Source organism: Monodelphis domestica, chromosome 2, assembly GCF_027887165.1.
Source record: "Monodelphis domestica isolate mMonDom1 chromosome 2, mMonDom1.pri, whole genome shotgun sequence".
Lineage (NCBI taxonomy): Eukaryota > Metazoa > Chordata > Mammalia > Didelphimorphia > Didelphidae > Monodelphis > Monodelphis domestica.
In genome coordinates this window covers 137357616-137429704 of record NC_077228.1, presented here as the reverse complement: position 1 = coordinate 137429704, position 72089 = coordinate 137357616, and the positions used below count along the sequence as shown (strand labels likewise).

The following is a 72089-nucleotide window of genomic DNA, read 5'->3' as shown; positions in this document are numbered from 1 at the left end:
TATATGCTTATCATCTTATGAAAATGCCCAATATGGAAATATATTCTGCATGATAATACATGTTTAACCCTGATTTTAACATGTTTGATTACCATCTTTGGAAGGGGGGGAGTGAGAAAAGGGAGAGAGACAATTTGGATTTTATAATTTCAGAAAATATATGTTGAAAATTGTTTTTATATATAATTGGGAAAATAAAACATTTAAAAAATTCTGAGTTCTATATGACTTATCAATTTGTTTATATAGGTATATATGATTTGGGGTTTTGGTTTTAAAAGGTTACTCTATTACAAAAATGAAAAATAAGAAAATGGGTTTTGTGTAATAATATATGCATAACCCAGTAGAATTGTCAACTCTGGGAGGGGGAGGGAAAAGAGGAGGGAGACAACATGAATCATGTAACCATGGAAATGAAAAAAAATACAATTTAAAATTTTAAAATTTAAATAAAAAAAATTTCAAGTTCTAAATTCTTCCCTTCCCCTCTCATTGAGAAGGCAAGCAATTTGATATAGATTATACATACACAGTTATTTAAAACAACATATTTCCATACTCATAATGATGGGAAAGAAAACAGAAAAACTTAAGAAAAATGAAATTTAAAAAGTATGCTTTGATCTTCATTCAAACTCTTATCAGTTCTTTCTCTGGAAGTGAATGGCATTTTTCATCAGAAATTCTTTAAATTGTCTTGGATCTTTGTATTGCTGAGAATAGCTAAGTCATTCACAGTTGACTATTGTTATTTTGTAGAATGTTCCCTTGGATGGGCTCTGTTCACTTTGAATTAGTTCATGTCTTTCCAAGTTTTTATGAAAGCATCCTACTCATCATTTCTCATAGTGCAATAGTATTCCATCACAATTATATACTACAACTTGTCCAGCCATTTCTCAATTGATGGGCATCCTCTTAATTTCCAGTTCTTTACTACCATAAAAAGAACTGTTATCAATTTTGTACACATAGGTATTTTTCTTGTTTCTTTCATCTCTTTGGGATATGGACCTAGTAGTGGTATTTCTGGGTCAGAGGATAAGCACATTTTTTATTGCCCTTTTGGGCATAGTTCCAAATCACTCTCCTGAATTGTTGAATCAGTTTGCAATTCCACCAACAGTCCATTAATATCCCCATTTTTCTATATCCCCTCCAAATTTTATCATTTCCCTTTTCTGTCATATTAGATAATCTGAGGGGTGTGAGGTGGTACTTCAAAGTAGTTTTAATTTGCACATTTATAATCAATAGTGATTTAAAGCATATTTTCATGTGGCTATAGATAGCTTTGATTTCTTTTTCTGAAAACTTGTTTATATCCTTTGTCCATTTGTCAATTTGGGAATGACTGATATTCTTATAAATCTGACCCTGTTATCTATATTTCTGAGAAATGACTTCTGAGATAAAGCATTTTCTCTTTTAAAATTTTATTTTTACTTACATATTTTAAATATAATTTTATTTTAAAAATATTTTTGCCAGGTTACATGATTCACGTTCTCTCCTTCTCTCCCTGCTTCTGGAGCTGACAAGCAATTCCCCTGGGTAGAGATAAAGCATCTTCTAAAAAATAAATAATATTTTTCCAAGTTTTTCCTATTTGTATGTTTAACCACCAGGTGGCAGCAATAGCCACTCACTAGGAGTTCCTGCTCACCTGGTCAGTTTGGGCATGTCTAGTTGGGCAGCAGAGCTGAAAAAGAATATATTCTCTATGGTTAACAGAGAGAGTCAGGGACCTTCCTGTGCAGTAAAACACTGACTCTATTAGTGAGGGGTATGTGAATTTGTGGAATTCCCCAGTCAAAATGAACCCCGAGTCCCAATCTACTGGTTTACCTTCCCCCTTCTTTTAAACTGGTTATAATTCACTGAACATTAATCGTGAGTGTTTGTAATATATAACCAGAAGGAAGTTACACACACACACACACACACACACACACACACACACACACACACACACACACGGGAACTGAAGAGAGGAGGTGAAAGAGCTGAAGAACTGGAGAGAAGAGATCGATCTTCCTCTCTCTTCCCCTTGGGGAAGATCACACAATTTGTCTTCCAGAGGGACAGAATATGTCTCCTCAGAGATTGGGTTTGGGAGATAGAGGTTAAGGACTGGAGCAGAAAGTCTTAGAGGAATGACCCACAGCCTCCCTTCTTGATCTTAGATGTTGTTGAGAGGCAGGTAAATTTCCTGCCTCTGTATCCTCCCACTATCCCAACTGCCACCTTTCCCTTTGAGACTTAGTTCACTCCACAGCCCTGGTCTTGAACTAGTTCTCCCTTTTGGGTAACAGTATGATTCTTCCCAAATCTTCAGTCTCCTTTGATATCAGCAAGAAGGCAGACCTGATCTAAATGGTGACACTTTATTCTTGAGAACACCCAGGGCAGGGAGAGTGAGGGTGTTTGGTGAGGAAAGTGGGAGATAGGAATCCCTATAGATTAGCAACTGACCTCCCCCCCAAATCCTAAAGGGTTCAGGCTGTCTGCCTGATCCTCCTATTGGTTAGTTGTTGGGTTTGTCCTTCCTCCTAAACTAATCTGGCTATGAGTTGAAGTTCAGGACAAACTGGGGAAAGAGAGATCTTCTCAGTAGACAACTTTCTATAAAGTCCCAGTCTACTTTTGTCTTCAGCTGGAACCAGAGGGATTTAGGGGTTCCCTGAAAGGTAGTCAGTGTCCAGAGGGATCCTCTGCCTCCGAGGTTCTCCTCTCAGACCTTCCACTCCAGGAGCGAGCTGACCAGAAGTAAACTGGCAGTTTTTTCCTCTCAGCTCTTCTAGTCCTTCCTGGAATCTTGAGTCTTCTTTCTTGCCCTTCCCCTGCTTGGGCTGTTGCTTTGCTTTACTGGATATGATTTTTTTTTCTCTCCTTTTATAACTTCTCTCTTACAGCTTTGACATACTGGCATTGATTTTATAGCTAGGCAACAAGTTGGATAGAACTATGAGTCTAGAGTCAAGAAGACCTGAGTTGAAATCTAGCCTCTGACACTACTGTGGCCCTGGGCAAGTCATTTAATTCCTGTTTGCCTCAATTTCCTCTTCTGCAAAATGGGCATCATAATAGCACCTCTTATTATAGGATTGTTGTGAGGATAAAATGAGATGATCCTTGTAAAGCACTTAGCACAGTGCCTGGCCCATAGTAGGTGCTAGACAAATATTAGCTATTATTATTTATTATTATTATAAGCAGACACACATACTTGGATACTGTATGCAATATTAACATAGCGAATAAATATTACATAATAACCAGAGAACAATATATAATAAACATGATAATATTATCTGATATTTAATATTAATTGTTTTGTTCATTTTAATTAATCAGTTGATATTGATATTATATTGATAATAGTTAATTAATTAGATTATATAATTAATTATTAATATGTTAATCTATTATTATTGTTGTTGTTGTTGTTATTGTTATTATTATTATTATTATTGAGTGGTTGCCGCTTGAACCAGAAGGCATGTGCTTTCTAGAGCTTAGGCTGTATGGGACCTCTCACTCCTGGTATTGGGTTGCCTATCAAAGAGCCAAGTGAACCCACTCAGCTACCAGCCCCAGCAAGGAGCCCCCTTAACAGGGCCCTTGGACCCTTTCTCTTTTCTACCTTACTGGGGAGAGAAGGATGATCCTTTGCCACAGATCTGTCACATTTCTTCTTATTGCTACCTAGTCCTAAATCCCTTCTGCTTCAGAAGTAGGACAGATAGAGTAAGGAGGCTATGTGGCAGTACCAAAAGCTTCTTTATGTTTCATGGTTATATTATACATTTTCAAAAAATAATACAAATACTTTATGTGATTATTCTATAAGATCATGTGTAATATTTATTGGGAAAGGAAATGGGAATTGGAAAACAGGGGGATAAATGGGAGGTCTGTAGCAGGGGTATGGAGGAGTTAAGGGGAGAGAGGGGGTATATTGCTTGGTGAGGCAAGGGAGGGAGATGCCCCCTCCTGAGATGAAGCAGCAGGGGTCCGATAAGGCCTGTTTGTCCTGGAATGACTGAACTGAAGTTCAACTCCCTCTATGACCAGAAAGATAGTCCACTTATCTGACTGCAAATTCAAATAATATAAAGTTTAATCACCAGTTGGGATTGGAGTTCTTTCCTCAGCTTCAGAGTTGAGGCCAGGCCAGAGGCTGTCGGAGGGTTCTCCCACTCCCCTCTACTCTATATCAGTCCAGTTTTGTCTTTTTAGAATCTTAGCAGTAGACAGAAAGCAAACAAGAACAGATCTGACCTTCAGAAGCCTGTGTCTTCCAGCTGAACCAAGAAGAGCATGCCACTCGAGACTGGGTTGAAAAAGCTCCTCTCTCCTCCAACACCCGGAAGCAAGAGCCCACCCGGCAGGAAGGAAGTACTAGTCACAAGACCCAACTGCCACTCCCAGTTGGCCCCCTCCCCCACAAACTGTCAGTCTTGTTTCCTTTCCACACATGTCAGTTTTGGTTGTTCAATTGTTTTAGTTGTATCCAACTTTTTGTGATCCCTTTTGGTGTTTTTTTCAGTAGAGATACTGGAGTAGTTTGCCATTTTCTTCTCCAGTTTAATTTACAAATGAGGAAACTGAGGCAAATAGGGTTAAGTGACTTGTCCAGAGTCACACAACTAGTAAATGTCTAAAGCCAGATTTGAACTCATGAATATGAGTCTTCCTGACTTGGGCTATTCACTGCATCATCTATATTACAAAAAGATTAAACTAAATATACCTTTTGCCCTAACCAAGAGAGTAATTAGATTCTAAGCTTACTCCATTACAAGAGTTCAGTAAGCTTATCTGAGTAATATAAACAAAATAGAATCCATTTTAATAGCAAAAAACTTATCCACTGTATTTACAAGACTATGAATGATTCATCAAATCTGTCATCTGTTAATAAATTTGTTAAATCCTAAGTAGATTTTTAGTTTTTTAGAAAATCAAAAGGTTACTTTAAGATAAGTTTAGGAAATGCTGAGTAAGTATAGCAAAATTAGAACAGGAAAAAACAATCCCTTTGGAATAACATATTTTACAATTTTAGCTTCTAATTTAAAACTGAACAATAGATTTGCCTTCAACATAGATATGATCATGCCACTGCCCTTCTAAAAAAAGATGTATCAGCATCCTACTACTTCTAAGATAAAATATAGGCTTTTAAAGCCTCCACAAGTTGACTTCTGTCCTCCTATAGAGTTTCATTTCCTATTACTCCTTGTTGGAATCTGTTTCCAGGACTAACAGGACTCTGTACAAGAAGTGGATGAATGAGTAATGCTGAAAGTGAGAGACCTTTTTATTTGTTGTGTCAAAGAAAGGGTTGAATTTTTTTTTTACATTTAGCTTTATTGATTTCATCTTTTGACTTTTAGTTGAATCCTCCTTCATCCATCTTCTTTCTTCTATTCTAACAGCTATCATGAGGCCTACACAGAATTGCTCTGGATTTAAGCCTTGAACAAGCCTTACAACAGTTAATGTTGATTAGTAAAACCCTTAATGATTCATCAATATTCAGTTTCTCATAGATTTATTTCTCCACTCTAGGAATGCATGGCCCTGTGGGGTAGAGAACTTCCCTCTCTGGATGCCAGAAGGCAGGGAAGAATGAATGGCACCTCCTAATAGGTGATAGGAATCTCTACAAGATTATTCTACGTCACCCACTTTCACCATTCCTCCACACTCCCTGAGTTTCCAGCTCCTGCTTATGTTTGGCTCCCAGGTAGAGGTGAAATTGTGTACTGGGAATCTAGGAAGATCAAGAGGAAGAAAAATCATGCTCCAAAATGGCCTAGAGGCTGAACAAAAGCCACCCACTTGGGAACATTTCAGTCCATCTAAGGGACTTTCTTGTTTGCTCATTTTTAATCTCTTTCATTCTTCAACACGAATTTCTTGAAAATGTGGAGTTTCAAATTCTCATGCTTCATTCAGTCCTTTCCCTACCTATTGAGAAAGCCAGAAATGGGATGTCCCTTCTACAGGAGGTCATGTAAAAATCTTTATCTCCACTTTAACCATGTCAAAGCAAGAAAACTAAAGGAGAAAATGCCCGTTAGCTTCAATCAGCACTAAGAGTTCCACGATTGTTTTTTCCTCTCTTTCACAGACACAGACCAATATCTCACACCCTACAGCAAAAGTCAAAATGGATAAATGATTTAGATATTAAGGATGATACCATAAGTAAATTAGGGGAACACAGAATAGTTTACTGGCAGATCTATGGAGAAGGGAGGAATTTGTGACCAAACAAGAGATAGAGAACATAAAAAGTTATAAAAGGAATAAACTGAATTATATTAAATTTTAGAAGTTTTTGTACAAACAAATCCAATGCAACCAAGATTAGAAGGGAAACAACAAACTGGGGGGAAAATTTTATGGCAAATTTATCTGACAAAGGTCTAATTCCTCAGATTTGTAGAGAACCAAGTCAAATCTACAAGAATACAATGGTCAGAGGACCCGAACAAGTGACTTTCAGATGAAGAAATCAAAGCTAACAATAATCTTATGAAAAAATGTTCTAAATCACTCTATTAAAAATGCAAATCAAAACACCTTATTCCTTTCAGATTGGTCCATGACAGTAAAGCAATAAATGTTGGAGAGAATATGACAAAATGGGGACACCAATGCATTGTTGTTGGACCCGTGAACCGATCCCACCACACTGGAGGACAATTTGGAACCATATCCAAAGGACTATAAAACTGTGCCTAGCTTCCTGCAGTAGCACTAAGTCTGTATTCCAAAGAATAATTTAAAAAATGGTAAAAGTACCTACTTGCACAAAAATATTTACAGCTGCTCTTCTTGTGGTGGCAAAGAATTGGAAGTTGAGGGGAGGGTTGAATTTATTTAACTGAAGCTACCTAAAGGAATACAGAAGGAAGCAGAGAAAACATGGGAGTAAACTAATAAAGCAAAGTGTCTACCATCCAAATTGGGCCCACAGTTGATGCATCCAAAAGACCAAAGACTTCCCATATTGAGGCCAGAACCGACAGAACCAGAGTGGGAGGATGCAGAAGAGATACAGTTGATGATGTTGGAAGAATTTTAAGAAGCCTCAGCTGTGATGATTCTTAAGCTGTGGCCAGGCAAATAGTTGTTTTTATGAAGAGCTATTTCTAAAAAGTGGCAATTTTCAATCTTACTGGGTGCCTTGGGGTTCATCTTCACTTGGGCAACTTACAGAAAAGGGCCTTTCTGGGTGTTTTATAGGGAGAGCAGTCTGATTGGTTTGTCATTTTCAAGTCACAGGTAGGGAAGGACCAGTTAGCCAGGAAAAACTGGAAAGTTGCCTAGCAGAGAGATCCAGAGATAAGAGTTCTAGAAGAAGAGGAAGGGTAAGAGTAAAGGGGTACCATGGATGATGGTTTAGAGTTCATCCAGAAACTCCTGTTTTGTTTCAGATTAAATAACACCCTTCAAGAACTCTCATTTTGGGGCAATTAGGTAACACAATGGATAAAGAGCCAGACCCAGAGTCAGGAGGTCCTGGGTTAAAATCTGACCTCAGACACTTCCTAGCTGTGTGACTCTGGGCAAGTCACTTAACCCCAGTTGCCTAGCTCTTATCGATCTATCTTCAAATCAATATTTAATATACATTCTAAAACAAAGGATAAAGTTGAAAAAAATTTATCTATTTTAATCAAACTGTCCTACTTCCTGTTTTAACCACAATCCTTTCTCAGTTTCTGTGCCTTAGCACATGTGGGTCCCCAGAGTCTAGAATCCACTTCCTTTTCTCTCTGCCTCTAAGAATCTCCTGCTTTGCTACCTGCTATAGGAGGCTTCCTCTGATCCTCTCTGTTATTAGTTGGCTCTTCTTCTTGAAGTTATTTTGTACTGTTTTATATATACTTGTATAAACAAATTTCTTATTTGTTTATATTTTATATCCTTCTAGTATAATTTAAATTCCTTCAGATCTGAGATGATTTCATTAAAAAAATTTTTGCATCCTCAGTCCCTAATGTATTTAGTAACTGATCAGCAAATTTTTGTCAAATCATACAGAACTGAATTTTGAAATTATCTTAAAGCATATTTATAGGTACATGAATAGGCATATTATTTTTATAAAATTATAAAAATAACGGTAAATGTCTAAGCAAAAAAGTGGAATATTCTAAAAGATTCATTAAATTGACCAAGAGTTGTGACATATGAATGTCCAGGAATTTCCATGGGTTGTCCTCCATACCTTTATCTATTCCATCTAGCCCAACTCCCTAATTTTATAGATGAGGAAACTAAAAGACTTGGAGAATTTAAGTGACTTGCCTAAGGTATATTGAGTATCAGAAGTGGAATTTGAATCTAGGTCTTCTGACTCTAAGGCCAGTGGGTTTTTTCTTTTTCCTTTTTTTCTTTTTAACTTTTACTTTCTGTGTTGTAAATCTTTTATAATTAGAGAAATGCAAATCAAAACAACTCTGAGGTATCACCTCATGCCTAGCAGATTGGCTAACATGACAGCAAAGGAAAGTAGTGAATGCTGGAGGGGATGTGGCAAAGTCGGAACATTAATGCATTGCTGGTGGAGTTGTGAATTGATCCAACCATTCTGGAGGGCAATTTGGAACTATGCCCAAAGGGTGATAAAAGACTGTCTGCCCTTTGATCCAGCCATAGCACTGCTGGGTTTGTACCCCAAAGAGATAATAAGGAAAAAGACTTGTACAAGAATATTCATAGCTGCACTCTTTGTGGTGGCAAAAAATTGGAAAATGAGGGGATGCCCTTCAATTGGGGAATGGCTGAACAAATTGTGGTATATGTTGGTGATGGAATATTATTGTGCTCAAAGGAATAATAAAGTGGAGGAATTCCATGGAGACTGGAACAACCTCCAGGAATTGATGCAGAGCGAAAGGAACAGAACCAGGAGAACATTGTACACAGAGACTGACACACTGTGGTACAATCGAAAGTAATGGACTTCTCTACTAGCAGCAATGCAATGACCCAGGACAATTCTGAGAGACTTATGAGAAAGAAAACTATCCATATTCAGAGAAAGAACTGTGGGAACAGAAATGCAGAAGAAAAACAACTGCTTGATCACATGGTTCAATGGGGATATGATTGGGGATGTAGACTCTAAGCAATCCCTAGTGCAAATATCAGTAATATGGAAATAAGTCTTGATCAATGACACATGTAAAACCCAGTGAAATTGCTCATTGGCTATGGGAGGGAGTTTGGAGAAGGGGCGGGAAAGAACATGAATCATGTAACCATGGAAAAATATTCTAAATTAATTAATTAAATAAAAAATTTAAATAAAAAATAAACTTTTACTTTCTTTCTATCTTAGAATCAATACCAAATATTGGTTTTAAGGCAGAAGAACAATAAAGGCTAGACAATGGCAATTAAGTGATTTATCCAGAGCTAATACAGCCAGAAAGTGTCTGAGGCCAATTTTGAACCCAGGACCTTCCATCTCCAATGCCTGGCACTCCATCCACTGAGCCAGCTAGCTACCCCTGTTTTTTCAATGTAATAATTTATCAAGGTAACAATAATTTTATATGTAACAGACCATAAACCCATTCACAAAGTACATCGGCATGCTTGACTGATTAGGATCTGGCTTCTGGGAGAGTTGTCATGTTAGATATGAAGAAAGTATCTTAGAAAGTCTCTGGGGCATGCTTAGACATTTTTTTAACTGGTTCTGGTCCACTAAGTGGTAGACAGTTGCAGATCTGGATTGCAGTTGCCTTCAAAAGGTTTTAGTTAGCCTTGACCCTCTTTATTAGTGGACATCTGTTTTTGGTTTGACACCTAAGCTGACAAGGTCTAATGAGAATCAGCAATAGAAGGGGAGAGGCCTTGGGACCTGTCCTTCAAGGCTGACATATTGCCCTATGAAAATGGGCTGCAGGCCTTAGGCCTTGGGCTTTGTTCTTTTATTTGATGCAGAGGAATTGGAGGCCACTACCTTGTAAGTTTGGAAAGGTCAGGAGGGCAAGCCATCCAGTCATTAAGGCCAGGCTTGATTTGTGTAGCCAGCTCATTACTGAGTCCCCGAAGAGTATTCTACCCATGTGGCAGTCATTCCATCCCTGGACAGGAACTTCATGGGCCCAATACTATATAGGAACTGTGTTAAGTCTGAGCCTGCTCATCTCAGACACCAAGTGGTATAGGGGGGTGTTTAGTGCCTTTGAAGTAAGTATCTCTTTGTAAAAGAAAATTAACGATCAAACAGAACAGGGGCACTAGTCTCTGGTGCTAATAGTAAGGGCAGGGCCCTGAGGCCATTTATCCGGCCTCCACCACACTTCCGGAAGGGGCCCATCTTTCATTGGTGGTTAGTGAGAGGAGCACTGTATGTGGCATTGCTCATGTACAGTACTACTTCCGGTGACATAATCTATTGTGTGGTGCCTTGAGAAGGAGGAGCCGTGCAAAGGATTATGTGGCTGCACAATGGCAGACGTCAGCATGGTGAGCAGCAGTCTGGGGGAGGGGATTCCGCACTGTGTATACTGCTGCCCCATATAGTGGTGGCAGTGCTGGGCCTGTGCAAGGTGTGTCAGGCCCATCCCAGTCAGCGCTGCATCCTCTGCTCTCCCAGACAGCAGTATACAGATTTGTTCATAGCTTTTTTTTTTTTTTAATAGTCCGGGCCTCCTACGGTCTGAGGGACAGTGAACTGGCCCCCTGTGTAAAAAGTTTGGGGACTCCTGAGTAAGAGGAACAGAAGCTTTTGAGGTTCCAGCCAACATTAGAGGAGAGGCACTCCATGCATCAGTGTTATCCCTGATATAATTAGCCTGGAATTGGGAGAGTGAGCAAGAGCCCTGTTATACATAGATAACAGAAGAACTGAGGGTGTTAGAACAACCAGAAGAACTTGGCTTTTTCTCCCTTAGGCTCCCTTAATGGGTTCAGCCAACCTAAATCATGGGCAGCTCTTTGTAAAGGAATGGTTTGGTAAGCACAACAGTTGGAAATTAGTACTAAGTGCTTAAGTACCTCCAAGCTTATTTCCCAGGCCCCACTCATGGTATTGAATCAGAGTTTAATATGTTTAATATGTTTAATTTGTTTATGTTTAATTTAATATGTTTAATTAATAAAAGTTTAATATGTTCCTCCCCCCTTCAAATGGTTTTGTTGCTTCCAGATGTACACGACCCCCAAATCTTCTTGTCCAAAATTTAGTTAAATGATGCAAATATTTGAGTGCATCCTGTGTGTCAGGGTAGCTAGGTGGCACAGTGGTTAAAGTGGGAATCTCATCTTTCTGAGTTCAAAGCTGACCTCAGAGACTTACTAACTGTGTAACTCTGGGCAAGTCACTTAACTCTGTTTCTTTCAGTTTTCTAATCTGTAAAATGACCTGGAAAAAGAAAAGACAAACCACTCCAGTATCTCTGCCAAGAAAACCCCAAATGGGGTCACAAAGAATTGGGCACAATTGAAATAACTGAACAACAATATGTGTAAGGCACAGTAGTAAATGAAAAGGACATAGAAATGAAGGATTATCTCCACACATGTTGGGTACCATGTCTTATACTTTCAAGAAATGCTTGTTGAATTTAATTATTTAAATAATTGATTAGGATCACTTTTCTTTTCTTTCAAAAATCTTTACATTTTGTCTTAGTATCTATACTAATCCAAGGCAAAAGATCTAGGCCATTGAGGTTGATACTTCCAGTTAGTGTCTGAGGTCAGATTTGAACCCAGGATCTCCTATCTCCAGGCCTAGCTTTCTATCCACTGAGCCTCTTGACTGTCTCTAGTATATTCTTCTAAAGCACAAGTCTTACCATGTTGTTGCCCTGCTTAGTTAGCTCCAGTGGCCTCCAATTACTTCCATGATCAAATATGTATGTTCTCTTTGGTATTTAAAGCTCTTCATAATTTGACTCCTTCCTACTTATCCAGTTTTCTTACACTTTAATCCTGTCCATATACTTTGTAATCCAGTCACATTGGCCGATTGGCTGTTCCTTGCATGAGACCCTCCATATTTGTTTTCTATGTCTTTGCATTGGTAGTTCTTTGTGCTAGAATGCTTTGTCTCCTCACCTCTACTTTTTCCTGACTCCTTCAAGATTCAGCTCAAGTCCCAGAGATTACAGGAGGCCTTTCCCAATTTCTTCTCCCTCCTATTTCTTAGTTCCTTCCCTTTTCAAATTCCATTCTGCCTATACTGTTTATATCTTGAACATGCTTAGTTATTTACATATCGTCTTCTTATCAGGTGAGCTCCTTGAGAGTGAGGACTTTCATTTTTGTTCTTTTATCCCTGGTTCCTAATAGAGTGCTGAGCAAATTATTAGATGTTTAACAAATTCTTGATAGCTCAATAATTCTAGTAGAAAAGGGAAAAAAATGAATGAATGCAAGAGACAGATTTGGAGGTAGAAGCAATAAAAATTTGGCCATTGATAAGTTTATGGGTCCAAGTCAAGGTTATGCTATATTTGAATATTGTATTCTTGTGGGTTATTGCTTTATAGAAAACGATCATAGTAACCCATTCAATTTGACTTATGATAGATAAATATTTGTCAAAAAATGAGAGTCAATAAACATTTATTAGGTGCTTACTATATGCCAGGCACTGTGCTAAGAGCTGGAAATTCAGATAGGAAAAAGATGGTCCTTGCCCTCAGTGAGCTTACAATCTAATGGGGGAAGACAACACAGAAGAAAATCAGAGAACAGGAGGGAAGGTACCCTTGTGGAGGCATGTTGAGAATCTATAATATTCAATAGGGTAGAAAAGAAAGAGATGGGTGTCCTCCTAAATGAGGATACTGGGAGTTGATCTCTACTTTCCATTCACTATAATGGACCCCAAGGCAAAGAATACTGATGAGATATGAATTTCAGGGCTGAATCTTCTTGGGGGACATGCTAAGAAGGGCTTAATTTTCTGTTGTTAAAAATATTTGCATTGTTAAAAATATCCTTTGTTTCATCTGGTTTCTAGTTTGGGTTGTGCCTTCCTGGATCACCCTTAGGTTTGACTCCATTGTGAGGAAGGTAGGGGAGAAGGAAGAGTAGAATAACTGAGTCTCAGTGACCAGGAGAGCAATGCCATTAAAAGAATTAGAGAAGTTAGGGAAAGGAAAGGTTTTGAAGGAATAAGCTCAGTTTGGAACATGTTTAGCTATAAGTAAAGGTGACAAGAAGAAGAATGAATCCTATATGCAGCTAGAGGTCCTATTATCACAGGTCTTGAGTTGGACCTTCTAAAATCTCATTTTATAAATGGAGTGAACAGAACAGAAAGGAGGACCAAAAACAAGGGGGAGAAATTTACATTGAACAGGGAGCTGAAGCCATGAGAATGGGTAAGCTTCTCAAAGAAGAGAAGAGGGGAAGGAAAATGGGCCAGACTCTGAAGGCAGTGTATGCTAAAGGAAGAAATTTGACAGATTGGGATTTACAGGGCCCAAGGCAAAAAGGCAAGGTTTGGGCTAGGGGGCCACGGATAGTCCCAGAGGAGAGGGAATGACACTTCGTGGACCTGGTGGCAATTCAAATAAAAAAACATTATTAAATAATGTTCCTGGCACTGGGATATAAAGATAAAAAATGAAAAATCAGGGAGTTTAGAATTAGCTGGGCTGGGTGGACACAATATGTACACAACAAATAAAAGTTAATAGAAAGAAATTTCCTCTGGGCTAATGGGGAACAGAACTCGAGATTAGAGAGATCAGGAAAAGTCTGATAATGTAGGCTGTGGGTTTGGGGATCTTGGTGGATCTTGAACGGAATTAGGGATTCCCAGAATCTGGGGCGAGGGAACACATCCTACGTATGGAGGGACATTATGGAGAGCCTTCTGGGTCAGGAGGGACCAAGTTCTGAGAAGCTTTAAATATCAAACATAAGAGTCAGGTGTGGCCAAAGGAAAAGAACCTAACAGAAAAATTTGCCACGTTGGGGCTACGGGTCGATAACAAGGACATTCCTGGACATTTTGCCCTCCCAAAGGGACCGGAGGGGAAGAAGCCGAAGAGGCGGAGCCTGAGTGAAAGGAACGTCCTTGAGGGCGGAGTAACTCAGATTTGTCCTTCCTACTGCTTCTCCTCCCGGAAGTTCCGCTGTGGACCGGCGGAGGTCAGAGGGCAGCAGGAAATAGATACGTGGCCGCCGCCTGTCCGTAGCAGAGGAGGTGCAGCCCGAGATGGCGGGGGTGCTGAGCGCGGAGCGGCTTGAGGTCTCTATCGATGGCCTCACGCTGAGCCCTGACCCAGAGGAGCGGCCCAGCGCCGATGGGGCTCCGCTGCTGTCCCCGTCTCTGGTCGGGTCTGGGCCCGAGGCGGCGTCAGAGAGGCGGCGAGAGGCGGGGGAGAAGGAGGCGGCGGCTAAGGGCCCGGCCCGGGCGGCTGCTCCGGCCTCGTCCCGGGCGGCTGTCCCGGCTTCGTCCCGGGTGACAGTGGTGGACAGTTCTCTGTCCCTGGAGGAGTTCTGGGGCTTCGGCCTGGAGGAGCTGTACGGCCTGGCTCTCCGCTTCTTTAAAGGTGAGCCGGGCCCTTGGCTGCCACCCGCCCCGCCCACCTCCTCCCTCCTTTCCCCTCAGTCCGCAAGAGCTGGGCGCCCTGGCAGCCTCTGGCCCCCGCGTGTCCCCTTTAGGCAGGGCCCTCGGGGGCTCCTCCTGGGGCTCCTTTGGTTACTGACCAGACTTGTGCTCAGTAAACCAGGTTCACCTTCTCAGGTTTCCCGGGGCCCCTGTTGCTGCGCAGTTTATAAAAACTCCTGTCTCCCATTCTCTTCGTAGAGTCCTGTTGTAGAGTTCTACCCCAGCCAAAAGCAAACAAACTAGGAACACTAAAGCCTTTTTTTACCCCATTCGGTAATACTCTAGGCACGCCAAATAGACACTTTTTTCCTGTTCTTTTTTCGGGGGAGGGACTTTTTCGTGAACTTTTTTCTATCTCCTGGGAATTTGGAGATTCCTAACCTGAAATTGCATTTGATTACCTGGTGGTTTGAGTGTCTTTAGGGCACCCTGGAGGGAAGTATCTGAGTTTACTCTTATAGCCTCTCCTGTTTGTCACACCCAAAGATGAAGGAATGTTCTACTTAAGGCCTTTGTGACTTCTGGACTATTAAAAATTTTTCCCCCTCTCACTAGAAAAAAATGTGAATTCCATTTGTTTTACTGTACTTAAAATTACTTATGCTTTTTTCCATTCCAACCAATAACCGTAGGTGGTTTTCTAAGGGGTAGGGGAAAATTTAATGAATGATCTGATCTGTTGGTGGTGATATCCTTTCCCCTGACAGAATCATGGGGCTGCTGATATGGTAAGGGGGATTATAGCATGTTTAAGATAAAGCAGTAAACGTGATAATTATTTGTGAAAAGTTGGTTCAAAATATCTTCATGGAAGACTTTATCTATTGCTAGGTAGGGTAATAACTAAGTGTTTTCCTCACAAGCCTTTAAAAAAAAAGGAAATGGAGGCTTAAAGAGAGAGAGAGAGGTTGTCACTTCCCGGTGATTACACAGTTGCTTGTTTGATTTGGAAAGCACCTCATGGTCATCTATTTACCTATGATTGAAAATCTTATCCACGATGTATAGGACTGATATGAGATTCAAATTCAGGTCTCTTGACTCTTTACCAACATTCTAGTCATTATTCCATGCTGTTTCCCATGTTTGAGTTAGATACTTTAAAAGAAGTTTCTGAAAAATGCCTTGCAAATTATACATACACATATTTAATAGAAATTATGGAGCTATTCTGTCGTTCAACTGCCTTTGACTTTAACTGTACAGACTAGTTTAGACATTTCTTGCCAATTTATTTAACCTGGTTTCTGGTTAGATCAAGCTGTTTTGTTTAAATTCATTGCACCTTATTGTCTCTCTTCTGGAAATATTCAGTTATTGTTAACCGAGTTCAGTTCTTTGAGAATCACACAGCTTATGGAAGTAGTAATGGGAAATAAGTTTAGAACATTTGACCCAAGTGATGGATGCTCAGGAGATTCATTTTTGAGGGTTTTGTATGTAATAAGGGATTAATAAATGTGAATCAAGCACATATTAAGTTCCTATATGCTGGCTGAAGATGTTTGAATTGAATAATGTAGTAAACTGATAATGATGATGCCAAGGCATTTCTTTGATCCTGGCCCACCAATTTTGTCAGCATATAGAGAACTCCTAGTGTATCAAAGCCCTCCACCAAAGCAGATTAGGCACCTTTCTGTAATTTATAACCTTAATTATTTAGGAGCCTTGAGAGGTTAAATGTAAACTTGTTTAGGGTCATACAATTGCTTTGGGTCAGAACTTAAGCTCACATATTTCTGAAGCCAAAATCAGGCCTTTATCCACCATACCTTATTCTCTGTTTGTAAATTTATTTACATAAAGCTCTTTTGTCTCTTTAGTTCAACATATTGCTGCCTGCTATTTTTAAGTTTTCAGCCTCCAAGGAATATGACAAATATTGGAATAAATTGGTAGAATGAGTTCCCCTTGTATTAAGTGATGCCATACTTGGGTGACACATTATCCTTGGATAGTTGAATTATTCTGAAAGTATCAAAGTATTCTTTGAGCTAGAAATCTCATACCTCAAAATAAAAGGTACCTGGTTTGCTGAGTTCATTTAATTCTCAGTTTGAACTACCTAAAGCCAGAACAAAGTGTTTACTTTAAGGAACCAGTGTAGTAGTGATTAAAGGCCTCCTTGATTTCTGGATCATTTGGCAACAAAGATGCTTAGGATAGCAGATGCCTAATTTAAAAATAAGAGGGAGGGACCAAAACTGGTCAGAAGAACTATAAATTGGATTAATGGAAAAGTAGAATAGTGGAATCATTGCCTTCCTTGTTATCAAGCATACATTTTTCCCCCCCAGTTTGCTGACCTAGTAAGCTATTTGAGCTTTGATTCATTTTTCTAAAATAGTACTGCAAGGTGAAATTTCCCTTGGGATTTGCAACAATTTCACCATGTGAATTTTTTCAGAAAAGTTAACCAGTTATTCAATGGGTTTGAAAGATATGAAATATTTCTTTTTACTTGATAGAATCAAAATAGACCTTGAAAATGAAGATATCCTTCTCCATTTGAAAGATGATGGAAGATTGGAGATCTTTTCATCTACTCTTGTTTCTCTGACCATTGTTGGGAGTTAGCTTTATAACCTTGCTAATATTCTGTACCATTCCCTAGCTGTCCATTTGAGAGGGAGTAATAACCTTATTGTACTGCACATTAGTATGAAGATGAAGTGGAGAACAGAAGAAAGTAATTTGAAAAAAGTTAAATGTAAGCATAAAGTATTTTCTTTTTAAAGCCAATTTTAATCAAATGAGTTAAGGAGACAGCATGTAGAGTTGAATTAGCTCATCCTAATTCGGTCAAAGTGAACAGGACAGTACTGTTGTGGTCTTTAGTAGATAGTTTCTAGTTATGGGCTGGCCCTAAGATAAAAATAGTTATACTAAAGTTGTCATCTGTGGATGCATAAGAAGTAGAATACTTGGATTGAAAATCAGATATATTTAAATAATTTTTAGCAGTTCAGCAGCTATCGATATTTAAATAGGGACAGATGAAGGTCACTGGGAATCTTTAGTGGACCCCGTTTTAAAGTTGGCTAGGACCTGTCTGAAATAATTTTTTAATCTCCTTTAAAAAGTTTCATTTAAAATATTTTGAATTAAATAACAAAAAAATATTCTATATGCAAAAAAGAACAGAAAAAGGAAGGAAATCTAAAAATATCCTAACCTCAGAATAATTAAAAACTAATAGGAACATTTGGGTTGATGTCAGACTTTTCCAGACAATTTCTCAAATGTCAGTAAGAAAATGTGGGTAGCCAATTTTTGGGATTCCTTCATAGGGATGTATTTTAAAATGTGTTAAGTATTTGAAATTTTTCTTTAAAGACACTCCCACACCTCTGTCTTAGAATCAATACTATGTAAAGGTAAGGGTTGGGCGATTGTGATAAGTGACTTGCCCAGGGTCACCACAGCCAGGTTGTGTCTGAGGCTAGATTTGAACCCAGGACCTCCCATCTCCATGCCTGGCTCTCAATCCACTGAGCCACCCAGCTGCAGAACTTTTTCTGTGACTTAAACCCCCCACTCCCCTCCCCCCCCAACCTTAAGGGTTTTAAAATCCTATGTAGCCACCAAAAAATTGAAGTGTAGAATCTTATTGTTTCTGGTTAGATATTAGTTTGCCTTGCCAGGTTGTTTTCTTATCCCTGGAACAAATTAATTTCACCATTTGAGATGTTTTATTTACAATTACTACAATAATTGACTACGTTTCATACTTTTACAACTTAATTTCTTCTAATTAAAGGCGAATTATATTTCACGAGGTGGGGAAAACACTATTTTAATGCAGTATTCACTGTGAATCAGTGATCCAGAAGATTGCTTTCCTTTTTATCCTTCTCATAAAACTCATATGTATCTTTGTCTCTCCTTTTCTCTGCTCCTCACCCCTCCTACATAGTATTGATCGGTGTTTAATGTTAGAATGACTATCTAGATAAAATCACAATAAAAATACACGCTAAAAAAAAATACTCTGGATTCCAAGAAGAGTTTGATATTCATGTTTTGCCTAAATTTTTATTTGGATTTATATTAGAGGCAATTTGGGGAAAACGTTTTTCTTTAATTTATCTTGCACATATGTTGTACATACATAGTTATTTATTTGCATTTTGTCTATTACATTAGAATGTGAACTTGAGCACAGAAATTGTTTTTACCTTTCTTTGTATGTCCCAGTTCTTATCACAGTGTCTAGCACATACTAAAACTGAATGTTAACTTAAGCCATTCGAATGTTTCAAAATTCAGAAATTATTTAGATTTTTTTCTATCATATTTGGGAATAGTTGTGTATTAACTGACAATTAGTGTTACTAATAGAGAATAGACAGTTTTGTGGAAATCTTATGAAGGTTTTTGTTTTTCTTTGATTTTATTTAAATAGTTAAAAGGCATATTAAAGAACATGAAATGGGATTGTAATGGTGGGGAGAAGGGTGTTCTATGTGTGTGGGGAAATTCTCAAGTAATTTTTTTCCGAAGGTCCAATGCTGTTTGAAACTGTCACTTGAAGTGTTTGTTTTCATGCATTCGTTTTTCCCCCTTCAGACACAAATACACAGCTAGCAGAAATGAGTGCCAAGGGAGATGTGGGTCACCAGAAAATTTAGCTAGGCCTTTGGCCAATTCTGCCTTAAACAATTCAGTTCCAGTTTGATCGTTCTTATCCAATTGGATTGAAACAGATTTTTCTCATTTGGAGGTTATCTCAGGTCCATTTCCAAAAAGCTTTTGTGAATGAACTAGCACATATTAATACTCTTCATAAATCATAAGGATGTTGTTAATTTTAATTTGTTTCTGGATTTTACTATCTCGAGATATTTTGATTGATTGTTGTGAGAATTTACTATTGATCCAATTTTAATTTTTAAAAAATCTGATCTTTTCCACTATTGTATTTGTTTTTCCACATCAGTGTACTATTGGGGGAGGGAGGGTTTGGTATATTTTTAATTTTTCTAGGAGGAGTTAAGTTCAAACTTTTCTAGAGATTATTAGTGTTTATTTATTTTTGGAGGGACTTTTTTTTTTAGAATTGAAATTTTTTATTTAATTAATTGATTTAGAATATTTTCCCCCTGGTTACATGTTTCATGTTCTTTTCTTCTCCTCATATCACACCCCCACCCTCCCCCCCATAGCCAATGAGTAATTCCACTGGGTTTTACATATGTCTTTGAGATTATCAGTTTTTAAAAGAATCTTGAAAGCTCTTTGCCTCATCCCCTTTAGCGGTACTGCCCTTAAGCCATCTCAGAAATAGTTGTCTATTTTTTCATAATTTTGGAGAACATTTTCCACTTGGTACACACTGTATTTTAAGAGAGAAGAGGCATCAGACAATTTTTTTTTTGTAATTACTCGTACATATGTAGTTTTAAGATTTATAAAGCACCTTCCTCAGAGTAATGCTTTAATGCTGGCAATATATAAATCCAACTCTTCACATTTTTAAAATGAGAAAACTGAGTCAGACAATTAATTGGTATTATAGTTTGAACCTCTGACCTGTCTTGCTTCTCAGGTGGTTGCAGATTTCTCTATTGCAGATTTGCCCACTTTTGACTATGTAGCTATAATTATATAACTACTGTCAAATTCTTTAAATAGAAGAGGTTTCAGAAATTTTGTAGGAAGTGTAAAGTCATTACACTAACAAATTAAGCAAGAATATAACCTAGAAGCTGTCTCTTGAATCTCTTAAGATACTATTGCATGCTCCATCATTCTCATTTACCATATGAATAGGTCATTGAATAAATGAAAGTGTGTATATATGTATATATTGTTTTCCTCACATGTACATTTTCAGTAAAGTTGCCTAAAATTTGGCATCTTTGTCAGTTGACCTCTTTTCCTGCTTCCAAGCCCTTTTAGGCTAGTTTTTTTAAGGTAAAACAATCTGAATTGCCTTTCATTATTGAGGTTCATCAATTTTGCTGAAAATTTGATTATAAATCTTAAACTCTTATTTCTTCTTTACCATTCCAAATTCCATCATCTTAATTCAGGATCATAGCTGTTGGAGGGTAAGGAAAGAGTGTTTTTTGTTAATTAAAAAACTATTAGAAGTAGTTTCCTGTTAAGGACCACAGAGTTATATTTTTATCCTTTGAAAAAATATTCCCTTGTGAGTACCTAGTATGTTTCTAACTTAGGTTTAAAAAGAAAGAAAAGCCTTTAATGTTTCAAAAACAAAACTCTTTTATTATGAAGTACAACCAAAAGAGTTACAGATTTCTGGGTCTCAACTTCATTACTGAAAGAATAATAATTCTTTGAGAAGTTTGTTGTTGTTTTCTTAGAGAATCAGAAAGCAGGCACTTAACTGTTGTAAAATCTTAAAATTATCCTGCTGGTGATTTGAGAAAATTATTATTAGCATTAGAACCATAAGCAAAGGTAAATTTTTCCTTAATCTTTTTTATTCTTTCCTGATTTTAAAATCTAAGATGAAGATTTATAAAATTATACAATGGCTACTTTAACAAGCACATAGGAAAAGAAAACCAGAGGAAAGGAAACTTATTGATCAAGTCTTTAAGATCAAGATGTTACTCTTATTCATCTTATACTACAGTAATATCAAATATGATAGTCCCCTGATATCAAATGACAAAACAAAATATAACAGTTTTTTAGAATCTATGCTCCATCACTGAACAATGAGCTTAAAGCTAGGATAGTGGAATAGAAGAGCTAGTTAGATGGCACAGTGGATAGAGTATCTAGACTCAGAGTCAGACTTAAATTCAAATTCAGCCTCAGGCACTTACTAGCTATGTGTCCCAGGGCAAGTCACTTAACCTCTCTTTCCCTTAATCCACTGGAGAAGGAAAGAGCAAACCACTCTGACATTTTTTGCCAATAAAACCCAAAGTTGGTGTTGGTATGATATGGTCCATGGAATCACAAAGTTAGACATGACCAAACGGTGCCAAAAATTACAGATTGTGAATAAGGAATGAAAGAGGTCAAAGACTTGCAAGGTTTACAGAAGTCTCATATTGCTATGTGAATGCTTTCTTTGAGAAAATAAGGCATTGGATATGAAGCAACATCATACCATCACAAACAATGAAATTGACTATATTTTACATTCTTGAAAAGAATCATTGATGTGGGAGCCACTGCTCAAACTGTCTGCAGTTAGATTCTTGACTTGTTAGAGTAGACATTAAAATTGGGGAATAATTAGAAGGATAATAGTGTATGGCAGCTTCCCTGGTCAACCTTTACAGTTTTGCTTGCATCTGCATTCATTTTCTCTAGCTCACTGTCACTCCCAGGTTTTTTTCATTCCTCCATTACTTAGTAACTTCTCTTCCTCTTGAAGTTCATGCTTTCTATATCTTAACACTCTATTAGAGTCTTGGGCTCTGTTGTCTCTAGATCCCTAGGTTATTCCTGTTCTGTCTTCAATTAGTTTGGTACCTGGCTTATAGTTTTTCTCTCCTTCCCAATTTCTGCCTTTATACTAGGGAACTTGATTATACTTGATATAACAGGGTATTGATTCTCTCAAATACCCTGATCACTTACTTCCTCAATCTGCTCACCTTCTACCTCACCTCAGCCACACACCTTTACAATCATACCTTTGATCTTGCCATTATCCACAAATGTACTTTACCCATGTTCAAGAATTCTGAAATCCCCTTATTATCCTTTGGTGTTTCATCACTTTTCCTTTCCTTATATAACACTACTTTTCCTCCTTACTGGCATCTATAATCTTTTGGCCTTTCTGTTCCCTCCCCAACATTAGCTACTTCTTTATCTTAATTCTTTGGTGAACCAACTACATGGATATTCCTGATTTGAATCTCTATCCTCCATATATCATCAATTATGCCCAGCCAAGTTTTACCTTCATATTTACATGCTATCTAATGAAAGTGAAGAAAATTATACAACCTCTGGGTCCGTAATTTCTATAATTGCTGCTAGGCAATCCTGCTATGCCTTTCATCACCTCATTACCCCTCTCTCCACTGTGGTTCTTTCAGAAGTTTTCATCCCTCTTCAAACCTCTCATGGCTTCCCCTCGGTTATAACTGAACTCTGGTCCTTAATTTCCGTAGAGTTTATTAATATTTACTTGAATAAGAGAAAGAAGACAGAAAAATCTGTTCTAAACTAGCCACATGATTGCTTCTCCACATGGCTCCCTCAGCCACTTTCTTTTCACCATGCTCCAGAGTGAATAAAGAGAACCCACTTCCTGGAACCCTCTCTTTTATTTTTTCCCTTTTACCCTGGATAGATGATATCCCACTCCTTTCCAGATTAAGTGCCTAGGACACTGTCCTGTGAACCATGCTGGAGCAGCACAGGGATGCAGGTCAGACCCAAATTCGTGATCTTGGGAGGGTGGTTCCCTTCACATACCTCCTATTGTCTCAGCTGAAGTCCTTGTATCATATTTGTACAAAAAAAAAATGAGGCCTTCTGATGTGAACTCCCTCCTATCTTTCTCTTCTTTATTACTCTAGTGCCTTCTGCCACTTTCTTTTCCTCTACCCTGTCTAACATGAAGTGGCCTTCCTCCATATGAACGCTAACCCCTACTCTGTTGAAGTGATCCCATTCCATTTTATATCTTTCAACAGACCGACCACTCTTATCCCCACTCTTTCCTTTATTTTCAGTCTCTCAATGGGCTCATTTTCTGTTGCCTACAAACATGTCCATGTCTCTGATTCTGAAAAACCCTCATTTGATCCTTCCATCCCTGCTAACTATTTACCGTTAACTCTTTCCTTTATAGCTAAACTCTTAGATAGGTGTCTCCACTTTTTCTCCTCTTATTCCCTTCTTAATCCCTTAAATATGGCTTCCTACTTTATTCCTTTGAAACTGCTCTTAGTTGCCAAATCTAGTGGTCTTTTTTTCAGTTCTCATTTTCCTTGATCTCTCTTCAGCCTTTGACCCTTGTTCAGTCTCTCCTCTTTAGGTTTTGATATACCACTCTCCTGGTTTTTCTTCTACCTATTTGACTGCTGCTTCTCTGTCTCCTTGGCTGGATCTTCCTCCACAAATTTACCTTCTAATCATAAATATCCCTCGGGGCTCTGTCTTTGACCCTCTTCTCTTTCCCCTCTGTTCCCCACTAGTTCACTTGGTGTTCTCATTTAGCTCCACTTTAAATCACTATCTCTTTGCTGATCATTTTCAGATCTACCTATCCTGCCCCACTCTCTTCAGATTTCAATCTCACACATTCAACTTTTCAGATATCTCAAACTGAATGTCTAGTGGACATCTTAAAGTCAGTACAGTGCTCCCTCACCTATCATGGGAATTATGTTCCAGAGATCCCACAATAGTTGAAAATCCACCAAGTAGAAATTATAATATATATATATATATATATATACACACATATATATATATATGTAATATAATATATTTTACGGCTTTATAAACCCTTCCTACTCTCCTATAAACCTTTTTCACACTCTTATTAATCTACAGTCACTAAGCCAATCAGCTCCCAGGATACAGAAAACAGTGCTATGGTTGGTCGCCTTTCATTTCATCAGCCAGTAGTGTGCTACAATAAGTGTAATTCCGCAATACAGAATTCGATATATTTTTTTTAAAAAAACCCTTGATACAGTGAGGCTGATAAGTGAACCACAATATATCGAGGGACAACTGTATGTCCAAAACATTTAATTTTCTTTCCCCTTAAACCTTCATCCCCCTACCCCTATTACTATAGAAGGCAACACATTTTCTTCCCAGACACTAAGGCTGCCAAACTGGATTATTTGATATCTCTTACATATTCAAGCTGTTGCTAAGTAAGACCTGTTCAATTTCACTTTTGTAACATCTTTGGAATATTCCTTGGGCCCCTTTTCTTCTCTGACACTGCCATCAGTTTGATGTAGGCCCTCATCATCTTATACCTGGATTATTTCAATAGCCTGCTGGTGAGTTTGCCTTTGTCAACTCTTCCCATTCTGCTGAATCTTCCATTCAGCCATTAAGGTGATTTTTTTCCAAAGTACAGACCTGATCATATCACTTCCCTTAATCCAGTGGCTTCTTTTTTGTCTCTAGGAGCAAATGCAAAATGTTATTTATCATTCAAAGCCCAGTCTTCTTACACTTTACTATCCCAACATGTACTTTTCAGTCCAGTGACACTGGGCTTCTACTGTTCCATAAATAAGACATTCCATATCTCAGCACCAGGCATTCTCTGACTTGTTTTCCCCACCTGGAATGCTCTTCCTCCTATTCCTGACTTCCCTGGCTTCCTCTAAGTTCCAACTAAAATCCTACCTTCTAAGGCTGTCTTCAGGAAAATTAATTATCAAAAAACAATAACAAAAAAAAGGATATGTTTGATTTGGTCATATTGGGGGGATGAGGGATGATAAATGAACAATGCTAGTTCTCCACTGGCATCTTGTATGATGTCAGGAGAAATTGAAAAAGCCTTTAGCTGTTTGGATGCACCCCCTACCCCCACAAGGAACTTTGGGAAATCGTGAAGAGGACATCATTGAGGGAACTTCCAAATCTGTGAGTTCCTTGATGCATTTTATTATTTTGAGAGTAATCTTTATTGTGATTGCATAAAGTTAAATTTTTAAATTTTATCTTATATTCTGAATTTGATAAATACCTCCTGAAGAGAGTATTTCTGTATATGAAATCACAATTATGTACCACTTGCTTTATTTTTCTTTCCTTTTAAAATCCTTACTTTCTGTCATAGTAACAATTACTCTTTAGACTGAAGGGCAAGGGCTAGGCATTTGAGATTAAGTGACTTGCACAGGGTCACATAGCTAGGCAGTTTTTGAGGTCTGATTTGAACCCAGATCCTCCTGACTCCAGGCCTCACACTATTCACTGTACCATTGAGAAGCCCCTATTTTTCTCAAAAGTTTATACTGTAGGGGGCAGCTGGGTAGTAGATTGAGAGCCACGCCCAGAGATGAGAGGTCCTGGGTTCAAATGTGGCCTCAGACCCTTCCCAGATGTGTGACCCTGGCATGCCACTTAACCCCCATTGCCTAGCCATTACCACTCTTCTGCCTTGGAATCAATACTTGGTATTGACTCTTAAGTGGAAGGTAAGGGTTAAAAAAAAAAGGCTATCCTATATTTAGTAGATTACTGTCAAAGCTGACCTGTTTGTCTTTTCAAATCACACCAATTAGCGTTTGTTGATTGCCTACTCTGGGTAAGACAGGCACTAAGCCCTGGGGATACCAAGAAAGGCAAAAACAGTTACTACTCTCAAGGTGCTCACAGTCTAATGGGGAAGACAGCATACAAACAAGATATATACAGGAATAAGTTGAAGTGCAGTTTTAGAGGGAAGATACTAAGATAAGGAGAACTGGGAAGGATGTAAAGGAGAGTGAATTTTCTTTGCATTTTAAAGCATAAGAATTATAAAATGCTGTATTTTTACATTTTCCGAGGCAATATACTTATCCTGGAATTTCCTACATACCATTGATAAAATAAGTCAGGTACAAGCTAGATGGCACAGTAGATAGAGTGCTGGGGCTTGAGTCAGGAAGATTTGAGTTTAAATGCAGCCTGATACTTAATATCTTTGTGTCCAGAGGCAAGTCACTTAACTTCTGTTTGCTTGGATTTCCTCATGTAAAAAGGGGTTTATAATACCTACTCCTGAGGTTGTTGTGAGAAATATTAGTAAAGCATTTAGCACTAGTGCTATATGAAAGTTATTTTTATTGTTACTATTTTCAATCTCTAGCCTTCTGAATAGTACTTGCATGGAATTAGGGTTATTTTTTTAAAGTTCAGTTTCAGTAAACAGTTAAATGTCTTCTGTGCATGGTGGTAGGTTATAATAACATTCAATTTTATTGTTATTTGAGGCTTGTAAAGTGTCAAATACTGGGTTTAGTGATATAATCAATAGAGTACTGGATTTAGAAACTGGAAAGTTTTCTAATCCTACCTCAGATATTTACTGACCATGGGAAATTCATTTAACATTTATTTACCTCGGTTTCCTTATCTGTAAAATGGAAATAATAGCACCTATTTCTCAAGAATTGTGAGGATAAAATAACATGTAAATTGATGTATAAATGTTAGCTATTATTTATTTTGCAAGTGAGGAAACTGACCAGTTACTTAAGGTTGCATTGCTTGCAACTGTGATGCTAGAATGAGAACTTGGGGTCTTTTTACTTAAAAAATAATGTCTTCCTACATGTACGGTTTCTTTTTAAATTTTGTTGGTTTGGTTCTAGGATTTTTTTAAGCCAAAAGACCTCTGGAACTACAATAGTAATTAATGCTCTAATAGGGGATCCTGCATTATAAGAAGTTGGAACAAGTCTTAGTCTATTGAATTCTCACCCAGCTTTTAATTTCCTAAGTTTTTTTTTTTAATCTTGGCATAAATTAAGATAGTTCATCTGGGTTCTGAAACACAAAAAAACTCAAAAAGGAATTCTGAAACCCTACCTTAGAATTGTATATTTTTTAACAGAATTTTATTGCAATTGTTTTGTGGATACAGTTGCTACAAATATGCATTGAAATATATTACTTTCTTATATTGAACCAATGAAAAAATATTTGTGGTTACATTCTATTTTATGTTTTAGAAGATTTTGTTCTTTTTTTATATATTTTTCCAATTACATGTAAAAACTATTTAACATTTGTTTTTAAAATTGAGTTCTAAATTCTCTCCCTTCCATCTCTTCTCATTGAAAAGGCAAGCAATTTAATCTAGATTATACATGTATAGTCATGCAGAACATTTCCACATTAGTCATGTCCTGAAAGACAAGAGACAAAAAGTAAAAAATAGTATGCTTTGACCTTCCTTCAGTCTCCATCAGTTCTTTCTCTGGAGGTGGATTGCATTTTTTATAACATCCTTCAGATTGTCTTGGATCTCTGTATTGCTAAGAATAGATAATCATTCACAATTGATCTTTGTACAGTATTGCTATTATTGTGTACAAAAGTCTCCTGGTTCTGTTTACTTCACTTTGCATCAGTTCATGTAAGTATTTTCCCAGTTTTTCTTAAAACATCCTGCTCATCATTTCTTATAGCACAGTAGTGTTCAATCACAATCACATAACACATTTTGTTCAACCTTTTCTCAATTGATGGGCACCTTTCCAGTTATATTTTTTTGTAACCAGGAAAAGACTTGCTATAAATACTTTCGTAGGTATAGATCCTTTTCCTTTTTTTTTCTTTAATCTCATTGGAATTTAGACTTAGTAGTGGTATTGCTAGTTCAAAAGTTTTGATATGCACAATTTTATAGCCTTTTGGAGATAGTTCCAAATTGTTTTCCAGAATGATTGCATCAGTTTACAACTGCTCCAACAGTGCATTATTAATCCCAATTTTCCCACATCTCCGCCAACATGTCATTTTCCTTTTCTGTAATTTTACTCAATCTAATTGGTGTGAAGTAGTATTTAAGAATTGTTTTGTTTTCTTTACTCAATAGTGATTTGGAGCTTTTTTTCATATGATTATAGGTCATTTTGATTTCTTCTTTTGAAAATTACCAGTTTATATCCTTTGACCAGTTATCAATTGGGGGATGACTTGGAGTTTTATAAATTTGACTCATTTTTCTATATATTTGAGAAATGAGGCCTTTATCAGAGAAACTTGTTATAAAAAACTTCCTCCACTTTTCTTTCCTTCTAATATTGCCTGCATTTGTTTTGTGCAAAACCTTTTACATTTTATATAATCAAAATTAATCCATTTTGCATCTAATAATGCTTTTTTTTTGGTCATCAATCCTCATTTTTTAATGGATCTGACATAAACTATTCCATGTTTCTTTAATTTGCTTATATTATCCTTTATTTCTAAATCATGTGCTTATTTTTTATCATATTTTGATATATGGTGTGAGATGTTGGTTTATACCTAGTTTCTGCCAAAATGGTTTCCAGAGTTTTCCCAGCTGTTTTTTTGTCAGATAGTGAATTCTTGTCCCAAAAGCTGGGATCTTTGCATTTATCAAACACTAGATTACTGTGGACATTTCCTGCTATGTATTTTGTACACATTTTATTCCACTGATGCACTACTCTTTATTTCTGAGCCAGTACCAAATTGTTTTGATGATGACCATTTTGTAATACAGTGAGATCAGATATTGTTAGGCCACCTTCCTTCACATTTTTTCCTCCATTAATTCCCTTAATAGTCTTGACCTTTTCTTCTAAATTTTGTTTTTATTTTTTCTATGTTTTTAAAAAATAATTTTTGATAGTTTAATTGGTAGTAGAATAAGTAATTTGATCTAGATAGAATTGTCATTTTTATTATATTGACTTGGCTTACTCATGAGCAATTAATAATTTTCCAGTTGTTCAGATCTGACTTATTTGTATGAAAAATGTTTTGTAATTGTTTTTATATAATTCCTGGGCTTGTCTTGATAGGTAGAGTCCCAAGCATTTTATATTCATTTTATATTGTCTGTAATTTTATTTTTAAAAGCCCCATCTTTGAATCAATACCAAAAAGAAGAGTGGTAAGGGTGAGCCAATTGAGATTAAATGATTTGCCCTAGGTTACATAGCTACCAAGTAACAGAATTCAGATTTGAACTCAGGACTTCCTATCTCTAGGTCTGACTATCCATTGAGCCACCTCACTGCCCTGTTTATAGTGATTTTAAATGGCTTTTTTCCATCTGCTTTTGCTTTTGGGCTTTTTTGGTAAAGTATGGAAATGCTGATTATTTATGTGGGTTATAATGCCATCACATCATCTACAAAGAATAATTTTGTTCCCTCATTACCTTTTCTAATTTCCTCAATTTTTTTTTTATTGCTCTATGTAGCATTTTCAGTACATTATTGAATAATAGTGGTGATAAGTATCCTTGCTTCATTCCTGATCCTATTAGGATACATATAATACTTGCTTGTGGTTTTAGATAAGTACTACTTATTATTTTAAGGAAAGCTCCATTCCTTTGCTTTTTAGGGTTTTTCATAGGAATGAATGCTGAATTTTGTCAGAAGTTGTTTCTGCTTCTATTGAGATAATGATATAATTTTTTGTTAATTTTGTTATTGACATGATCAGTTATGCTGATTGTTTAATAGTGAAATAGCCCTGCATTCCTGGTACAAATATTATTCAGTCAAAATGTATCTTTGTGATATATTGCTATAATCTCTTTGCTAGTATTTTATTTAAAATTTTTGAATCAATGTGTATCAGGGAAATTGGTCTATAGTTTTCTTTCTCTGTTTTCACTCTTCTGGTGTAGGTATAAGCACCATATTTGTGTAAATAAAAGGACTTTGATAGAATTCCTTTTTGCTGATTTTTCCAAATATTTATATAGTATTGGAATTAGTTGTACTTTTAAATGGTTGGTAGAATTCATTTGTGAATCCATCTGTGCTGGGGATTTTGAGAGTTTGTTGACAACTTGTTCAATTTCTTTTTCTAAGATAAAGTTATTTAAGTATTCTATTTTCTCTTCTGTTAATCTGGGCAATTTGTATTTTCACAAATATTCATCCATTTCGTTTCAATTGTCAGGTTTATTGGCACATAATTGAGCACAGTAGCTCCTAATAATTGCTTTAATTTCCTCTTCATTAGTGGTAAATTTATCCTTTTCATTTTTATGGTAATTGGGTTTTCTTTTTAATTTTTGAAAAATCAAAGTTAATCAATGGTTTATTTTATTGATCCCCCCTCCCCATAAAACCAGGTCCTTGTTTCATTTGTTTGATGTCTTCCCCCAGTTTTATTACTATCTCCTTTGATTTTCAGAACTTTCAATTTCATGTTTAATAAGGGATTTTTAATTTTTTTTCTATTTTTTTAAAGTTGCATGCTCCATTCCTTGATTTGCTCTTTATTTTATTGATGTAAGTGTTTAGAGATAAGGTTTTTCTCTTATGTTTTGGCTTCTTCCCACAAAGTTTGATATGTTTCTCATTGTTGCCATTCTCTTTAATGAAATTATTGATTGTTTCTATGATTTGTTCTTTGACTCACTCATTCTTTAGGATTATATTATTTAGTTTTCAATTAATTTTTTTTATTTGTATACTAGCTTATTAGCCTTTTTAATTTATTTTTGTTTAGGTTTTTTTTTTTGAAATTTTTGTTTAATTAATTTAGAATATTTTTCCATGGTTACAAAATTCATGTTCTTTCCCTCCCCTTCCCTCACCACCCTCCCATAGGTGACACTCAATTCCACTGGGTTTTACTTGTGTCCTTGATCAAAACCTATTTCCATATTGTTGATATGTGCACTAGGGTAATCATTTAGAGTCTGTATCCCTGATCATATCCCCATCGACCCATGTGATCAAGCAGTTGTATTTCTTCTGTGTTTCTACTCCCACAGTTTTTCCTCTGAATGTGGATAACATTCTTTCTCATAAATCCCTCAGAATTGTTCTGAATCATTGCATTGCTACTAATAGAGAAGTCCATTACATTTGATTATGCCACAGTGTATCAGTCTCTGTGTACAATGTTCTCCTGGTTCTGCTCTTTTCACTCTGCATCAATTCCTGGAGGTCTGTCCAGTTCTCAAGGAATTCCTTCAGTTCATTATTTCATTGAACACAATAGTATTCCATCACCAACAGATACCACAATTTGTTCAGCCATTCCCCAATCAGAGGGCATCCGCTCATTTTCCATTTTTTTGCCACTACAAAGAGTAAGGCTATGAATATTCTTGTACAAGTCTTTTTTCGTTATTATCTCTTTGGGGTACAAACCCAGCAGTGCTATGGCTGGATCAAAGGCAAGCCATCTTTTATAGCCCTTTGGGCATAGTTCCAAATTGCCTTTCAAAATGGTTGGATCAATTCACAACTCCACCAGCAATGCATTAATGTCCCAATTTGCCACATCCCCACATTTATTACTTTATTTTGCTGTCATGTTAGCCAATCTGCTAGCTGTGAGGTGATACCTCAGAGTTGTTTTGATTTGCATTTCTCTGATTATAAGAGATTTAGAACACTTTTTCATGTGCTTATTAATAGTTTTAATTTTTTACCTGAAAGTTGCCTTTTCATGTCCCTTGCCCATTTATCAGTTGGGGAATGGCTTGATTTTTTTTTTTACAATTGATTTAGATATTTATAAATTTGAGTAATTAGACCTTTGTCAGAGGTTTTTGTTATGAAGATTTTTTCACATTTTGTTGCTTCCCTTCTAATTTTGATTGCATTGGTTTTGTTTGTACAAACCCTTTTTAATTTAATGTAATCAAAATTATTTATTTTACATTTTGTGATTTTTTTCTAAGTCTTAATTGGTTTTAAAATCTTTCCTTTCCTAAAGGTCTGACATGTATACTGTTCTGTGTTCACCTAATTTACTTATAAAGTTCCTTCTTTATGTTCAAGTCATTCACCCATTCTGAGTTTATCTTGGTGTAAGGTGTGAGGTGTTGATCCAAACCTAATCTCTCCCATACTGTTTTCCAATGTTCCTAGCAGTTTTTGTCAAATAGTGGATTTTTGTCCCAAAGGCTGGGCTCTTTGGGTTTATCATAGGCTGTCTTGCTGAGATCACGCAAAATGTGGGTTTCAAGACTGTGAATTGCCAAAACTGTAAAGATAATTTTTAGTGTCTTGATTTAAATAAAAAATAAGTGGTTGCCATGAGAAAAATTCCCAAATAGGAAAATACCCAAGTCAACTGGGTTTTATGGAGATTTTAATTGATACAAATTAAGGACTTAAGGAAAGGGAGAGAGAATAAGAGAAAATAGTATGAAGGGCCTAGGCCAAATGGCCTAGGCCTAAGCCTTAAGAGAGACTAGTCAGTCTTTAATCATTCACCACAAGATCACCTAAAGCAAAACTCCAGTCCTTCACTGAAGTCCTCAACTCCTGAACTGAGTTCAGAGACCCAGCTCCTCCAACTAACTCCAAACTCCAACTAAGTTTCAGAGAGCCAGTTCCTCCAAACTAACTCCAAACTCTCTCCACTAAGTTCAGAGAGCTCCTTTTAAAGAGAAATTTCTCTTAATGTCACCTCCCCTAAATTTTCATATCTACCAATCACAGTAGACGTTTTCCCCAGGACTGACCATTCACATTCACATCTTCTTTTGTTATCACCTTCTCTGATTACATTATATCTTCTGAGTATTTCACATCTCTTTGCTAAGCTTGCCCTTTTGTAAGTTGCTTGACCTTTTAGTGATTAATTTAACCTTTATAGGTACTTAGTACCCTTTTGTATTAGATCTAAAAACAGACCTAGCTTAAGGTTCTAGCTTTACTATAAGTATGAGTTAGGGACTTTTTCATTGTTCCATCAGGAGTTACAACTTTATCTTCCCCTAAGGCACTGTCTGAGCAGGGTGGAGTAATTTTAAAGTTCTCAATACATTCCTGACTAAAGTACCTCCATTGTTTAAAATGGGGAATAGCTTAACCAAATCTTCTAAGGTACAGTCTGAGCAGTTTTAAGATTCACAACTTACCCCAAGAATTTTCTATGGATCCTCCTTTCTGTCTCTTAGCCAGTACCATATTGTTTTGATGACCATTGCTTTATATAGTACAGTTTAAGATCTGCTACTGCAAGGCCCCCTTCCTTCACTTTTTGTTGTTATTTCCCTTGATATTCTTGATCTTTTGTTCTTCCAAATGAACTTTGTTACATTTTTTCCCTAATTCAGTAAAAAAGTTTCTTGGTAGTTTGATAGTGTAAATGAAAATATTGGGCAAAGAAAAATGGATCTGCAAAAAGCAAAGGAGCTTAGAACTTTTGGAACACTAATCAGCAAGGGAGGAGAGACGGTTCCAATAGAACCTTAGAAAAAGCAGTTAAGAGGCTCCAGGTGCCTAAGACTTGATTCCTGCTTGGCTGTTTCTACCTGAAGGTGGAAGACAGATCCCTTCATCTCTTCTCTAGCCATTGCCTTCTACCTAGACTGTGAGCTAAAGAGAAATTTGCTTTAGCCCAAAAGAGACTAATCCGCCATGCTGTTAATATCTTCCCTTAGGGGAAGATAATTTGTTTTCTGAACTGACTATATTTCAAATCTTAAATCAACAAGATAACTTAGAAATTAGGGAGACCCTAATTTCCCTCTTCCCTCCTTAACCTCTTCTTACCCCTTTTCCCCAAAGAATAAAAACCCCTTTAGTTAAAGACTGTGGGATTTGGTTATTAGGGGAAAATCTTCAACTTATCATCTGTGAGAAGATTATTATCCAGACCATTGAAAGTCACAGGAAGTAGTGTGGGAGAGGGGCTCAAGAAGATTCAGTCTTTTCCCTGCCTTGCTTCCTGGTGCAACTTCTCTAAAATTCCTCACCACTATAATTCACCAAGTTTCATTATCTACTACAATTTGGCACCCCAGATCTTGGTAGTTTGATAGGTATGGCACTAAATAAGTAAATTAATTTGGGTAGAATGGTCATTTTTATCATGTTAGCTTGTCCTACCTATGAGCAATTAATATTTTCCCAATTGTTTAGATCTAGTTTTAATTGTGTGGAACGTGTTTTGTAGTTGTGTTCATATAGTTCCTGTGTTTGTCTCGGCAGATAGATTCTTAAGTATTTTATATTGTCTAGTGTAATTTTAAATGGAATTTCTCTTTCTAACTCTTGCTGCTGAGATGTGTTGGAAATATATAGAAATACTGATGATTTATGTGGGTTTATTTTGTATCCTACAACTTTGCTAAAGTTGATTATTTCTACTAGCTTTTTAGTTGTTTCTCTAGAATTCTTTAAGTAGATCATCATATCATCTGCAAAGAGTGATAGCTTGGTCTTCTCATTGCCTATTTTAATCCTTTCCATTTCTTTTACTTCTCTAATTGCTACTGCTAGTGTTTCTAGTACAATGTTAAATAATAGAGGTGATAATGGGTATCTTTGTTTCACTCCTGATCTTTTTTGGAAGGCTTCTAATTTATCCCAATTGCAGATGATGCTTGCTGATTGTTCTAAATATATACTGTTTATTATTTTTAGGAAAGACCCTTCTATTCCTATGCTTTCTAGTGTTTTTAATAGGAATAGGTGTTGTATTTTATCAAAGGCTTTTTCTGCGTCTATTGAGATAATCATGTGGTTTTTGTGGGTTTGCTTGTTGATATGGTCAGTTATGTGGATGGTTTTCCTAATATTGAACCAGCCCTGCATTCCTGGTATAAATCCTTCTTGGTCATATCCTTCTGATCACTTGCTGACGTCTTTTTGCTAGTATCCTGTTTAAGATTTTTGCATCTATGCTCATTAGGGAGATTGGTCTATTGTTTTCTTTCTCTGTTTTTGACCTGCCTGGCTTCGGAATCACTTGCTGCTGAAGTCTTTTTACTAGTGTTCCATTTAAGATTTTTGCATCTATATTCATTAAGGAGGTTGGTCTGTAGTTTTCTTTCTCTGATTTCTCTGGCTTTGGAATCAGTACCATATTTGTTTCTTAAAAGGAATTTGGTAGAACTCCTTTGCTTATTATGTTGAATACTTTGGAAAGTATTGGGATTAGTTGCTCTTTGAATGTTTAATAGAATTCACTTGTGAATCCATCAGGCCCTGGGGATTTTTTCTTAGGCAATTTATATTTTTGTAAATATTCATCCATATTATCTAGATTTCCATATTTATTGCCATATAATTGGGCAAAATAGTTTTTAATGATTGCCTTAATTTCCTTTTCATTAGTGGTGAGGTCTCCCTTTTCATCTTTGATACTATTAATTTGGTTTTCTTCTTTCCTTTTTTAATTAGATTAACCAGTACTTTATCTATTTTATTTGTTTTTTCAAAGTACCAGCTTCTAGTTTTATTTATTAATTCAATAGTTCTTTTACTTTCAATTTTTATAATTTCTTTAATTTTTAGGATTTCTAATCTAGTTTTCATGTGGGGATTTTTAATTTCTTCTTTTTCTAGTTTTTTTTAGACTACATGCCCAATTCATTGACCTCTGCCCTCCCTAATATGGACTCAAGGATATAAATTTCCCACTGAGTATTGCTTTGGCTACATTCCATAGATTTTGGTATGATGTCATTCTCTCCAGTGATTCATTTTTCTATGTTTTTTTTTTTGTCATTTTTCATTGTTTCTATGATTTGTTCTTTAATCAGTTTTGGAGAATCATATTTAATTTCCAATTAATTTTTGGTTTGCTTCTCCATGTACCCTTGTTAATTATTATCTTCATTACATTATGATGTGAAAAGTTTACATTTATTATTTCTGCTTTTTTGCATTTGTTTGCCATGTTTTTATGCCCTAGTTGATGTATAATTTTTGTGAATGTACCATGTGCTGCTGAAAAGGTGTATTCCTTTTTGTCCCTATTTATTTTTCTCCATATCAATTAATTTTTAGTCTTATAGTTTCCATGGCCTTTTATTAAATGTAAATTTTATTACATCATGATCTGAAAAGAATGCATTTATTATTTCTGCTTTTCTGTATTTGTGAGCATTTTATGCCCAAATACATGGTCAGTTTTTGTGTAGTTGGTGGTTATGTTCTATTTAAATATGAAGTCTAATATATAGTAGTGTTTGAAGTTGTATTTTAAAAATAAAGTTTCAGTAATTAATTACCTTTGAATGACTAAATCTTAAAACCTTAAATTAATTCTGTTTCAAATTCATACTTCCATTATTACTAGATTGCTTTCATGATATGAAGATAGGGATCTTTTCAATCATCAGTCAAAAGAATAAACCTTTAATTTAATAAGTGTCAAAGATGTACCAGGTATTGGGTTAAAAATTAAAAAATAAAGAAATCCCTACTTGCAAGAAGCTTACATTCAAAGTACTTAGTACCCAATCAGTATTGATGACATCTCATACAAATTAATGATTTTAACTTACATGTATATTAAGGAATTAGGATTATAGATTTCAAGCTGGAAAGGATTTTAGAGGTCATCTAGTCCAGTTCTCTGAACTGAGGTAACTAGCCTAAGATCACACAGGTTCTAAATAGCAGAACAGAATCCAGGTCTTTATATTAAATTTAGATTAAAAATCTAGCACTCTTTATACTACAGTAGACTGTTTTTATGGTCTAATAATATTTCATTGCTGGTGAAGATTTTTAAAATCATAGGATCATCTATTTGTAGTTAGAAATGTCCTCGATTCACATTTCACAAATTTTCAACAATTCGCTAGTTTTGGGACACATAATTTGTCTTTAACTTTTTTTGTTCTTATAAATTATGCTGCTTTGAATATTTTTGGATAAATTATTTATTGATCAGAAGGAAAGTATGATGTGGTGGACTCAGTCAGGAACAGAACCTAATTTTAAGACTTTTTTTAAGTTAAAAGAAAAGAAAAAAGCTGAAAAATGAACAAATATTAAAGAAAAGTAACTACATAAAGTTGTTTCAGTGATATGGAAGATCAAAACACAAACTCAGAAGAAAACAACAAACTCAAATACTGTTGCATTCAAAGCCTCCAAGGAAAATATGAATTACTCTCAAGCCCAAAAAGAATTTGGGGAGGAAGTGAAAAATGATTTTAAAAATCAAATAAGAACTGCAGAAGATAAATTGGGGAAAGAAATGAGAGTGATACAGTAAAATCATGAAAAAAGAATCAAAGGAGGCACCAAAAAAATCTGAAGAAATTAGTATATTAAAAAATAGAATAGGCCAGTTGGTAAAAGAGAAATAAAAATCCACTGAAAAGAATTCCTTAAGAAGCAGAGGTGGCCAAATGGAGGGGAAAAAAAGAGAAAAAAAATAAAGAGAACTCCTTAACAGGCAGAATTGACTCTTTGCAAAAAGAGGTACATAAATTCATTGAGGAAATGAACTTTTTACAAAGTAGAATTGGCTAAATGGAAAAGGAAGTACAAAGGCTCACTCAAAATCATGCCTTTAAAAATTAGAATTGGGCAAGTGAAAGCAAATGACTCCATAAGACATCAAGAAACAATGTGAGTCAAAAGAATGAAACAATAGAACAAAATGTGAAATATCTCATTGGAAGAAATTGACCTGGAAAAAAATCCAGAAGAGATAATCTAAGAATTATTGGACTATTTGAAAGTCAGAATTAAAAAAAAAATAAAAAGAACTTAGACACCATCTTTCAAGAAGTTATCATGAAAAACCGCCCTGATAGTCTAGGTCCAAAAGGTAAAATTGAAATGGAAAGAATCCACCAATCTTCTCCTGAAAGAGATCTCAAAAGGATAACTTCCAGAAATATATCCACAGTCCAGAATATCAAGTCAAGAAGAAAATATGCAGGTAGGCAAAAAAGAAACGATTCAAATATCATGGAACCACAGTCAAAATAATAGAAAATTTAGCTGCTTCTACATTAAAGGATCAGAAAGCCTCGAATCTGATAGAGGGCAAAGGAGCTAGGACAGTGATGAAGGAGAACCTTTTAGACACAGAGTACTCGACCCTACCCACACCCCAGATTGAATGCCAAGCCTGCCCCCCATCATAGACCGTGTGCCGTGCCCCTCCCCACCATTTAGTGCTAGGCATGCCCCCAACTCCTTACCCCTCATGGGGAAGGAAAAAGTGCTCCCATTAGGCTGCTGGGTGGAGGGTTGGGTGACGTGAGGAATGTCCTCAGCAAGTATAGAGAGGGGAGAGGAGTGGCTCAAGCGCTCTGCTCCAGCTCTGGCACTATGAGCTGCCTACTTTACCCCCTGTGTGCTCTCATTGGGCTGCTGGGCAGAAGAACTGATGATGTGAGTAAATGTCATCAGGTGCAGTGGAGAGGGAGAAGGAAGCAGCTCTGCTTGAGGCCTTCTGTTTGTGTCCCTCTGCTTTTCTAGTAACACACTTGAGGGTAGGGTAGCTGCATGCCCACAGAGAGTGCTCTGCATGCCATCTTTGGCACCTATGCTGTAGGTTCACTGTCACTGAGCTAGAACTTCAACCAAAAATTACTTCACCAGCAAAACTGAGCATAATCCTTAAGAGGAAAAAACAGCTTTCAAACATTTCTGATAAAAAGACCAGAGCTGAATAGAAAATTTGAATCTCAAATACAAAACTTAAGAGAAGCATAAAAAGGTAAACAGTAAAGAGAGATTAAAAAAAAACTTTCAGTAAGGTTAAACTATTTACATACCTACATGGGAAGATAAACCTTATAATTCCCAAGAACTTTATCATTTGGGGGCAGTTAAAAGTTAGTATATAGGATGATATCTTAAAAATAAACTGAAAGGATGAGAAAGATGAATGTATTGGGAAAAGAGAGAAATAGAATGGGGCAAATTATCTCACATAAAAGAGGCATGAAAATTTTGAGGGAAGATGGGGGGGTGGTGAAGAGGGGAGCACCTGAACCTTACTTTCCTCAGAATTGACTCAGAGAGGGAAGAGTTTGCACAATCAACTGGATATAGCAATCGAAATGTTAGGGTTAAAAATTAAGGTTGGACTAAATATAAGAGAATGTGGTCGCTGAAATGAATATATCTCAAGTCAAACGACTTTTTACCAGCTTTATTTACAAAATAGAGAGAGTAAAGTAGAGAAATGTGAAAGAGTAGGTATCTATCCTGTCACATGAGATAATTACTAACCCTCCACCAGAGGACCCTGAGCTGGAGGGCTGTTTGGCAGGAGGACCCAGTGGTGAATAATCACATGGCCTCCTCCAGAAATTAATCTCTCCAGAAGCCAGGATTTTCACTTTTCACATTTCAGAGTCAGCCTTTTCACTCACCCATGTGGTAGTCCAAAGGGAAGATCCAAGAGTAGTCTTACCAGAAGTAGTCCAAGGTCCTAAACCTGGGCCAAGTTCGAAGGAGAAAGTGCCTTTTGGACAGGGTTTTTATAGTGCTTTTTCAATATCACTTTGGGGATCACTTGCCTTCTATAACTTTGCTTAGGGCTGTTCAAGGGGCCTTCAGTTTCTAAGTTGTCATCCAATTTAGCATGTGGGTTGTAGACTTCCCCACTTAGGCGTTAAGTAGGGTGTATATCTTCTCCTGATTAAACTTAAAAGGGAAGATTTAATCCCATCTTCATACTTTTCACCTTAAAGGTTAGTAGGAGGGAAAGGAAATAAGAGAAGAGGGTGGGGCTGATAGAAAAGACAATTTGGAGACTATGTTAGTCAGAAGCTAAATACTTTTGAGAATGGACTGAATGAAAGAGAAAAGGATAAATTGGAGAAATCGGGCAGAAAGTAAATACATAGACATGTTGAGGAAAATTTTTTTACAAGAAGTTTCTAATAAAGGCCTTATTTCTTAAATACATGAGTCACATGTATAAGAATATAAGTTATTTCTCAATAGATAAATGGTCAAAGACTATGAAGAGGCAAAGTAATTAAAGCTCTATAGTCATGCAAAAATACTCTCAATCATTAATTAGAGAAATGCAAATTAAAACAACTCAGATTGCTATTATGACAGAAAAAGGAAATGACGAAATTTAGAGCGAATGTGGGAAAGTTGAGACTAATGCATTATTAGGGGAATTATGATCCTATTCAACCATGGAGAGCAATTGGGCTTATACCCAAAGGCTTGTAAAACAGTATATACCCTTCAACCGCAATACCATTTTTAGGTTTGTGCCCCAGAGATATAAAAAACAAAAAGTAAGAAACTATGTGTAAAACAATATTTAAAGTAACTCTTTGTGGGGGCAAAGAATTTGAAACTGAGGAGATACCCATCAGTTGGAATGACTGGGTAAATTATAGTTATGATTATAAATGGAATACTGTTGTGTTATAAGAAATGACGAGTAGGAGGAGCTCAGAGAAGCCTAGAAACACATGAACTGAAGCAGAGTGAAATAAGCAGAACCAAGAGAATATTGAATATAGTGACAGGAATACTGTGTAAGGATCAACTGTAAATAAGCTATCTTTAACAGTACAGTAATCCAAAACAATCCCAAAGGACTCAAAAATGTCATTTTCTTCCAGAGAAAGAATTGATGGAGTCTAAGTCCAGATGAAAGCAAACTTTTAAAATTTTCTTAATTTTTAATTCTGATTTCCTTCTACAAAAGGATTAATATGGAAACATTTCACATGATTGGACATGTAAAATCTATATGAGATTTCTTACCATATCATTAGGGGATGGGGAGAGAATTCAAGACTCAAAATTCTTTAAAAAATATTGGAAACCTTTTCTATATGATTGAGGAAAAAATTAAAATAATAAATTCACTTGAATAATGGAAGTATTGGGCAAAATCTTAAGGGAATATGTATGTGGTAGAAGAGCAGCATGGAATAGGAGGTAAAGTGGTATATTTATAGTCTAGAAGACCTGAGTTTCTTGTTCTGGGACCATGGACAAAATCACAACCTCTTAGTCTGTTTCATCCTCTATAAAATGGAGATGTTAATACTTTCAGTGACTACCTCATAGGATTGTTGTAAGTTTCAAAAGAATATGTGTAAAGTGCTTTTGAAAGCAATAAGAGATTATTATGGTTGTGGGTCACATTAACATCCTGAAAATGTGTTCACTTATTGGTGAAGAGAATAGGAGAAGTAGTGTGAAGGAAGATTTCTATTTCATTGCTAGAACTCTTGTGGACCTTGGTTGGTATTCGGAAATATAAAACCAGGAGTTCTTACCCTGCAAGCTTTATCAGATTTCCAAGTCAGACAAAATAATCTTGCAGCAAAATATCTGGTCAAATATGGTACTAGCCCAGTTAATGGATGCGAAGGTGACTTCAGGAAGTCCTCTCTGTCTCATTACTCCTGGAATTAAGCAAGGTTAGTTCTAGTCAATTTGATATTTGAAAATTATTCCAGTGGATGCATTTTTCATTCTTTTAGCCTAAGTCCAGTATAACAGCAAAGCCCTGTAATTGAATTGGCTTCCTAGGGGTCAGACCTATCAGAGCCACCTTATCAATGATTTTCACTTTTAAAAAATTTAATCAATGAAATTTTGTTTTTGTCCTTTCTTCAAAACTATGCACTAAATAAGAGATCATTTACTTAATACTTTAAACTTTGCAAAATACTTAATTACAGAGGGTTTTTCATTTGATTCTCACAATAATCCTATCTAATACATATAGATCTACAGTTGGAAAGAACTCAAGTCATTAGTCTAATTTCTTCATTTTACTGATGAATAAACTGAGGTCCAGGGATATTAAGTAACTTGACCAAAGTTGCATAGGTATCAGAGGCAAATAAGTATCCACAATAGCCAATATTAGCTTCATTTTGTAGATGAGGAAATGGAGGCCTAAATATGATGAAAATTGCCTGCTGTCACTGAACCTGTTAAGTGTCTAAAGTGGAGTATGGACTTTGTTACTTTTATGGTAATAAGAATGGAGAGTTAAAATGCCAATCTTCCCCCAAAAGAAAGAAAAATAGCAAGATCTTTTAAGTTAGTTATTTGGTGACAGATTCAAATAGTTTGCCAAGAAATTATCTTGGTGTCAAATAGCAAAACTATTTCTAGGTTTCTGCAAGTGTTACCTTTGCTCCCTGATTCTGTAGTTAATAAGATTTTGTTTCAATTTTAGGTAGTATCCCAATGCTATGATAGTATTTATGCTGTAATCTTTGAAGGACTACTTATAGGGCCTCCTTGTGAGTGTTTTTGGAGCTGTGCAACATTCTTACCCATATCCTGTTAACTCGTTTTCTTTTCTTTTCTTTGTGTGTATGAGTGAAATTTAGTATAAATGATCATAGGAGTTTTGTAGCACTAAATACCATGTTTTATGTTTTGTACTCTTCTATGGTTTATCATTAGAAACATTGAATTTTAAAATTCCTTTTAAATATTTTAATACTATTGAACCTCTTTACAGAAACATAAGCATCTGTCTGCATTATCGATGGATGTGAGAAAATGTTGCTGTCAGCTATGTTTCTCTGTGTGACTTTAGAGAATTTCTTTGAAAATTCATAATGCTCATCAACTTCTCACTTTCCTCATTTGTAAAATGGGGTGATAGATTAGATGGATTCATAGGTCCCTTCCAGCTCCAATTACCATCTTTCTAGGTAGCATAGTATATAGTGCAAAGATGGACCTAGTTCTGACTTTGTACATCTATTAATGAGCTTTTATAAAGTGGAGAAAATGCTCATCTGTATGAGATTCTTAAATGAGATCATGGTTGGGAAAATTTTTGAAAACTAAGATGCTACATGTAACTCTAAGGTATGGCTTTTATCCTTCTTGTTTACTGTGGAAGTATCAAGTAAGAAAGTTAATCCTAGCTGTTATGCAACAATTGGAATTTTGGCTTGTGGTTTTCTTCTCAGTGTGATTAAGATTACCAATTAAACACCACTGATCTGCGTAATTCTGTGTAAATCTGAGGGTTGGTTAGTGTAAAAAATAGACTAGAACTCTGGACTTCAATCCCCACAAGCCCTTGCTCCACTTCCTCAAAATGCTTTGTAATCTCACGCAATTCTGAGGTGGGCTGAGATCGAGGAAGGATTTAAGCTGATTGCAAAGGCTTTTGGGGGCTCTTTTTGGACTTCCGTTTTGGAGCAGACGGGGCTCTTTCCATAATGTGTAGGTGAGGTCTTGTCTAGGCCTCTGTGGCCTAGGCACCACGTGTTTCTTATCCTGTATTTTCTTTAATCCTTAATCTTTAATAAACCTTTAAAAAAAATAATAATACTCCTTGCAGAGAGAAACTAATTTCTACCTGCCTCAGTCTCCCCTAATTTTTAACTGTTACATTAGTAGAGATTTTTAAGTATTTCTTCATGCATAAAATTGTGTCCTGGAGTTATTCTACATAAACATTTTTATTTTACCACATTTTGAATGTGGATGAAGTAAAGAAAATAATGCTTTTTTCCCCCCCCTTCAAACATTTTTTTGGGGAAATTATAATTTAACAATAGAATATGCCATTGAAACTTGATGATTAGTATTCCCTGTTTATTGGCTTAAAGTACACATTGATATATGTCCCTTATAGGGAATAGCAATTGGTTAGTATTTCTTTAATCCAATTTTGTTTTTTCTTTTAATTGACAGAATAGAAAAAATAGTCAAAGGTAACTGTAATGATTGAGATGGATAAGTTTTGAGTTTAGTAGTTCAAGATACTAATACAATATCAAATATTTATATCTTTGCAAACTAGTTGTCTTGTTAAAGTATAAAAAGCTGAAGCTACCATATTAGTTCAATTTATCCCATGTCAAGTAAGGCCTTTTAACTTTCACATTTAAAAGTAGGTGTACACATAGGCAAACTAGCAAATGAGAACTGCTCAAGTGGGAAATTCTTGATTAAATAAATGACCCATTTTACTATTAGCTTGAAAAATAGTCACCTTTTTAGAATTATGATGTATTTAAACTGAAGTTTTATTACAAATTTAAAAATCCAAGTAATTGTGGCATCCATAGAATTTTAATTCATTTAAATTTAAATTCATTTAAAGCATCTCAATGTTCTTATTCTCCTTGCCTATATTTGATTCCAATGTGCTTTTAACTGTTTCTTTTTAAGAGACACACACACACAATCAATATAAAAGTATCTATTGAGTTCCTTTATGTTCTAGGCACAGAGCTAGCATAGTGGGTATAGGGCCTGAAAGAAAGGATGATCTGAGTTCAAGTGTGGCCTCTGTATGTACACTACTGGCTAGGTAACCCTGGACAAATAATTTCTCTGACTCAGACTGGCCCTCAGAAACTTTAAATTGCAAAATAGATACTAATCTGCCTTGGTAAAGGGAGTTTTATCTAATCACCTATAGTTACCTTAAACTAAGGAAGAAAATCATTATGCCAAGCAGTATGCAAAGTTCTAGGAATACAGAAATAATCCCTTGCCTTCAAGAAGCTTACATTCTCTCCAGGAAGTGTGATTAGTAGGAAGTGACTCAGCTTGCATAATGCGCTGAAGGAATACTACTGTGACAGCCATGTGGAGGGTGGATTAGAGAGGGAAGAGACAAGATGTAAGCAGACCAATTAGGCTTTTGCTGCAGTATCAGCAAAAGGTACTAAGAATCTCAGCTAGTTTGGTAACCTTGAGTGGAGAGAAAAGAATGAATGGGAGAGATGCTGTGGTTGAATTAACAAGACGTGGCCACTGGATAGATATATCTAAGGAATAGTGAGGAGTATAAGAGGAATACCAGGATGCTAACCAGAGTGATTAGAAGAATAGTGATGTTCTTTACAGAAAAAGGAAGTTAAGAGGAGTGAGCTTAGGGGAAAAGATACTTTTGAATTAGAGATGCTTTGAGTGAGAGCAATTTGATTCATTCTACATTATCTTCTTTAACCAGTATCATTTACTATCTACCCCAGTCAGCCAACCTCTTCAGACATCATTTCCCTTTTTAATCCTGATGTTGTTTTTTTATGGTGTACAGTGAATTTTATCTGAGAAATTTTAAGTTTAAACCCATTTTCTTCAAAAAAAATTTTTTGCATTACCTACATTTTCCATTTTTTTCATCCCTCTATTATTTTGTTTTATTTTTAAACCCTTACCTTCTAACTTAGTAATGATTCTAAGATAGAACAGCAACAACTAGACAATCAGGGTTTAAGTGACTTGAGTTACACAACTGGGAAGTGTCTGAGGCCAGATTTGAACCTAAGTCCTCCCCATTCCAGACTTAAAGCAAACTAGCATATCAAAAACATCTGTTAATAAGAAGTGTCCCAAACCCTCTTCAGACTTCTCTACAAAGAAGAGAAATGAAGATCCATTCTCATTTCTCTTTATTGGGACCAAGTTTGATCATTGTAATTTCATATCATTCAATTTCATTTTTCCCCCACATACAGTGTAATAGCAATTATATATAGTTTTCCTAGTTCTAATTTCATTTTATATCAGTTTATATTAAGTCTTCCTAAACTTCTTTGTATTGGTCATGTTCATGATTTCTTAAGGCACAATAATATTCAAATACATTCATGTGACAGATCTATTTAGCCATTTCCCAGTTGATGGGTATGTATTTTCTTTCTAGTTCTCTATTACTACAGAAAGTGCTGCTGTAAATCCTGTTGTAATTTTTAAAGCCCTTTTTAATTCCTGTCTTTTTTTATCCCCATAAGTTTTATTTTTGCTTTCTTGGTTACATGTCCCTATTTCTAATTTTTCAAAAACCTTAGATTAATAGTCTTTTAAAAGAGAGCTTTATATAAAGCCTTATTTTAAAAAATCTAACTTCTTCCTTTTATTAACATAATTTGCTATTATATCATCAGAATTTCTTTTTTATTATTGTGTATGTTCCCTCCAGAATTTTCATCTTAATGTTTCTAGTTAGGGAATCTATCTTTTCTCTGAACTTTTGGAAATCAGTTTCATCAACGTCTGGGTAGAGTATTCTTTGAACATGTTTGTTATTTCCATCTTGGCTATCTCAAGGTCTAGGGTAAGATAATTTTCTGGTTCCCCTATTCAGTCAGTTCTTCTCTGGCTGGAAGTTAAATCTCATATGACACACGGTACATTGTTGCTTCTGCAGTGAGGCAGTCATCAAAAGCCAAGTCAAGGATTTATCAAGGTCTTTTCTTTCAGAGGACTAGAAGATTCAGCAGATATGGACTGCCACACCTCATAAGTATCTCCTGCCTCTCTGTCAGTTTTATTATCTGTATTAGGAACACATCTTTTTCTTTATTAAAGCTAGGCTACCTGTATATAGCATGATCCCTCCATATAGCAAATCAAATGTGCTCCCCACTGCTTTTCCCTCTTATTTTGGTGTATTTCCATACAATTTAATATCTTCTTAACATACAGTGCTAACTTATTTAACTCAGAGCTGATGTTTTGAAAATTATCTTTGAACTCTATTTTTGTTTTAAAGGCTTTTAATTAAGCTTTTTTTCAATAGGTTCTTTTTTTGCAGGTGGGCTGCTCCAATGTCAAATGGACTGCTTCTAGTATATAGGCCTCAACCACATATACTGCTATGTAGCCATGACACTATTCTCTAGAATAAAGACTAGTATTAGGACGTAGGGGTGAGTGGATCTGGTTTTGTCATTAGGATTGAGGTTAAAGAATAACCCTGTTTTGTTAACAAAAATAAGATGGTTTGGTGGCATAGTTCCTATATTGAGATTTTAGTGCATGTTTCTGAACATAATGGGTGCATTATTATGAATTTCTTTTTTAAAATAACTAATTTATTATGAATTTCAAACAATGACAAAACCAGTTAAGCTTATATTTACAAATAATTAAGTTTAAACCTTCAACAAACAGCTATCCATAACTTATAAACTACCTCCCATGGCCTCCTTCCATTGTCTTTGTCCATTTGACTCTATTAGCATATGTATATTGTCTTTTTATGTAGTTGCAGTCTAGTATATTTTGTATATATGTATGTTCTTTTTGCAGATAAAGATGGCAAAGCATTTCATCCTACTTATGAAGAAAAACTAAAACTTGTGGCACTGTATAAGCAGGTTCTTTGGGGTCCGTGTAATCCAGATACTTATCCTGAGGTTGGATTTTTTGATGTGTTGGGGAATGACAGAAGGTAACATGGATTTGCTACTTGAGGAATTTAATGAAAATGCCAGTGAGATCTACAAGACAAGCTGACTGGGAAAGGAATTTGGCTTAAATTTGATAGCTGAAAAAATGTTTTGGAGTCAACTTATTTTTATCTGTATTTTCTGGAGTCTTCAAATGTTTGGCTTGGAGATGTTTTGGGCCAGATATTATGGAACAACCACTAATCTAGTTATGAATGAATATAAGACAAGTATAGTTTTACTTTATTTTTCCTGACCAAATGTTATGGAACAGACTTTTAAATTATTTTCATTTTAATAACTTGATACTATCATGTTGGATGTCAAAGATCCTTTCCAACTCAGACCCTGATTTGCAATAAGGTTATGACAGAAGAGAAATGCAATGAGCATTCTATCCATTTTTTTTCTTAAAGCCTTAAGATAGTAAAATTACTGATACAAGATAAGAAATATAAAATCTGGTAACTTTTTTTGCCTGTGAAAGTGATGTTTATGATCTGCCTTAAGATAAACTTCTGAACCAAAATGATTTGATACCTGAAATTGTAAGGGGTAAATTTTATGGTTGGACTGAATATATATTTTAGTTAGTCGCCGGGGATTTAAATTCTAAATCCCAATGAAATACTCAAGTCACAATGAAATTTTATGGTGGTTTATTTACAATAGAAGGAAGAAATTAAGAGAGAGAGAGAGAGAGGAAAAAGGGAAGAAGATCTGCTCTAGCCTGGTCTGAGCCAGGCAGTAGTTCAGAGGCCTCAGCTAACGGGTCTCTCCAGAAAAGCCAAGGAGAAGGGAATCCCAAGAGATGGGCCTCTCCAGAGGCTATCGCCTCCAGAAAAGCCAAGGAAAGGGGAGTCAGCCTTCTCACTCACCATATGATCGTCTAAGGGAAGCAGTCTGAGGTCTCACGATCTCAAGCTCCTCCATGGTCGAGTTCCAAGGCCAAGTCCCTCTCACAGGAAGTGATGCGAAATATAAAGGCAGTTCTTTATGTCACTTCCTGTGTCTTATGCGCACCAATGGTGGCTTAAACTTGGCTTTGGATGGCCATGGGGTTCCTCCCCCACACTTAATCCTTAAGTGGGGGTGTATACATTCCTGGTTGCTAGAATTCTAAAGACTAAGCAGGGTGGAATAAAACTAAAATTCACAATCCCCCTGAAGGGAACTAGTCTCCCCAATTGATCACTTAACAATCATCTTGTACCTCTAAAATCTTATAACTACAGGTACATACAAAATTTCACCTTCTAAGAGGAAACTACAATAGAGATAAGAGGGAAAAAGAAGAGAGACAGCAAAACATTTGTTTTGCTGGTTGCATTGACAAAAACCAGTTGGGGGCAGTCCCCTTTTGGCATAAGAGTGTACATTCAAAATAAATGTTAAATTAACCTTCAGTTCAATCAACCACACCCCAAAGTTCATTCTGTATCTTCCTGATGTAGTATAGGTTTTTCAGGCATCTTTTTGGAAACAATTCATTCTCTGGATTTTAGGAGTTATTAGCAAGCTTTTTTCCTCGAAGATCTTTCTTGAACAAAAATGTTTAATTTTGGATTTTATGAAAATACAAAATGTACTCTTATGGAAAGGTTATATGTAGTGTAAATGATATAGAAAATAGTTGTTTATTTTAATAAATAAATATGATTTCATTTGGGAGGCAGGGTTGGGATCTTATGACAAAACACATTTTATTACTCCATGGGATTCATTTTAGTGGCAGTTGGGAATTGTTCCATCTTACGATCATATTTTTAAGTTAAATAAAATTCCCTTTAATGATGGTGATTGTTATTTAATTTTTACAGGAAAGAATGGGCAGCCCTGGGAAATCTGTCTAAAGAGGATGCTATGCTAGAGTTCGTCAAGCTGCTAAATAGATGTTGTTATCTCTTTTCAACATATGTTACATCCCATAAAATAGAGAAGCAAGAACAAGAAAAAAGAAGGTGAAATTTAAGTGTACAGAATTTCTTTCTGTGTTGTGGTGTATTTGTGTTGATGATTTGCCCTAAGGCACGTTATATATCAAATAATTTTTCTCTTAGAATCTCTACCTTGTTGCATATGTTTCTTTTTCTCAAAATGAGCTGGCATTTTGGAATTTCTGCTTTTCCCCAAACTTGGTATAAAAGATTATGGCTATCTAGCTCATCTGTAGAGGTGACAAATTTCTTTTTTTTTCTGACAGTAATTTCATGATAAGCTTTTATTTCATAAAGATTTGAATTTTCAAACCACTTTCTTAACTCCAACTGACTCCACTCTTTGTCAGGACTAAGTTATATTTAATATAATTGGCTATGCTAATTAGTAAGTTTAGTTTAGTTATTCATATTGATCTGATTTGGTTTAATTTTGAAGGCCTCGACTACTTAAGCAAAAAAAAATTTTAATGCCTATGATATTCAAAGGGTAGGAATATAAAATTGAAAAATTCCCTGTCCTTAGGGAGCTCATATTCTACTGAATGACATGTATTGAATAATATACATAAAAATATAAGATAATTTTAAGGAAAAGCATAACAATGGGAGAAATTGGGAAAGGCCTTGTATAGAATTCAGATGACCCCTAAGCTATATTGGGAACTGAGGAGAATATAGTAGTACTTACATGTCTATGGGGGGCATATGTTACAAGACCTACCATATAGATGGCTGAAACCCCTGCTGACCCCATATATACTTAGTTTGCCTCCATATTCCCACCCCTTGGTCAGGTGCTCCTGCCCTCTCTCTCAAAAAAAAAAAAACCTTTAAAAAGGTAAACATGGAAGTAGGGTAGAGGTAAATCTTAGGCAGATTTCTGGTGTTTTGTGAGTGAACCTTCTGTGTTTTAGGTTGGCCATGTGTAATTGAAAATTAACTAAGAGTGAAAACTGCAGATAAGGTCACCCTACTGTATGAGCCAGGCAGGAGGTTCCATAGTTTCCTCAAGTATAAAATGAGTGAATTGAATTAGTTGGCCCCCTGAGAGGCCTTTTCTAGCTCCTGCTTTCAGATCTTGCCATCTTCTGACCACTTTGGCAAAGACATGGAGGTTGGCTATAGAATGTTTCATATGGGAAAGGCCTAGCAGATAATTTTGATTAGTAATATGAAATAAGATTGGAGAGGCAGTTAGGAGCCATATTATAGAAGGCTTTAAATTCCAGGCTGAGGATTTTATATTTTACCTCAGAGGCAATATTGAGCTATCGAGGATTTTTGAGTATGAGAGTGTCATAGATTTGTGTTTCATGAATATTAGTTTGTCAGGAGGATAGATTAGGGGGCAGGGCAGGTGTTGGAGACAAGAGGCTTTTATAGTTATCTCACTGAAAAGTAATTAGAAATACTAAACTAAACTAGAGATTGTGTGAATGGAAGAAGGGACTGATGTGAGAGAAGTGGAGGTTGAATTGGTAACACTTTTTTCATCTGTGAATCGAAGTGGTGCTTAAAGGAGATGGAAGTCATGGATGACCCCCAAGGTTAGAAACTTGTATTTGGAAGGATTCCCTCAACAAAGCTGGCACATTTAAAGGTTGGATTTGGAGAGGAAATATGAGTATTCTTTTAAATATGTTAATTGTGATATGTTTTCAAGATACTAAGTGGAGATCTCTAGCAGGTAGTTAGTAATGCAGAGAGAGATTAGGGCTTGGTCTCTTGATTTGCAAATCATCTAGAATGTACTGAGACCTCCCTGGGGAAAAGTATATAGTGAGAAATAAATAGAATAAGGCCCAGGACAGAGCCTTTAGATGTGCATAACATATGTAGCAGGTAGGAATTGGATTATGATCCAGGAAAGAAGATGCTGAATTGAGGCCAGACAAGGAGAGGGGAGAATATCCAGAGGAAGGGTAGTGATGAGAGAGAGTGATTGATAGTGTCAAAGGCACAAAGAGAAAACAAGTAGAATGAAAGTTGAAAAAAAGGCCATTGGATATAGAAGGAAAGAATTCCTTAACCTTGGACAGGGCAGTTTCAAGTATGGGTAAAAGACCTTATGGCAGTTTAAGAAGAATGTGTAAAGTGAGAGAAAATAGAGGAAATGAATTTAGATGCTCCTTTCTAGGAGTTTGGTTGTAAAAAGGGAATAGTTTGAGGAGATGGCTAGGTTAAATAATTTTTTAAGAAGGAGTGAGACCTAGATATTTTATAGATGTTTGGGAAAGAGCCAGTGGCTAAGAAAAGATCAAAGATGCACTTAATATTCAAAATGTTTACCAAATTGAAGGTAAAGAAGGGAATGATCTAGGAACAAAATCCTGGAGGTGACCAAATCCAAGAACATGAATGGAGGGATTTACCTGGGTAAGAATAAAAGCTACCTTTTTATCAGAAACTCCAGCAAAGAAGAGTGGATTAAATTGATGCTCAGGGATTTCTAGGTGTGTGGTGTGAAAAGGAAGGAAGGAGTTTACATTGATGATCTCAATTTTTTAAGGGGAAGGCAAGATTCTCTGCTGAGAGCTTAGAGTTGGGAAGACAAAGTAAGAGGTATAAGAAATTTGAGAGAATAAGAAGGTTTGAAATGGATGCTGTTTAGAGTGTTATTCCGTTAATTAGGAAAGAATAGAAAGACTTGTTTTATACAGTGAAGACCTGGTTGAAATAAGGTAAAATGCATCTGTAGTAACCCTAGTGGGCACAATTGCGTGACTGTCTCCAATGCTATTTGTAGTGCATGAGTAGGAGTAAAGGAGAATGTTGAGAATAAATTAGGGTTGGGGTATGACAAGGTATAACTTGTGAGAAGACAGTAGGTAGATGATTCAAAGATAGCTGATAGTGCATGATTGAATTGCTTCACTAAAAGGTTGAGTGTCAAGGGAGGGAAGTGAGACTAGAATAGTGTTACTGTACTTGTGGAACAGAGAAGAGTGAGGACTCTGGAAACCCTAGGTGAGGACAGAGAATCAGTTAGGAAAAGGGCTGAGTGAAGAATAGGAGATAGTGGTAAGAAAGGGATTTCATAGATAGAAATCATGACAGAAAACTGCTTGATTTTTTTTTTCAATTTAGTAATATTCTTTTTTGCTAAAACGTTTCTCTTGTCTTTCATCATATATACACATATTTAAAAAAAAAAATATATATATATATATAAAACATAGACCCACATATAAAATATATAACATCCAAAACAGTTATCCAAAACATAGATGAATCCTGTCATTTAATCAAGAGACCATTGAATGTTTCAGAGTGATGCCATAAGAAGTTTATATAGTCTACTCAGAGAGAGGCATCATGGTAAATCAGAGGGGAGTGCAGGATTTGCAGTCAGATGATTTAGGCTTGTTAGGGGTATAATTTAGGGTTGTATTGAATATATTTTTAGTTGGTCGCCAGGGATTTAAATTCTAAATCCCAATGAAATACTCAAGTCAGAATGAAATTTTATGGTGGTTTATTTACAACAGAAGGAAGAAATTAAGAAATGAGAGAGAGGGGGGAGAAAGGGAAGGAGAGCTGCCCTGGTCTGGTCTGAACCAGGCAGGAGTTCTGAGGTCTCAGCTAAAGGGGGAGGGGGGAGAACCAGAGGATTAAATCTAAAATGGCTTCCTGACACGAGGCCTACTCCAAGAGATGGGCCTTTCCAGAGGCTGGTGCCTCCAAAAAAGCCAAGGACAGGAAGTCCCAAGAGAAGGGCCTCTCCAGAGGCTGTTGCCTCCAGAAAAGCCAAGGAAAGGGGAGTCAGCCTTCTCACTCACCACCTGATCGTCTAAGGGAATCAGTCTGAGGTCTCATGATCTCAAGCTCCTCCATGGTTGAGTTCCATGGCCAAGTCCCTCTCACAGGAAGTGACGTGAAATATAAAGGCAGTTCTTTACGTCACTTCCTGTGTCTTACATGTATCAATGGTGGCTTAAACTTGGCTTTGGATGGCCCAGGGGGTCAGTCAGTTGTTTCTGATTTGTCACTTGCTAGCACACTCATAGATGTTCCTCCCCCACATTTAATCCTTCAGTGGGAGTGTATACATTCCTAGTTGCTAGAATTCTAAAGACTAAGCAGGGTGGAGTAAAATCTAAAATTCACAGGCTCACCATTCTGCTTTTATTATGTCTGCAACTATGGACAAATCACTTAACCTGCCTGGATTTGTCATCTGTACAATGAAGGGAACAGAATAAATGGCCTCTGAGGTCTTTTCCAGTCTAGATGTATAATAGTAGAACCCAGGTACTTTTATTGTGTAGATGTACCTGGTTTTATAGCCACTTGGAAAGGGACAGTACCCTCAGAGGCAGGTGCACTAAAAGCAAAGCAAGGGTCAAGACAAGACCTCTATGGTAGCACAACAATTCAAAGCCTAAGAGATTGTTTAGGGTCGGGGAAGTGTCTCTACACCCATCATAAGTCCTAAGGGCAATCACTGTAGTTCAGCAGGATCATAAGATAGGATCACAGGTTTAGGCATGAAAGGAACCTTGGAGATCATATATCTATAACTTTAATTTTGCAGATCAATGTATAGAAGGTCAGGGAGGTTGTTTGCCCATAGTCACACAGGTGATAAATGACAGTCAATATTTGAATCCACATCTTTTGATTCCAAATCCTGTATTCTTTGAACTGTAGTAATTGAGGTTTATAATAATAACTCATTTTTATAGCGCTTTAAAGTTGCAAAGTGCTTTATACATCTTATTATATTTGTTCCTTGCAACAATCCTGTGAGGTTAAGTGCTAATTATTGCCATTTTACAAATAAGAAAACTGAGTCTCAGGTTAAATGATTTGGCTGGCACTACATAGTTAATGAGGCAAATTCTGAACCTTGGTCAATAATCAGTCACCAAGATCAAGTTAAATTCTCTTTAATGTGTGGATAAGTTTCTTTTATCTGGAAAAACTAACTTATGCAGGACAACTCATTGCTTGATTTCAGGCAAATGAGTGGCTACTATAATAGGTTTATAAGTATACAGTTTGTATTTTGGTGTCAGAATGATTCACTGCCCAAACTTTATTTGACAAAATAGAAACTTTTTAACTACTTCACAGAGCTGTTTGCGAATTGAGACATGTTGCAAACCTCAAAACACTAAATAAATGCTGTGATGAAGATGATGATGGTATTGATGTATGTATATATGTTGATCATAATAATACTTGACAGCAAATGTCTTCTCATATTAGCTTTTCCATTCTTAGATTTAAATTTACTAGAAACATACTGCCTATAATATTATAACTAGTTGCACAAAACATCTTCAAAATTGTAGAGTCTGAACTCTGTCATCTCTTTTATAAAAGAAGGGAGGGTTTCATTTAACACTCATTCTTTTTGTTTCTTATTTTGTAGGAAGGAAGAGGAGGAGCAAAGGCGTAGGGAAAAGGAAGAAAGAGAACGTTTGCAAAGAGAGGAAGAAAAACGTATTCAGGAAGAATCTGAAAGATTGAAAAGGGAAGCAGAGGAGAAGAGGCGAATAGAGGAGGAGAAGCTGCGTCTGGAACAGCAGAAGTAAGCTTACTCTCAAATTGCACTTTAAAATGGGCTAGTCAATCATTGGAGTCTTGCTTTTCATCATGTGCTTTGGAGCACTGCTGTTACTGCAGCTTGATAGCTGTTTGGACCAATGATAACATTGATTTAAAAAAAGTCTCCTCCCTGAAGGTTTGTCCTTGAAGGGGTACAGTGACCTCTGTCTCGACTTCTGCCTCTAGGCATGGGGGGGGGGTTCTTCTTAGAGAGCTGGAATTTCTCCTATCTTGCTTCTGGCCCTCTTGGACACTTTCATTCAGCATTGAGTAAATGCCTACTGCTTGCAATAAACGTGGTTAAGTGCTAGGAAAAATACAACAATAAGTAAGATACAGTTATAGGACCATGGAGTTGGAGCTCAAAGAGGTCATTTTGTAGATGAAGTAACTGAGGCCGACAGAGATTATGTGCCTTGCCCAAGGTCATACAAGTAGAAAGTGACAGAGCTGGGATTTGAAACCCAGTCCTCAGGTTTCCTGTCCAGTGGTCTTAACTACCTTGCTACTCTGAGTCCCTGCTCTCAAATACCTGAAAATGCAGTGGGGAGAAATAAGGCATGGTTAGATGTTCTCATTGGTATTTATAAGAAGACTGTTGAGTACTTTGAGATCAGAGGACCTGGGGAAGATCCTGTATGTGGACGTCACTCCTTTCTCTCCTTATGTTAGCGAAATAGGGAGCACTGATGCTACCTGTCATGGCATTTGGGGCTGTTACAGAGTGCCTGGGTGACTTCTAGGTTTCTGCTGATTGATTGCTTAGCTCTCAGTTTATGAAAGCGTTCCAGATAACTTTTTGCAAGGTTCTAAAGAGTTTGAAAGTGGAAAGAACCAGTGATTTGAAATCAGAGGTCTTTGGTTTGAATCCTCACTGTCAACTTACTACTCTTATGACCTGGGGCAAGTCACTTAAACTTTCTGGATTTCAGTTCCCTCAGCTTTAAAAGAAGGGAGTTGGATTAGATGACCTGAGATTTCTTTTAACTCTAAATCTATGTTTTTGTGAACAAAAATAGGGAGAATTTTACATTTTAAAAAAAAAAAAGTTTTACATGAAATGAAGTGCAGTGAGGACTTTTTCAAGTAGGCCTAAAAGTCCTATGGAGCCACAAACTTTTATTTATTTTACTTGGATTTATTTTATTTATTTATTATTTATTTTAGATTTAGCATTCTAGCCAGTGTTATCTGTATCTGGCTAGTTATCAGTATATCTGGCTAATAATAAATCCCATCCGTTTGTGCTGCTTTATATCTTAGTTAAAAGCACACCCACAAAAGGCAGTTTATAGTGTATAGGTAGAGAGTTGGCCTTGGAGTCAGAAAGCTTTGAGTTCAACCCCCTCCCCCCCATACAGACTGGCTACATGATCCAGATCAAGTCATTTCACCTCTTGGTTCCCCAGGCAACTCTCAAAGGCTGTTAAAGATTACAAGTGTCAGAGCAGGGCACAGTTCATATTGATAGAGGGAATTCTTCACCAGGAGCTCCTTAAACTAATGAAATTGCAGGTCCCGTTGAAAAAAGAAAGAGAAAGAAAGAAGGAAATACCACCACGACAGACTGCCTTGGAAAGTTAGCTAAAATTGGATAGAAACAGAGTTTATTACAACTGCTTAAGTTCAGTGCCTTATTTCTTCTAGGCCAGAGGTATGTCTTAATGAGCATAACTGGCCTAGTTATTTCAAAGGGTTTGTAAAATTTAAAATATAACAATGACTTGCCTTTCATAGTAAACAGTCCTTTATAGTCAGCCTGGTCTATTTTTAACATTTTTAGGCAACAGATAATGGCAGCACTAAACTCCCAGACTGCTGTGCAGTTCCAGCAGTACGCGGCCCAGCAGTATCCAGGGAACTATGAGCAGCAGCAGATTCTCATTCGTCAGCTGCAAGAGCAGCATTATCAGCAGTACATGCAGCAGTTGTATCAAGTCCAGCTTTCGCAGCAACAGGTATGATAGCCTCAGAATGCAGTGTTAGGGAAGGTCTTCAGTTTGATTGGAAAAGAGATTCATTTTAGCAAATGGTAGCTGAGAGACAATCTACTCTAGAAAGATGAGGTCTTCACTGGGAATCAGGACAGAATTGAGTTCCATTCCAGCCTCTGATTATCTGGAGCTCTGTGAACATGGGTACTGACTTGACCTCTTTGAGACTTCCTTTCCTCATTTGTAAAAGGAAGATAAATCTGTAGTATAGTACGTCTTTCATAGGATTATTGAGAGGAATAAATGAGATGACTTATGTAAAGCACTATATAAATGTCAGTTATAATTTTAATGGAATGGAGGAGAGAGAAAATAGAAAGCTAACCTTAGAACCAAGAAGGTTTGACTTTTAAGTTTCACTCTGATTCGTGCTGGCTGTGTGACCCTAGACAAGTCCCTAGACCTCTTGGTGTCCCAGGCAGATGTATTAAAACTTTTCGAGTTTCAGATTAGGTGCTGACCTGCCATTGTGGAGAATATTTCTTCACCTGAAGCTCCCTCGCCAGCAAAATCCCAGTGCCAGGCCCTGTCTCTATTTCACTGTGGGCTTTCTCTTTTTCATGAGAAGGATTGGAATCTATGTTCCAAGGATTCTTGTAACTCTATAGATCCTCTGATTCTGCAGTTACTTCAAAGTTACAGAATTGACTAGCTAAAAGCAGAAATTACCATTCCCTAGGCTTTAAGTTTGAAAGATGCTGATTGGTAGCCTGAATTGGCCTTGGCTTGTGGTTTGGAAGGCACTTCTTGACCTGGTTAGGTTCCTAGGCAGTACTCCATGGAACATATAATGTTCTAGTATAGTGTATCATAAGAGCACTAGACTAAAAATCAGATCCTAGTTCTACCATTTTGGAACAAGCACTAGAAGTTATTGTCCTGGTTCTACCAGAATTTCTATGAACTTAAGCAGATAATTTAAATTTCATGTGATTCTCTCTGTCTCAGTTTCCCAGTCTGCAAAGTGGTGGTAACAGAACTTTCCTTTTCATCATACTTGGTATAAGATGGATGAGATAAAGCCCCAGCTCTGAAACTTCCTTGTGTTTAGGCGGTAGCTCTGGGTTCTTGAAAGGCATGCATATGGAGATCAGATTCTTGACAGATCCTGCCACCTTATTGAGGTTTTGCCTTTAAATCTACAAGTGAATTTTTTTAAATTTAACTGTGATAAGAGCAATTATGAGCAAAGAATCTTAAGAAAGAGAAACTACATTCCTCCTATTTATCATTAACATATACACACAAGCCATTCTATGTAATAGGTTTTCCAAATAGTACAAATGTATAGCTCATTCTATGGAACACAGAATTTGTGAATTCTGTACTTATGACATAATTAAGAGTCTTGTCACCAAGAGTATAGAGGACAATATGAAGCAAGCTGGCATTTCCTTTGAGTTCTCATAATACCATTTGCTTTTTTGTTCATGAATCATATCTTTGATGTCTGTGAAAAGCCAAAAGACATCATGGATTTCTGTTGAAAAGTGGTGAGGTGTGAAATGAAAATTCATTCGAAATTCAAGTTATATTTTTGGAGGAAATTTGTATGCAATTAGTTCTGCTATAAGATGATATATGTGCTCCTCAAAACCACCTAGCTATGGAAAATATGCAATAAAAACCACTTGGGATTGTGGAGAAAAATGAGATTTGGGCATAACACACAAATATGTTGTCAGCAAAATAAATAAAAAAGATATTAATGTGATGAAAAATGGTAGCATAAGTTTTACACAGCTTAAATGGTTAAGAAATGCATACATATGACAATAGCAAATGCATCCACAGCTTTGGACCTAGGTTGCTAAAGCAACTAGGTATGCTTCTAACTTTGGGTCTTTGGGCTGAAGTATGACAGAAAGGGAAGGGATTTGGAAAAGACCTGAAATTGCTTTATTGAAATGGCATTTGTGAGTAATTGTGAATTGGTACAGTTTTATTCCTTCTAACTTTTTATTGTTAAAAGCAAACTAAAAATTTGCATTATGCTCAATTTGTTCACAAATGTATCAGTCATGCTGGAGCAGATTGACATTTTCAGACAATAGCTGAAGTGATTGCGTGTGTTTGTATTCACACACTTTAATGGACAAATGAGAAGAAAATTTTATCTTGAGATTTTTTCTTCCATTTGTAGTTTCCATTCTTTCAAACTTTATTTTTTTTTAATTGGCATTAAGGGGTGTGTGTGTGTGTGTGTGTGTGTGTGTGTGTGTGTGTGTGTGTGTGTGTGTGTAGTGCTTTACATATATTATTTCATTTGATTCTTACACATTTGTGTTAGGTAGGTATGACAGACTATTAACTCCATTTTATAGTTGGGGAAATTTAGGCCTGTTCATGTATGGGTTAGGCTAGATTGACCTCTAAGAGCCCTTCCAAATTCTAATATTCTTTGACTCCTAAAAAGTCAGAAACAGTAATTTCATTACTGATTTCTCTTTTAATTTCAAATCAAATCCTCTTTCCATTTTCTGCTGCAAAGGACTTTTTAAAAAAATCATATTACAACTTGTAAAGTTGCTCATAGTGGTATACATTTTTGTAAATTATTTCTTAGTTAATGGGGAGAAAATCTTGCTGAATATTGAAAAAAACAAAATCCTGGTGGAAAATCCTATGCAGTATACTAGAAAACATTAGATTCAGAGCCCAAACTCCTGGGTAAATACTTCCTCTGTTACTTAGTTAACTCTTAAGTCATTTGAAGAGTCCCTTTATAACAGGGCTTCAGTGTCCTAATATGTAAAAATGAGAGGTTATATATACAAAGATTTGTATAGCTTCCTTTTTTGTGGTGGCAAAGAGTCAGAAATTAAGAGGAAGCCCATCAGTTGGGGATTGGCTGAACAAATTGTGGTATATGAATGTGATAGAATACAATACAATTGTACTGTAAGAGAAAGGATGGAGGGCAGTTTCACAGAGACCTAGGAAGACTTGTATGAACTGATGCAAGGTGAAATGAATAGGACCAGGAGAATAATTTATACAATAACAACACTATTGTAAAGACAAACAACTTTGAAAGACTTAGGAACTCTGATCTATACAATGGCCAAATATGATTCTAGAAGACTCATGTTGAAAAACATGCTTGCCATCTCCAGATAGAGAGGTGATGGATTCAGAATATAGATTGAGACTTTTTTTTGACATGCTTAGTGAGAGAATTTGTTTCACTTGACTGTGGGCATTTTTGTAATAGGACTTTTATTTTTATTTTTCAATGAGGAGGGAAGGTAAGGATAAAGGAGAGAAGTCAGATCTTCACAAAAATAAAATGAGGAGTTAGGGTGTATCTCTGAGACCTTTTACCTATGAAACTGAAATCAAGAGCTGGTATTCCTTTGTCTACCTCCTTATTTTTGACTCTTGATGACAATACATGTAGGTAAGTAGTGTAGTAGAGACTTGGAGTTAGGAAGACCCAGAATTCAAATCCTGCCTCAGACTTACTAGCTATATGACTCTGGGCAAATCATTTCACCTCTTTGTGCCTCATTTTCTTAATTTGTAAAATTAGAAGATTGTATTCAATATCCTCTAAGATCTCTGTAAGCTCTAAATCTATGTTACTAGTACTTCTTGAATATAGTAGCTTTCTTCATATTTCCAGTTGGAATTATTAAGTGATCTTCTCTAAAAACTTAAAACATGTTATTTCTAGAAATGGAATTTTTGAAGGTATCTCTCAGTTGTTATAATGATAGCAATTTCCTATTAATATGGAAAAATATAGTCCATCAACAGTAACTTCAGTTTTAAAAAATTTCCTACCTTGTAGTTGATGTATCATTTTCCTTCTTTTTTTTTTAGTGAAACTTGTACTCTTTACAAACTTAATATAGTAATAATTACTTTGGGTAGGTAGATATTTGCCTCAAAAAAAATAATTGAAAGACATTAATAACCCCATTCCCTAATTGTACAATTACTAGTAGTCTCAAGCAGCTTTTATCAGCCAGGAGTATTATGCAGTCTCTGTTAACTACTGTTGGCTTAAGTCATATGGCTATTCGAAGTAATGTCCATATTTTTCTTTTTTGCTGAAAGAGCAATATATGCTAAAATAGTTATTCTTCACATTCAGTTTTTAAAAAAATATATAATTATAGGCAGCATTACAGAAACAGCAAGAGGAAGCAGCAGCTGGAGCATCTTTGCCTGCAGCATCAAAGGTGAATGCAACTGCACCTGGTGAAATACTCTCAGTCAATGGACAGGCCAAACCTCACCCAGACAGCTCTGTGAAAGAACTGGAACCAGAAATTTCAGAAGAAGCCCTAGAGAATGGACCAAAAGGTATTATTAGTAATTTCTGAACATTTAGTCTTCCTACTCTAAAAATAAAAAATCTAGGAGGGTGAGTTGAGCATATTTAAATATCACTCATGAGAGAATCAACAATTGTCTATTGAGCAACATTTTTTGCCCTTGTAGACTAAACTTACTGCGTCCAGCAGACCTGTCTCTAGAGTTCTGAAATGAATGAGTGAAGATTACTTGATTTTATGTGCACTTGATCCTTTTATTTATCTAATAGATTTAAAGGTCAAAATCCCACATTGTGTGATAGACATCTCATGCTAGGCAAACATTTCTTTTGATTGATAGAGACAGCAGCAATGATAGTGGCATGTAGTAACTGTAATCTTGAGAATTAAACCATACTTATACTTTGTGGCTTCTCTCTGGAACATTTTCTAGAAAGTAGCATCAGAAGGAACCTTAGAGATGCCCTGGCATACTGTTCTACTTAGTAATAGGAGCTTTCATTATCACTAAATCAACATTTTTTCTGTGGACTTCTTAGTATCCAGGGTTCTTCCATTCACTTCATTCTCTAAGAAGTTGAAGTGAGGATTCCTCTAAATTTTTTTGTTTGATCATTTCAAGGTATTTCGAGAACTATAAAAGATATACATTCTTGCTTTATGTAGTTCAAAAATTAAAATTCCCTAGACCATCACCCAAGCTCTGATAAATGTATCTCTGTGTCTTTAGTTTCTTTTGTGTTAAAATGCCCCTTCAGTTATTTATGGGACTTCAGGAATTACCCTGGAAATACTATTGCTTTTACAAGTGAAGTATAGAAAATAGTTGTAAATAGAATTGTATTTGATAAAAGGAATTGATGAGAATTGAGATATTGTATGATTTCTTCTATGTGCCCTTGATACTGAAGTACTTCCATATGTTGGGCCTAAGAGGAAAGAGTGACATGAGATTGTATTTATTGTTCGTAAATCCAGAGGAGAAGTAGCCCCTGAGCCTTATCACTAGGTTGGTGGACCAGGATTGTCAAGGTAGTGTTATGTAATATTTCTAGGACATAACTATCATTTAGATATAGATGGTAGGCCTATTTAACTTTTATAAGTCCTATTATCGCTAGACTCTGTTCCTGTAATAGCTGCTCCTTCCATGTGGACGAGACCTCAGATCAAAGACTTTAAAGAGAAGATTCGGCAGGATGCAGATTCAGTGATCACAGTGGGCAGAGGAGAAGTAGTCACCGTCCGAGTACCTACACATGAAGAAGGATCTTACCTTTTCTGGGAGTTTGCAACAGACAATTATGACATTGGGTTTGGGGTGTATTTTGAATGGACAGACTCTCCCAATACTTCTGTCAGTGTGCATGTCAGTGAATCCAGTGATGATGATGAAGAAGATGAAGGTATAACCTTTTTTTCATAACCATACTTAAAAATAAAGACCTACATAGGTTGTAAAAGTCTTTGGTAAAAATGACAGAACGAGATATTTGAGTTGGATTTTGAATGGTAGAGGTTGGTTGAGGGGTAGAGGAGGAGGATAGGATTCCAGATTTAAGGAACAACCTGAACAAAAGACATTGGAGGGGAGGGGAGGGACAGTGCAGGACTTAATGTAGGGGAAGGTGACTGCCACAATATAGCAGGAGCACAGTATATGTGGAGGGGAGTAGTAGAATGAAATCGGATTGAAAAGTTAAGGTGGAATCCTAGGGTCAGGAGTGTGAACTTTATTATATAAGCATTTAGGAACTTTTGAAGGATTTTGTGCATGGGAGTGAGAATCAGGTTTGTGTGCTGGCCAGTGTGAAGGATGGGTTAGATGGGCACATGATAGCAGATGAGCTTAGTTTAAAATATGTGAAATCTGGAATATCCTGATCATTTGGGTATGATTCTCAGCCTTGAATTCTTTTCTGGAGATTAATATGCTGGAGTATTCATCTAATGGTAAGTGAAGCCTTGGGAGTGAATAGGTAAAGGAAAGTGGAGAAAGAAGAGAGATCTGAAGACAGAATCAGGTGGAGTCAGCAGATAGAGCTTGCAGAAGAACCATGGGGATGGGGCAGACATTTTGGTTTAGCAGGAGATTCTTTAAACAATGTACTCTACACATGGCTGAATAATTTGCAAGTTGGTTTCCTCACTTCCATTTTCCCAGAAAAGTTCAGTTCCACACATTTCTGGACACCATGTAGGCATATTAGTATTTACTCATTTGAATAGCAACTATATTTGAATGTTTTTAGTGTTACCATCTCTGGTTCTCTGTAATGGTATTCTATAAAGTGTTTGCTAAGTTAATTGACATTTATATAGAACACTTCTTGAGATAAAGTTTAAGGCAAATTAAGGATTTATTATTCTTTTCATAAAATTATATAGCCTTATAGGGCAATGTTGAAGGTTTTCAAGTTTGCTTGCCCAAACCGCAACTTCAAGCTGCTTGTGAGCCCCCTGCATTACCTCAGAGAGTGGAGGGAGGAATTGCACACTGAGGTCCCCCCGCCCCATCATCTTAATAGTAGCTAACATTTAAATGGCACTTTAGGGTTTACAAAGCTCTTTACAAATATTACTAGGAGGTAGGTGCTCTTACCATCCTTATTTTACAGATGAGGAAACCAAGGCCCAAAGAACTAATGTGATATGTTCAGGGTCACTAACCTAGATGCTTTATTTTATGTTCTGGATAATCACTCAGATTAAATTTGTAAATGCCTCAAAATAACCATGAATTTCTAAAAATTTTGCCTCCAAAATCCATTTTTTAAAAAAATTAGATTTCAGGGCTAGTCTTCTTTGCACTTCCCCTCCCCCTTTTCATCTCCTGTTATAACTGATGTTCAGGAAACTACAATGAACAAGCCTATTTAAGAAGTCGCATATTTTTATACTTGTTTTCTTCTCCTCAAGCTCTATAGCAGGGGTTTTTAACCTAGGTCTAGAGAACCCATAGATTTCAGGGTGTCTTTGAATTTGAATGGGAAATATAGTATCTATTTTCACTAGTCTGAAATAGAAATTTAGCATTTCCTTCTATTAACATAGGCACTAAATTACAATAATAACAGTACCTGTGATTTGTGTCCAATTGAAATTATAGATTTTTCATATTACATTATAGTTGTTGCAGATATCTCAACTATTTATGCTCATCACTACTTCAAAATTATAGTAGTTACTAGACCTGCCACTAGATATATTACTATTATAAATTTGTTATTATTATTTTAAAAATTTCTGCTAATTTCAGTATCATTGATTTTCCTATCTATTTTATTTTACAGATTTAAAAACATTCTGAGAAGGGGTCTGTGATACCATAAAAGTTAAGAACCCCTGTTCTATGAGTTTCACAGATACAACAAGAGAGAGATAGTTATTTATCACTTGGGTATCTATCCATATGCTCTAATTATTTACTTTTAAAGTGAAATGAAATATCTGGCTCCCTTAGCCAATTAGTTTTAAAAATAGATGTCATTTCCAATTCTATTTCTTGTGTCTACTCTTACCTTCCCACCCTCCAAAAAAACATCTATGCTTGAGAAAAATATCATGGTAACATTTTCCTCTGGGTCCTCCTGGAGGGGGGAAGAAAAGTACTTAGCATTAGTAATTAAGGAGATTAGGTTAAATGGGAAGAAAAACAGAATTTATACTACTGTGCTGCTAAGTTCCATAGTTCTGGTATGGATTGAGAAAAATCATAGCTATTCTGAGAATCCACTTTGAGTAGTTTGAAATGGATATGATTTTCTTAAATTGGTGATTTGTCTGACTTCATTCTTTTTCTTCTTCTTCTTCTTCTTTTATCCAGAAAACAGTGAAGAAAAAGCCAAAAGGAAGGCCAACAAGGCCCAGCTAGATGAAATTGTACCTGTGTATCGACGAGACTGTCATGAGGAAGTATATGCTGGCAGCCATCAGTACCCAGGGAAAGGAGTCTATCTCCTTAAATTTGATAACTCATATTCTTTATGGAGATCGAAAATAGTCTACTACAGAGTCTATTATACTAGATAAAGGTGGTGTTACAATATCAGTTGAGGCTTGGGCTGGGCAGAAGATGGCCTTTTTTTTGGGAATCTCTTCTAACATTACAGAGCATTAGACTCAGTGTTCACCCCATTTGGTTTTGGTCTTGACAGTCTGTGAACTCTTTGAGAGTCAAGATTACCCCCAAGACTCCCTATTATTGTTACAAGAAGTTTTTGGTGTTGAAAAGTGATCTCCAGACTCATCCAGCACTTAGGGGTTAACCAAGAGAGTCACTGATGGATGGTGTTTAAGCTGAAATTACGTGAGTTACATATGTTAAATTCCTCAAACCCTACTGAATGAAAGGCCCCGGTGTGAACCCTCTTTGGCTGATGGTTAGTCCACTGTTCCTGCCCCATGGGCTTTATGATCACTAATAGTTGAATTGCCTTTTAATTTGAAGCCCCTCTGTTAATGTTTTGAAATGTCAGGGTTTTTTGTTTTGTTTTTTATAATTAGAAACTCAAAATTGTTACCTAAAGCAGTTTTTTAAACGAGTTGTCTCTGTTTAGCTGTGTCCTGCATAGCCCAAATTGGCATAATTTAGACAGATTGCCTTTATTTTTTATTAGTCCAAGGTAATACAAAGAAGGATTCTCTGGAAGAATTGGATGCTAGAATTTGTTAAACCAGGATAATGAATGAACTCTATTACCAACATAGGTAGTACAGATGAGTCAACTTGTCTCTCAGCTGAATAGCTTTCCATCTCTGCCTAAGATTGACTACCAGTAGCAAAACAGAGTTAATAAATTATTGACTTGATTGGCTTTTTAGGTCAAATATCAAACCTAGTTTTTCTATCCAATTCAGTAATCTTGCTTTGTATTTTATAAATGCAAATTGGCACCTGGGGCATTTAAATATTTTAAATCATTTTAGTATAATTCAGTGTGGGGATTCATGTTGCACTGATAAATCACTGCCACTCCATTTTCTCATATTTGGTACCACTTGTGCACAAATCCTATGCGATTTCTACTTTAGAATGAAGTATTGTGGAAAGCTGAAATGCCCCATCACATAACCTAAATTTTAACGTCTTCTAACTTTAATCTGTATTATGTCTGTCACGGATGATGTTGGAGCATCTTGTGGCTCTGTTCAATTCAAACAGATATGGATTTGTCAGGCCCATATTTGTGAAAGTAATTGGCCAGTATAGGGAGCCTTGGAGGAATGTGATATAGACAGATGTGAATATACATTTAACACTGTTAATGTATGTTTTTGACATATGTGGATTTTAAAAAATCACAAATCACTTCTTGAAGAAGGATTTCCATTAATTAGCTACAGTTTGTACAGTTCACTACCTAATGGGGACACTTGAGTTTTGTGTGTGTTGGGTTTGTTTCTGTTTGATCCTTGGTTTTGTGTATATATAATATATATCTATATATCTAACTTTTTTCTCTCCTCATTCACAAACTGGGTTTTTTTTTTTTCTGCTAAGTAGTTCCATAGTACTTAATTTGGAGTTTTTGAATTTGGTTCAGAAACATAGTACCAGCTCATGGCTATCAATGCTGTTATACCCAAAACATTTTTAAGACAGTCTGCTCTCTTGTGTATACAGAATGTAAAACCATGGAGTTAGGCAGTTCTTTGCTATTTTTTTTTAACAAGAATTCTGTATTTAAAAAAATGTAAAATAATAAACATTTTAAAAAAGCAGACACTAATATATATTTCTTCCAGGATTTGATTACAGATTTTGTCCTTGCCCATGTTGAGATTATCTCACTCATAGAATGTCATTGTTCTTGGGAGCAGCATGTCACTTTAAATGGCAACAGTTCATCAAATGTTCACGTCAAAACTTTTTGGTTTTTAACTTTTTCTATTCCCTTTGGCTATTGATTAGAACAGTGCAAATACAATTTCAAAAATACTTTAGAATAATATATTTAATCAATTAAAATATGTTTACTTGTAACCGCTTGACTTTTTTTAAAAATGTGGTTCTTTTCTGAAGTATTCAGGTATGACAAAAAGAAATGTATTAAAAGGCCTTTTCTATTTTTAAGAAGGTCTAGTTTAAAAAAAAAAATAGGCAACACAACAAAACCTCTTTTCTGGCCAACTCTTTCTGCTATAAATGACACTCGTATGTTCAAATAGACCTCAAAATTCTTTTTCAGACTCATCAATTTAAAGCACTGCCTTTCCTTGTTCAATGTCTTGTTCTAAAACAGTTTTTTTTCTCCTCAATTGTGTGCACATATTGTTACCTGAAACAAGTAAAGAATGTTCTGAAATAGAACATGAAATGGGGCAGTTAACCTGCTGATCCTGAAAGTTGATGTTTCAGAAGCAGTGGGGTCACACTTTAGCAGTGTTATCTGGAATATCAGGAATTGACCCATTTAAAATAGACCTCCCTTGGTTCTTGAGGTTAGAGAGTAACTTTTTTTTTTTTTAAAGAAATATTTGGAAGCATTTGTGACATGGAGTTTTATAAAGCAAAAATAAAAGGATCAGGTTGCCATACCTGGTTCTGAGATACCATGCAGTCAGTCCAGGGGCTAATTGAGAACTCTTGATTTGGGATGTAGTGTAGAGGACCTGTTGGTAGCTGTCATTTTGTAAGGCAATGCTTTTTTCTTGGAGCATCAGAAGAGACTTGCTAAAAATAATTTGTAATGTAGTAATAGACATAGACCTATTGTGTCTACTTCCACAGGGAACTTGATCATCAGTGAGGATATAACCTATTTAAGAATTAGAGTTAGGGAGGTAGGAGAGCTTTCAGTCAGAACAAGTGGGAATAATAATTCTAATTGTTAGTGTTCAAATTTGGTTCTTGACTATTTATAAACCTAGAATTCTTTGACTTGGTTTTTGGTAGATTTTTTTAAAGCTTAATTGATTATTGTCTCCCTTATTCCCTACCTGGAATGTTAGAGTAATGGTCTTTCTGATTGGAGAAGTAAGAAAGAAACATCAGCTATACTTAACAGACCATGCTGTAATTTATAATTATTACCTAATTAATGACACAAAATTCTGCCTTTGCTTGTGAGCTTTTCAGGTAGTCTGATGTTAATCTATATATAGCCAATATAGAAGAGGTATAGAACTGATCCCTTATTCAACTACCTGACAAGTTTTTGGAGAAATGTCAGTTTAAATAGTTTCAAAATTTCTTGAGAGATACAGTTTAGAGCTGGAAAGCGCACCTTAGATATATCTAGCCTCCTCATTTTATAAGGAAACTGTTCCAGGGAAGGTTATCATTTGCTCAAAGTAAGCTGACTAGTAACTGGCAGTCATTTGGTTTCTTGTGCACATGCGTGCATATAAGCTCTCTCTCTCTCTCTCTCTCTCTCTCTCTCTCTCTCTCTCTCTCTCTCTCTCTCTCTCTCTCTCTCTCTCTCTCTCTCTCTCTCTCTCTCTCCTTCTCTCCTTCTCTCCTTCTCTCCTTCTCTCCCCCTCTCCCCCTCTCCCTCTCTCCCCTCTTCCCCTCTCCCCCCCAATGTACAGTTCTGTCCTCTATTATCAGACTTGTTTCTAGTAGTGTTAAAGGTCCTAAATCATCCTAACTTATTTGGGAATGTTGGACATAACCTGGATTTGTGTAATTCCCCATGTATTTTTTTTATTTTTGCGTAAGTGGCATCAGAGCCAATGACTGTGTACATAAAGAATATAATATAAATAGGTATCTATATTTGAAAAAGAATTTTTTTTGGGGAAAGGTGATATTATGAAAGTTATTAAAGGGCCTCATCATTTGCTTGCTGCCGTGAAATAGCAGAGACAGATTCCTAGGAGAACTGACATCCTTTAACTTTCCTCTCAGGCTTGGAGCTTATGTACCTCTTTCTTGGTTTCAGTGGCTCAGGCTCTGGATCATTCACAGATTTGGGTGGTTCTTCAGGACTGAATGACTGCTACTTTGCCTATAAGCTATAAACTTGTAAAATGATTTATTACCTCTTGGATCCAGTAACCTTTCCTTTGATTTCCTAGTGTATATCTAGATAACTTTTTTCTCTGAGACACCTAAGCTTTTTTCACTCAACTTCTTTAACTGTATTGCCTACAGTGGAAGACTTGGGTATAGAATTGTCTGTTCTGCTCTAATTTATTGGGTGATATTTTGAAATCATCTTTTTTTACACTTATGCAGAATCAGTTCCAGGACAGAAGAGTGATATGGGCTAGATAATTGGGGTTAAGTGATTCGGCCAAGGCCATGCAGCTAGGAGAAGTGTCTACGGACAGATTTGAACTCAGGACCTCCCTTCTCCACTTTATCTACTGAACTACTTAGCTGTCCCTCAGAATAGTCTTTTAATAATTGCCTTCACCCCCCCCCCCCCCAAGCATTCTCATCTTAAAATCTGAAACTCTCTTGTCAGAGATGTCTTGCCTTTCTCCTTTAGTTTTTAAAACAAGATCCCCTTCCATATGCATTAAGAAGCCTGGAGATTGTACCATCCTGGTGGTCTGTTGGCTTTTGAGTGATGATGCTTTTCACATGCTAGCAGATAGATCAGAATTTCTGACTCATCTCAAACGTTGAATGAAATCCTGGTGATCAGTACAAGGAAGATAGATTATATCATCCCACATAACAGAATTTCCATAGCAACCAAAGGAATTTTACTGAAGCACAGATCAGGCCATGCCACTTTGCTGCTCAATAAACTCCAATGGCTCCTTATTACCTCTAGGATCAAATGAAAACTCCTCTGTTACTATTGAAAAACCCTTCCCAGCTTGACTTCATTTGGCTTTTTTTGACCTTATATATTATTCCCATTCATATGCTCTATGGTCCAATCCAGCTGGCTTTCTTGCCATTCCTCATGTACAATACTCCCATTTCCCATCTGTGCCTTTTCCAGACTATTCCCTATGCCTGGAATGTATACCTGTCATACCTCTGCCTAATTTCAAAGCTCAACTCAAGTGCCACCTTCTACAATAAGCCTTTCCTGTGTTCCCCCCAGCTGCTGGTACCTCACTCCCCAAATTATCTTGTGTTTGTGTAGTTATATATATTATGTATATACTTAGATGTGTACATGTTCTTCCCCCCTTATAGAATGTAAGCTCCTTGAGGGCAGTGATTTTTTGTATCCTCAATGCCTGGCATACTGTAGGCACTTAATAAATGCTTATTGGTGCATTTTGTTCTGGAAGGGATTGGCATAGGTTTTGTATTTTACAGTTGAGGGTTTGGAGAGAAGCAATCAATTGTTCAAAGTCATGTAAGTAATAAGTAACAACAAGTTTCAAATTTTGTCCTTTGAATGCTAAGTCTTGAACTTTTGCCACTCCCTTTTGACTGCCTTCACATAGGTTTGGGATTGTGTTAGGAAAGAACTCCAGGACTAGGAATATGGATAAAACAAAACTTTACACTTCCCTAAGAGTCCTGTCAGTGATGAATTCATTTGAGTGATATCTTTAATCCAAGGCTTCCTTCTGTGCTACAAAATACCTTTTCAATATTTTACAATATGTAGAATGAGGCCTAGCTCTAAACACAGGAAGGGAGTGTGAGCCTTAATTCTTAACTGTTCTCCCACCTGTGTCTATCAGGGGTCAATCATTCCTGAATTATGCAAACTGTAATATCCCAGAAATAGCAATTAATGTTGCTTGGGCAAAACATTTAACCTCTACATCCACCTACAAAATGTGCCTTTGCTTATATGCATGATGCCTGGGATATCAGGTAAATAATACGATTCTTCAGTGAGGTGGAAGATATCACCCTTCAGACCCAAGGTTCCTTTGGAGAGGATACAAATGATTTTTTCAAGAAAATTAAATCTCTTGAGTGGACTAGCAACTGATCAGAAGCTGTATGTGCTGCCTGAATACCATTTTTGTACTCAGTATGTGTAGTTAACAGGTTTTGCCCTTGTGACTGACTATATATCTTCAAGGGCTTAGGAAAATGTATATTCCTTAAAGTAGAATATTATCGACCCATAGAGAAGACAATGTCCAGTGCTCTCCGGCTCAGCTCACATTACCTTCTGTAAAATAAATAGCTCCATGATTCTCTTCTCTCTGGCCAACAATTACTGGTATACCAGATTGAATGATGTGATCTTTCTGAATCCCAGTACTTCTAATCTTCCTTTTTCAGTTGTCCCTTTTGATATTTTTAAGGGCATTATGGTTATAGAACATGGGTCTTCTGTCAACAACCCACCTGATCTCAGAATTAAGACTGGTTTTTACATTTTCAAATAATAAAGTTGGTATTTCAAATTCTGAGGCAGTATTAAAAACAAGTGTCAAGGCAGATGGGGAAAGCTCATTGGAATGGGAGCTTGGTTGCAGGAGGATAAAGTCCCTTCTTCCGCCCCCACTGCTGACTGACTTGTAGGAGGACCCTGGGAAGTCACAGCCTCTCTGGCCCTTAATTTAGTCATCTGTAAAATAAGAGTGGGATTGAACTGGATTTCTAAGGTACTTTTTTGTTCCCTTACCCGTATTCCACCACTAAAAGTCATTCTTGCTTTTGCTTCTGGTGCTGAGATTCTCACCTTTGTTGGGTGATGTCCAACAGTGTCTTGAAAGGCTCAAAGAGAATTTCAGCTTCAGGTGGATGGTGAAAATACCATAGGATGGGTTGGCTAAAAAGGTTGTCTTGCCACTCTCACAAGGACCGGACTCTTTAAAAAAAAAAAAAAAACCCATACCTTGGGTCTCAGTATCAGTTCTAAGACAGAAGAGCTACAAGGGCTGGGTAATTGGGGTTAAGTGATTTACCCAGGGTCACACAGCTAGTAAGTGTTCAAATTTGAACCCAGGTCCTCTTGACTCCAGGCTTGCTACTATTCACTACTGTCTAGCTGCCCCAGCCAGGCCTCTTTAACAGCTGCTTTCTGTTGTCAGGAAACAATACATGAACATGTCAGGCAACAGAATAAACGGAATACTTTTGGCATTTCAGATTGAGTCATTTTGTGGGCCTCATTATTCCATTTACTCCTGGGACACTAGAACAACTCAAGTTTGTAGTAGGCCAATTTTCCTCATTTAGTCATTTTTTAAAGACCTTTTTGAGTGTCTCAAATCTTTGTGGAAGTTTAATCTAGTCCTCTGACTTACTGGAATCACAGTCTGAACCATGAATTAATTGCTCCATTCTTGTCAATGACCTGTTTAATGCAT

At 36.4% G+C, this 72089-nt stretch overlaps 1 protein-coding gene across 3 annotated transcripts; it reads left to right on the top strand.

Moving 5' to 3' along the window:
* The first annotated feature begins 14149 nt into the window (after window positions 1-14149).
* ACBD3 (acyl-CoA binding domain containing 3) lies at window positions 14150-66888 on the top strand. Of its 3 annotated transcripts, none has more exons than XM_007481499.3 (8): window positions 14150-14558; window positions 46987-47128; window positions 48947-49087; window positions 54444-54602; window positions 56403-56577; window positions 60738-60924; window positions 62036-62302; window positions 64723-66888. In XM_007481499.3, exons 1-8 carry the CDS (start codon window positions 14222-14224, stop codon window positions 64926-64928), a joined length of 1614 nt encoding a protein of 537 aa, XP_007481561.1. In that variant the 5' UTR covers window positions 14150-14221; the 3' UTR covers window positions 64929-66888. The 3 variants fall into 3 exon arrangements, with proteins under 3 accessions (XP_007481561.1, XP_007481560.1, XP_056671996.1); XM_007481498.3 differs by having other exon boundaries at window positions 62018-62302; XM_056816018.1 differs by lacking the exon at window positions 14150-14558 and adding an exon at window positions 14639-17330 and having other exon boundaries at window positions 62018-62302.
* Window positions 66889-72089: the final 5201 nt, after the last annotated feature.

Coding starts and splice junctions, on each gene's coding strand:
- ACBD3 (XM_007481498.3), top strand. CDS start 14,222: ATGGCGGGGGTGCTGAGCGCGGAGCGGCTTGAGGTCTCTATCGATGGC. Junction 14,559..46,986: donor GGCTCTCCGCTTCTTTAAAG/GTGAGCCGGGCC, acceptor TTCTTTTTGCAG/ATAAAGATGGCAAAGCATTT. Junction 54,603..56,402: donor CTGCGTCTGGAACAGCAGAA/GTAAGCTTACTC, acceptor TAACATTTTTAG/GCAACAGATAATGGCAGCAC.